Source organism: Hyperolius riggenbachi, chromosome 10, assembly GCF_040937935.1.
Source record: "Hyperolius riggenbachi isolate aHypRig1 chromosome 10, aHypRig1.pri, whole genome shotgun sequence".
Classification (NCBI taxonomy): domain Eukaryota; kingdom Metazoa; phylum Chordata; class Amphibia; order Anura; family Hyperoliidae; genus Hyperolius; species Hyperolius riggenbachi.
Window position 1 is genome coordinate 216,209,145 of NC_090655.1, and position 61,340 is coordinate 216,270,484.

The window sequence follows — 61,340 nt, forward strand, 5'->3', positions numbered from 1 at the left end:
TGCAGATGCTGACCTGGCGAGGTCGGTATCTTCTGCGCCTGCACAGAACGCTCCCAGCTACGTGAGCGTGATCTCGCAGGCGCAGAAGATACCGACCTCGCCGGGTTGGCATCTGCAACCGAGGTGACCCCGGGAGACCGGCTGGGAGCGGAGCTACGGTGAGGGACACAGTCTTCCAGGGGCTGGAGGAAGCAACAGGTAAGTAGATCACATTTTCTTTAAAATACCTGATATTTTCTTTAACCCTCACTAACCACTGATATCCCCACTTCTCTAGCTGAGTGACTACATTACTCCCCCCTTCTGAACCATGTCCCCTGATGAGGCAATCCTATGCTTCCCTTTACTCTTTCAAGTGGTTCCCCTCCCCATCTGACACCTACAACCTGGCTTTCAGCAGCGTTTCCATAGGGCAACACGTCAGCACCGACTAGCTGTCACCTGACCTGATTACAGCAGCAATGACATCTGATCAGGTCAGGTGACAACTGGACATAGCTGAGGTGTCACCCTATGGAAACACTGGAAAGCATCACAGGATTGTCTCAGCATGGGATACTGTTCAGAAAGGGAGGGGGGGGGGGGGGGGAGGCAGGGGTGTGCATTACAGTGTCAGCTAGGAAAAGGAGGGAGGAGGATCAATTAGGGTCCCAAGCCTCTCTCAGTCTCTCTGCATGATCAGTCACTCACTTTGTCCCTGTACCTGGCTGCAGATCTCACTGGCTGCAACGCAGGTCTGTGTAGCTGTACGCTGTCCTGTGATAGGAATATATATCATAGTAGCACTGGCATCTTCAAATGTCCCGGGCACAGGCTGAACCAATGGGGGCAGAGCTGTAGCCTGCAGCAATCATCCTAAAGCCATTTGTTTGCAGCATGAGCATTCCGTGCTGCTCTCCCACCACTCGGCTGTCACGTTACTAGCCAGACCTTAGCCTGCACCATGTGAGAAGGAGGGGGGACGGAGCTTTTTGTGTTTAGCCTAGCTCTGTTTCCTCTTCCTCCCTCCCCCCTACACACTTTGAAGTAACAAACTTTCTCCCCTAATAGCTCCTGGCTGCTACAGAGCGTGCAAAAATAAATAAAGCCAGCCGAGACACAGTGCACAGAGCCGCTCTCATCTCCCTGACACCCCCGCCTGTAGCCTGCTCGCAGCTGAAAGGCAATGCTGCTTCCTGACTCCCTCACTCCGTGTGTAGTAATTTATACAGTGGACGCTCGCTGTGAAACACATTCAGGACCCGCCCCTGTCCTATAAGCCCACCTATAGGCACGTGCCTATAGTGCCTTATGGGAAATCCGGCCCTGCCTAGGTGTAGTTTGAGGTACTACCCTAGGCGAACCTGTTTTACCTCCAAAGATTTCTAAGATTTTGTTGCCATGTTCCATTACCTGGAAGGATCAAGTTTTCTGCACTCAAGCCTTCATTGATTCAGGCTCTGCAGCAAACTTTATTGACTCAGATCTGGCCTCTAAGTGGAAAATTCCCATTCTTCCCATGTAGAGACAGATATACGTTACCGCCATAGATGATTCTCCGCTGCAGAACAAGCAACCTCTCTCCCAAACTCCTCTTCTCACTTGTCATGTTGGAGTTCTGCATAGAGAGGAATTGCAATTTTATGTGTTAAGAATGTCATCTGCCATGATTGTTGTAACGGTTGTGGAATTCTCTCCGTGATCAGCGCACAAGATGTGCGCTGACACTGCGGAAATCCTCCACAAGCGTATAATTTGAGGAAACCCAGCAAAAGGTGCAATGCACCTGTAGAGGGAAATTCCTGTCGGCAGGTGGAGCTGTGGAGTGCGGAGGAACAGCTCCTCTGCCCTGCCACACACGCCGGACAGGAATTGCACGAAGGGAAGAAACGCAGGGCAAGATAGCCCTGAAAGGGAGAGATCAAAGTGACAGAGGGTATGTGTGTCCACCAATCTAGTCGCCACCCTGCGACGATGAACACACAACCATGAAGATAAAGTGAGAAGGCAATCGCCAGACCGAAAAAGCACAGATGGGGAATGTATGTATGTCCACCAATCTAGCCGCCAACCTGCGACGGTGGACACACAACAGAAGAAACCAAGTGAGAACGCAATCGCAAGAGAAGCGATTGCAGAAGAGAATGAGCACAGGAACAGAATGTATGTATGTGCCCCAATCTAGTCGCCAACCCGCGACGGTGCACATACAACAGCAGATATGAAGTAGGAACGCTATCGCGAGAGAGGCGATTGCCAGAGGTGACAAAAGGCTACAGCAAGGCAGAGCACGAGAGTAGCAAAGGCACAGCAAATCATACAATGAGAAGATAAGGAAAATAACAAACGCTAACTAAACGCGAACACCGCACTCATTCGCAACAGTGCACGCGTTTATGCGCGGTCTCCGCGTGTTAAGCACAACAGAGACAAGCACGCCTAACTAACCACCAACAGACAAACATGAAACAGAGGACGCGAGCGCTAGCTTAACGGTTACCTCACCGAACCTCCAGCAAGCGTTCGTAGCAGACAAGACAGATACACGAAAACAGGAATAAGTGAGAGATACGATCCACTGCTTTTTTTCCGCCAGAGCATGTGCAATCCAAGTATAGAAACAGAGCGAGCTGGATCCACTGCTTTTTCCGCCAGAGCAAGTGCGATCCAAGAACAGCAAGAGAGATGGAGATCAGACGGATGCACAGCACTAGCGCAAGGCGAGTGCGATCCAGACAAGACAGATCAGATGAGATAGCTGGTAGCAACCGCTGCTCCAGCTATACTCCAAGAACAAAGATCAGAACGACTTCCTGTCGACCACCGCTGGGACAGGACAATCGCAACAGACAAACAAAACAGATATGCAATCCTAACTGCACTAGGGAACCTGCCTAGTGCAGTCCCAGGAATTACTCTAGGCTAATCTTCAAACAATGAGCAAGGCTGACACTCCAGGAGTGTTTCACAGGACTAACCCTTATGACCAGCCCAGGTCTGTGATATCACATGGTATTTATAGAGCAAGCCTACAAAGGATGTGGCTAGGCAATCTGCATGACAAACGTATGCAAATTCCTCAGCAGCAAGCTGCAAAACTGACAAAAGGTCTCTCTTCCAGAGACCTGCAGAATGCAGACCTGAACAGTGGTCAAAAAGCTGCCTGCCTGCGCAGGCAGCTGAGCGGATCATTACAATTGTCCTGGGGCTCCCGTGGTTACGTCAACATTCACCTCAGATTGACTGGAACACTGGGCAATTGCTGGCCTGGTCTCCAGCTTGTCAGGCCTCTTGCTTAGAGAAAATTACCCTGTGTTCCACTGAGGTTCATGTGGAAGGTGTTCCTCCCCCGTATGTAGCTTATTCTGACTTTTTCTGTCCTCAAGCTGCTGATAAACTTCCCCCTCACAGGGAATTTGATTGTCCTATTGATCTAAGACCAGGTACCATTCCTCCCAGGCCAGGGGACACAAATACAACCTCTCAGGTCCAGAACAATTAGCCATGAAGGAATACATCAAGGAGAACCTTGAGAAAGGTTTCATCCGTCCTTCCAAGTCACCAGCAGGGGCGGGTTTTTCCTTTGTTAAAAAAAAGATGGTGGACTTCGTCCATGCATCGACTACAGAGCCTTGAACAAAATGACTATCCCCAATCGCTACCCCCTGCCATTGATAGATGATTTGTTTTTACAAGTCTCTGGGGTGCAAGTGTTTTCTAAACTGGACCTGACAGGGGCTTACAATTTGATTCGTATCAGACAGGGGGACGAATGGAAGACTGCCTTCAACACACCCGATGGGCATTACGAGTACTTAGTGATGCCCTTCGGGTTGTGTAATGCCCTCGCAGTATTTCAGGAATTCGTGAACAAAATATTTAGAGACGTTTTGGGACGTTTCGTTGTTGTCTACTTAGATGACATTTTGATTTTTTCCCAGAGCCTCAGGGAACACGTAAAATTTGTCCTGGAGAAACCCAGGGAAAATCCTCTCTATGCAAAACTAGAAAAATGTTTGTTTGAGGTGTCAGAAGTTGCGTTCTTGGGGTACATCATCTCCACTGATGGCCTGTCAATGGACCCCAAGAAAGTCTCCGTGGTGTTGGAGTGGCCACAACCTGCGGGTTTGAAGGCCCTTCAACGATTTTTAGGTTTTGCAAACTACTATAGGACATTTATTGGGGGGTTCTCCTCTGTGGTTCCACTCCTCACCAATTTGATTAAAAAAGGGGCTGATACCTATAATTGGTCTGAAGAAGCCTGTAAGGCTTTTACACAGCTTTAGACACTTTTTTGTGCTGCTCCCATTTTACATCACGTGGATGTTACTCGTCCGTTTATTGTAGAAGTAGATGCCTCCAAGGTGGGAGTGGGGGCTGTACTGTCAATATTCTGGTACTCAGGGATGGTTGCATCCACCATGTGCGTTCTTTTCCAGCAAGTTTTTACCAGCGGAAAAGAATTATGACATCGGTAACAGGGAACTTTTGGCATTTGAAGAGTGGCGACATTGGTTGGAAGGGGCGGAGCATGTGATTATGGTGTATACAGATCACAAGAATCTGGAATATATTGAGGGTGCGAAGAGGCTCAACCCGAGACAAGCTCGGTGGGCACTCTTTTTCTCCCGATTCAGATTCATAATTACGATGTCATATAGGTGGAAGAAACAAAGAAATGCTGGCACTGCACTGGCCGTGTGCTGTCCGCGGAGGGGAGGGAGGAGGGGGGGGAGGGCAACACAGTCCAATGCTAAAACGTATGCGCTGTATATTGTATATCTTCAGTGTGCTCAGGTAGAAGTAGTATCTATATGCCAAAAGAGAGAGAGAGGAAACCGGCACTGCTGTCATATACTTTAATCCAGACTTGTAATAAAACGAAATGACATTGTCCATACAAAAGTCAAAATTCTAAGACACATACCATTGGTGACTGTGGATGGTGCGGTGGGTGCGGAGGGTGCAGAGCCTTACGGCCGTTTCGCGCGTCTTGCGCTTCTACGGAGCACCCTCCGCACCCACCGCACCATCCACAGTCACCAATGGTATGTGTCTTAGATTCATAATTACGTACAAACCTGGTAATAAGAACATTAAGGCCGATGCACTGTCCCGTTGTTTTCAACCTGAGACGGTCCAGCCCTCACTCCCTGTTAATATCTTGCCGGAAAATATAGTGGTAGCAGCTACGGAGCCCATAGAGGATCTGACAGTCATTCTGCAACCATACCAGATTGACGCTCCAGAGGGAAAGCCAGCTGTGTATGTGGATTCCCCCCCCCCCCCCTGTGGTTATTGATGGAGAGACAGAATATGAAGTGGAGGAGATTTTGAATTCTTGCAGGGTGCGGAATTCTATACAGTACTTGTTCCACTGGAAGGGGTATGGTCCTGAGGAGAGGTCATGGGTCCCAACTCATCATCTTCATGCTGAGGAATTAAAACAGCAGTTTCACTCATCTCACCCTGAAAGCGCTTTAGGGGCGTGTCCGGAGACCACGCCTCGAGGGGGGGTAATGTTAGGAATTATGGTGTTACCCCTGCAGCGGAGAGCAGCGCGGCCGCCGCTCCCGCGTCTGACGTCACAGTGGATCCCACCGCGTCCTTTCGCTCATCTCCTTCCGGCAGAACAGGTCTCTCCAGGGTGCAACAGGCCAGAGTAGCGCACGCGCATACCCGGAGACAGGACCTTTATGCATTGAGGAGGCGGGTCAGCTGACCTGCCGGTCAGCTGACAGCAGTGGTCTGACTCTCGCCACTGATTGGCCGGGATTCACTGGGAGGGACCTTTTGGTATGATCATCTGTATTTAAGCCCTGGGCTGTCAGTGGCTCGTTGTCTACTGTTGCTGAAACTTTGCAGTGAAAGCTCTCAGACCTTAGTCAGATCCGTGTGTGTTTGATCTGGCAGGACCCCAGGGATTCACACTTAGCTTAGGAAAAAACATATTATTGTATATTGATTATTTGTGTATGACTCTTTGCCTGAACCTTTGATTACTCTCTCTGCCTCTCGATTCTGTACCTTGCCATTCTAAACTGCTGCCGACCGCGGCCCGACCTCCACTCTGATTTAAGCCTCCTGATTCTGTACTTTCACCCATCTGATTTGTTGCCGACATCTGCCTGTTTCCTTACTACGAGTTTGCCTGACGTTACTGTACTGCTGCCTGACCGACCCGTTACCGACATTGCCTGTACGACCTCTCTGAATTTAGTGATAGTCCCTATCGTTAAGGGCTATCACATAGGAGTACTCCTGTGTTACTGTGCACTAACACGTGTGATCACACTCTGAATAAAATACTGACTACTGTACTGATTGAGCTCACTCGGATCATTATATATACCACTGATCATTACAGTTCTATATCTTGAGGTAAGTTCTTTTTACCTTTTAAACTGTTTTAAAATATCTCCAGGTCGGCATCTACTGTGTCTGCGCAAGAGCCGCTCACGTTTGCGCTGACGTCATCTGGAGCGTTCTGCGCAGAACACTCCAGATGACATCAGCGTGTCTGCGAGCAGCTCTCATGCAGGCGCAGTAGATGCTGACCTGGCGAGGTCAGCATCTGCACCAGAGGGAACCCGTGGCACCTGCTGGATGCGGAACGGCAGCCAGGGCACAGGATGGCTGCCAGCGGCTGGAGGAAGCCCTGGGTAAGTAGATTTTTTGTTTTTAATTAAATCGAACCTTCCCTTTAAACCATCCCTGTATTACTAAAAGGTATTGAAATTGACCTTAGACATAATGGACTTGATTAACTACAGCTACCACGCACAAACAGCACAGGTTAATATTAGCTCGTGCACGCTATGCGCAATCCTGTCAGTGTAGCGTGCACTCCTAACTTACATTAAGGTAGTAGCAGCCGTGCTAGTGGAGTATCCCTTTCTCACTAAGAGCATATCGCGTGGCAGTTAGAAGCATCGCTCATAAGTTAAGAAAGCACACTACAATGACAGGACCGCGTGTAGCGAGCGCGCACTAATATTATCCCGTGCACTTAGCACGACCGCTAGTGGCATGCCGCACTCGCACTACAAGCATATTGCGCGGCAGTTAGAAGCATCGCATCTAACTTAAGAGTGCACACTACACTAACAGGGCAAATGCGTAGCGTGCGCGCACTAATATTAACCTGCGCTGTTTGTGTGTAGTAGCTTTAGTGTATCAAAGCCAATGTGTAGTATGATAGAACTTGCTTCTATAGAGAGAGATAGCTACACTTGATGTGGTTCTGCCCTAGAGTGTGATTTAAGTATTCCAAACAGTGAAATTCCTGAGAAATGTTTACCTGCCTAGTTGCATCATTTTCTGTGTACTTAACCCTTGTGTTTTGTAAATAATCATTGAAATCTGACAAACTCTAATGAAAACTTGTACCTCTGCCACGGATTAACTTACCACTGATACATCGATGACATCTTCATTGATGGGGCAGGGGCGTTTCCCTACTGCATGATTTTATATCAGAACTCAACAGAAGTGAGTGGAATCTGAAATTGACATGCTACTTTGATCTGACTCAATTGTCATTCCTGGAGTTGTAGATTAAAAAAGAACCTGATTGAAAGCTACTAACTGGTCTTTATTGAAAGCCTTCTGCATCCAAAAATGTATTGCCTGCAGATTAACCTCATTTGTATGCACACAAAAAAAAATCGCATTATGAAAAATTGCATTAAAAATTGTGCAAAAACACAAAATCACAGAGGACAAACCCTGAAATATTGCAGAACGTAGAATCAGAAAAGCAGAAAAAAAATTTGCATGCGGAATACACATGGATAAGAGTGCGTTTAGTGACAACGGTGTTAATTTGGGCACTGGGTTAAAGCTGATAGTTAAATATTTATAATATTATATTCAGGGCAGTTTCTAGCCTACATTGAACAAGGGTGAAAAAATTGTGCCTACCAACCCCAACCCCCCCCCACACACACACACACACACACACAACCACCCTCCGGTGGACTCGTGAGCCCATACTATGCCCCCAGTATAGGTAGTCAGGTATGGGTGCCCCCGGCATAGGTGTTCCCAGTATAGGTAGCCAGCTGCAGGTGTCCCCCAGTATAGGTAGCTGGCTATAGGTGCCCCAAGTCTTGGTTAGCCACTATTAGTCGTGCACTGCACAAAGTTGGCCTTTATGGAAGAGTGGCAAGAAGAAGGCCATTGTTAACAGAAAAGCATAAGAAGTCCCGTTAGCAGTTTGCCACAAGCCATGTGGGGGACACAGCAAACATGTGGAAGAAGGTGCTCTGGTCAGATGAGACCAAAATGGAACTTTTTGGCCAAAATGCAAAACGCTATGTGTGGCGGAAAACTAACACTGCACTTCACTCTGAACACACCATTCCCACTGTCAAATATGGTGGTGGCAGCATCATGCTGTGAGGCTGAAATCCTTGCCCATTCTTCTTTGCAAAACAGCTCCAGCTCAGCCAGATTAGATGGACAGCGTTTGTGAACAGCAGTTTTCAGATCTTGCCACAGATTCTCCATTGGATTTAGATCTGGACTTTGACTGGGCCATTCTAACACATGGATTTGTTTTGTTTTAAACCATTCCATTGTTGCCATGGCTTTATGTTTAGGGTCATTGTCCTGCAGAAAGGTGAACCTCCACCTCAGTCTCAAGTCTTTTGCAGACTCCAAGAGGTTTTCTTCCAAGATTGCCCTGTATTTGGCTCCATCCAGCTTCCCAACAACTTTGACCAGCTTCCCTGTCCCTGCTGAAGAGAAGCACCACCAGAGCATGATGCTGCCACCACCATATTTGACAGTGGGGTTGGTGTGTTCTGAGTGATGTGCAGTGTTAGTTTTCTGCCATACATAGTGTTTTGCATTTGGCCAAAAAGTTCCATTTTGGTCTCATCCGACCAGAGCACCTTCTTCCACATGTTTGCTGTGTCCCCCACATGGCAAACTGTAAACGGGACTTCTTATGCTTTTCTGTTAACAATGGCTTTCTTCTTGTCACTCTTCCATAAGAGCCAACTTTGTGCAGTGCATGACTAATAGTTGTCCTATGGACAGATTCCCCCACCTGAGCTGTAGATCTCTGCAGCTCGTCCAGAGTGTCATGGGCGTCTTGACTGCATTTCTGATCAGCGCTCTCCTTGTTCGGCCTGTGAGTTTAGGTACACGGCCTTGTCTTGGTAGGTTTACAGTTGTGCCATACTCCTTCCATTTCTGAATGATCGCTTGAACAGTGCTCCGTGGGATGTTCAAGGCTTTGGAAATCTTTTTGTAGCTTAAGCCTGCTTTAAATTTTTAATAACTTTATCCCTGACCTGACTGGTGTGTTCTTTGGACTTCATGGTGTTGTTGCTCCCAATATTCGCTTAGACAACCTCTGAGGCCATCACAGAGCAGCTGTATTTGTACTGACATTAGATTACACACAGATGCACGCTATTTAGTCATTAGCACTTATCAGTCAATGTCTATGGGCAACTGACTGCACTCAGACCAAAGGGGGCTGAATAATTACGCACACCCCACTTTGCAGTTATTGATTTGTAAAAAATGTTTGGAATCATGTATGATTTTCGTTCCACTTCTCACGTGTACACCACTTTGTATTGGTCTTTCACATGGAATTCCAATAAAATTGATGCATGTTTGTGGCAGTAATGTGACAAAATGTGGAAAACTTCAAGGGGGCCGAATACTTTTGCAACCCACTGTATATATATATATATATATATATATATATTTTTTATATATATATATATATATATATATATATATATGTTTATTTATATATATATATATATATATATATATATATATATATATATATATATATATATATATATATATATATATATATATATATATATATATACTGTATATATACTTCACAGACCATTAGAATGTTGTGAAAAGGTTCAATATTCTAGGCTTAAAGTATTAGACTCTAATACGCTAATTAATCCAAAACACCCGCAAAGAGTTCCTATTTCATATGTTTATGTTAGTTTCAACTTATAAGTTGAAATAATTGGACTTTTGCACAATATTCAATTTTTTCGAGTTTCACCTGTATAGAGAGAGAGAGAGAGTGGGAGAGAGAGAGAGAGTGGGAGAGAGAGAGAGAGAGTGTCCTGCTTTGATTACTGGCCATAGTGACAACTTTCATAAGGAAGGCAAACAATCACATTTTGTAAAACCTCTTTGATGTTGGAAGATGACTTTTGCGAAATATGGACACTTTTGAGAAGACAATGATCTGACACCTCTGGTTCTTTGTTGCTGGAAAATTTTATATGATCACCAAGATTCTGCATGAATAAAAAAAAGTGCTAGCAGTAATGGAAATGCTCACGCGAACAACAGCAGCAAGTGCCCTTACAATGAATGTATAAGGCCTGCACCTCAGTAAATCCATTTCCTTTTAATTATAAAATTTGAATACTTTTGAATTAAAAAAGTATACATTTTGATGAGCTTCATGAAGAATGAGATGCACTGACTTTTTCAGGTATTGGAAATATCAGGGAGGTCATAGAAGGCTAGGGAAATAGGTCTCAGGGTCTCTTAGGGATAGGTTATTGTTAGGCTAGGATTATTGGTTAGCGCAAAGTAATGTGAGAATAGGATTCAAAAAGAGATCAGGAGGAGGGTCGAGGTCAAGCACACATTCCTGTTAAGAGGTTAGAGTTTTAGAAGAAGGAGTCAGTAAGGGTTAAGCATGAGGCACAAAGAGGCTATGGTTAGGTGCGAAGTGAACGTGTGGGAACTTTATAGTAAGAATGAGCGAAAAAGATGTCACAAAGAACAAAAATGTCCCAGGGTGTGCAGGAGGAGGTTTAACCTACCTTGGCCACCGTATCCCTTCCGATGCGTTTCACGCTGCTCTGCAGCTTCTTACACTTCCACTTTTCCAGTTTATAAGGCAGAAGTATAAGAATCTGGAGAGCAGAGTGGAATGCATCAGGAGTTGGTTAGCCTTTGCATACCCAGCCCAAACAATCCCCCTCCCCCTGTCCCGGGCTATTTTGCAGTATTGTTCTCACTCATACCTACTTTCTAAAACACTAAGGAGAAAGATCCTCCATGAGGTTTGCTATGAAAAATGAGCCTGCGGGAAGGAGCACTATGTCTTTCTATTTCCAGGTACAGGAGTACAAGTAAAGAAGCGAGTTTAGTCACTTTTCCCACCAGTCTACCTGAGCATATACACCAGCCACTGCATTTGAGGAAAGGCTGGCTTATAAGCATAGACAGGGGGCATAGCCACACCCCTTAAAGGCCATCAGTCCAATCTTACAGCAATAGGTTGGCTGGGAGTTTGGTGGCCATGGGCAGGGTTACACTAGCACCAACAAGTACTAACAAAACAAAAACCTAGCAACCACCGCTAAGGAAGCTGGATATTAAATACGCCAGTTGTTTCTGTGGATGCCTTTGTGTCTTGGGTCTGTCTGAAGATAAAATAGAAGCCATTTTTAGTACTTACTTGAGCTCTGCGGATCTTCTTTCATTTGTCTTGGTCTCTGGTTAACTCAATCCAGCCATTTTACAGGGGGCATGAGTGGACTTTTCCTTTCATACTAACAAAACAAACACATAGTACTACTCATAGAGCGAGCTGCGCTGTACAGCCTTTTAGCTTGCAGCTTCCTGTCACATCATATGCAGTGTTGGGAGAGCCACAAGCTAAAAGGCAGCATGGCACTGCTTCACATAGGAGTGAAGAGGACCAGTCTCTCTAGATGAGGTAAAGCATCACTCTCTGCTGTAGTTGCCGGCTTTGCAGCTCTGCAGAAGGACTGTCGGGGGGAGAAGGAGACTTTGGAGTCAGCACTGGGGTGTGGGGCCCGGCCTGCCGAATGTTGCTGGGGGGACCCGTGCTATGAAAGTTACACCCCTGATTGGACGCATCAAAGTACTGCCTAAAAACAGATATTAGTAGAACGATACACTGCAGATGCATGTCACCCACATGGACAGAAACCAAAATGATAAATATGGAAGCTGAGGAAGTAAAAACAAACCCAAATAAGATCAACAAGCCTTAACTTTAGTTTATTTTAGATGTAAAACACAGTTCACAGCACCTTTCAGACAAAAGTTTCAACACTATGAATATGAAACACAGAAATTCTAGAGGTAATACTCTTCTCTTTGGCGTTGCTCATATTAACTTCACCCTTACATCGGAGTACAATTCCTTCTTTGGCATTGTCACCTTACATAAATACCTGTTCTCTGGGCATCCTTATATCTCAGCGAGATTACTTCTCTGTAAACCATCTTGGTCTTACCAGAAGTATGGATCCTCAGTAAGTCTAACAAGTCTGTAGTCTTTAGTAAGAGTTCCTTCACAGCTTTTGCTCCAGCCTTCCAGAGACTATTGAGCTGTGTTCCTTGGTCAGTACCTTGTTCAGTGATCCTTCAGCTATGCTCCTTGTTCAATACCTTGGACAGCGAACCTTCAGCCATTCTCCTTGGTCACTTGGACAGTGATCCTTCAGCTATGCTCCTTGGTCAGTACCTTGGACAGTGATCCCCTCAGCTGTGCTTCTTGGTCAGTACCTTGGACAGTAATCCTTCAGCTTTATTCCTTGGTCAGTGGTCCTTCAGCTGTGCTCCTTGGTCAGTGTTCCATCAGTACTTGCTTCCTTTCACACAGGGAACTAATTCCATCTAAAGTTCTCTTGGCTTGAATAAGTTCATAAACAACATGCAGTTCTGGAAGTGCTAATGAGTGTATTCAAGTCATGTATGTCATCTTCCAGGTAGAATGAGAGCAAAATTCAGAAATCTACCTGAAAGCCTAAAAGCTAGGTCAGCTACAATCCCAGAACTTGTAGTCTACTCTAAACGTTGAGCTGGAGGAGGTGAAAGAAACTGGAGCTCCTAGCCATCTCTGCAGTTCTTTCTGAATCCCTAGCAACTGGCCACCTCTGCAGTTATTTCAGCATCACAAGCTCATAGCCATCTCTGCAGCTCTTTCTGCATCCCCAACTCCCAGCCATCTCTGCAGCTCTTTCTGCATCCCCAGCTCCCAGCCATCTCTGCAGTTCTTTCTGCATCCCCAGCTCCTAGCCATCTCTGCACTTCTTTCTGCATCCCAGGCCCTAGCCATCCCTGCATTTCTTTCTGAATCCCCAGCTCCCAGCCATCTCTGCAGTAGTTTATGCATCCCCAGCTCCTAGCCATCTCTACAGATCTTTCTGCATCCCCAACTCCTTGCCACCTCTGCACTTATGTCTGCATTCCCAGCTCCTTGCCATCTCTGCAGCTATTTCTGCATCCCCAACTCCTTGCCACCTCTGCACTTATTTCTGCATCCCCAGCTCCTAGCCATCTCTGCAATAGTTTATGCATCCCCAGCTCCTAGCCATCTCTGCAGCTCTTTCTGTATCCTCAGCTCCTAGCTATCTCTGCAGCTCTTTTTGCATCTCCAGCTCCTAGCCATCTCTGCAGCTCTTTCTGTATCCCCAACTCCTAGCCATCTCTGCACTTTTTTCTGCATCCCAGGTCCTAGCCATCTCTGCAGTAGTTTCTGCATCCCCAGCACCCAGCAATCTCTGCCTGCAGCTCTTTCTGTATCCCCAACTCCTAGCCATATCTGCACTTATTTCTGCATCCCAGGTTCTAGCCATCTCTGCACTTATTTCTGCATCCCAGGTCCTAGCCATCTCTGCAGTAGTTTCTGCATCCCCAGCACCCAGCAATCTCTGCCTGCAGTTCTTTCTGCATCCCCAGCTCCTAGCCATCTCTGCAGTTATTTCTGCATCCCCAGCACCTAGCCATCTCTGCAGATCTGTCTGCACCCCCAGCTCCTAGCCATCTCTGCAGTAGTTTATGCATCCCCAGCTCCCAGCCATCTCTGCAGGTCTTTCTGCATCCCCAGCTCCTAGCCATCTCTGCACTTATTTCTGCATCCCAGGTCCCAGCCATCTCTGCAGTTCTTTCTGCATCCTCTGCTCCTATGGTGGCCACTAATGATCCAATCTTTTTTTATCCAATATTACCATTTCTATGTAATATAGGGGAACTGCCTAAATTATCCATTCAACATATTCACTCAATTTACCCTTATAATACATAGATTTGGTAAAATTGGATGAAAAAGATTGGATCATTAGTGGCAACCTCTAGCCATCTCTGCAGTTCTTTCTGCATCCCGAGCTCCTTGCCACGTCTGCAGTTCTTTCTGCATCCCCAGCTCCTAGCTATCTCTGCAGTTCTTTCTGCATCCTTAGCCCATAGCCATCCTAGCAGTTATTTCTGCAGTACATCCCCAGTTCCTTGCCATCTCTGCAGCTCCTTCTGCATCCCTGACTCCTTGCCACCTCTGCACTTATTTCAGCATCCTCGACTCATAGACATCTCTGCAGTTCTTTCTGCATGCCCAGCTGACTCTTTGTTCTCAGCAAGTTTCTATAGGTGTGCAAAACAACCAAAAAAAATCAGTAATTTTCAGATTAATCTGCAGTAGAACTCACTTGTGGTTAGTGGATAATCCGATAATTTTTACAGGATAGTTTGCTAAACATGTGACCCTGAACTAAACCTGAATAAGATAAATTGATACGCTGCATGCCAAATGTAATTTTCATTCCAGAGCTACACCCAGCTGATTGATAGGCAAGTTAGTACATTCACTAAAAGTGTCAATAGGAAGTCCCACCCCTTTGACATTTCAAGCATGCCTAACAATCTTTCAGGTAGGGAACACACTTGTCTTTCAGTTTTCTGCGCATGTTTTTCTGCATACTTTTTCTGCACACCAATTGTGTTTATATGCAGGAAAATGTGCGCGTTTTTTCACAGCAGCTGATGTAATTGATAGAGAAAACTGACAAAATGTGCAGAGTTATCATGCAGAATGTCAGTTTTTTTTTCTGCGTGCGAAAAACACATTAAGTGTGAACTAGCCCATTGATTAACATGGAGTTCTCAGTTTTTCTGTGCAGAAAACGTGTAGCAAAGCAGTCAAGTGTGTTCCCTGCCTCAGCCTAATGATGGCTTCACTTAAGGCAGCCATACACTGGTCGATGTGCCATCAGATCGACCAGCTGACAGATCCCTATCTGATCGAATCTGATCAGATAGGGATCGTATGGCTGCCTTTACTGCAAACAGATTGTGAATCGATTTCAGCCTGAAACCGATCACAATCTGTTCAGCTGCTCCTGCCGCCTGTCCTCCCCCCGCGCATACATTACCTGACGCTGGCTCCCGGGTATCTTCTCCACGCTGCACCGCTCTGTTCTTGCTCCATCTCGGCGCTTCCTGTGTCACTCCGTGACCAGGAAGTTCAAATAGAGCGCCCTCTATTTGAACTTCCTGGGTCACTGCAGTGACCCAGGAAGCGCCGGGATGGAGCGGGTGCAGCGCTGAGAAGATGCAGAGAAGACGCCCGGGAGCCCGCATCAGGTAATGTATTTTTCATCGGATCGGCCGCCGCTAGCGACGCGCACTTTACCCGCGGGCGATCGAGGGTAATTTCCCGCACGGCGCGATCGACGGACCGATCCGATTTCGGGAGGAAATCGGATCGTCGGCGGCGTTTACCGCGAACGATTGGCAGCAGATTCGATCCCAGGATCGAATCTGCTGTCGAAACGGCCGGGAATCGGGCCAGTGTATGGCCACCTTTAACAATAAGGATGCTTGATAGCCTAGCTTTTCTAATCCTAGGTACACACCATACAATTTTCTGTTAGATTTACAACATGTTGGAAATTAACTATCTAACCATCTATCTGCCTAGCAATTAGGCATTGTTCTACTCGGCAGGAGATAACCAGAAGACAATGCACCAAAGATAATGACCATTCTCAACCAGTACTTTACAGAAAATAATCTAACAGAATATCTAACAGAAAAATCTAATATACTGTAAAATTGTATTGTGTGTACTAGGCATTACTCTCAGTTCTACTGTATGTTGCTTTATTGCATCTGCTTAAAATCTGTAGGTAATTTGCAATGGTTCAGTTACCGTATATCAAAGCTCATGAGTTGACATTTTGACATCCAAATTTTAGGTGAAAAGTGTATGTGTGTGTATATATACACTCCCTGTATACAGAGTGTACTGCAGAAGATATAGATATCTGCCCCGCTCTGGCTTACATCCTCTCATCTCTGGCAGCTTCTGAACTCGCCGCTCGAGCTCCAGACTCACTGCGGTCACATGACAATGAGCCTGAAGCTCTAGTGGCAAGTTCAGAAGCTGCACAGGACACTAGAGGAAGCAGGCCAGAGTGAGAACAGGAAGCTATACATACTAAAACACGCTCCATGGTGCATTCTGCACCCACCGGGACACTATACTGTGCGCTCTGAATGGGGGGGGCACATTAGGGGGTCAGCCAATTGTGAAGACATAGCTTTTGGCCTGTTTTGGGGCCAAAAGTGTGTGTGTGGGGGGGGGGGGGGGGGGGTCGGTGTATACGCAGAAGGGCTTGTCAGCATGAACACACTGTTCCTATTACATTCTTTAAAGCAAAACTAAATCAAACTCAGGCAAAAGTATATGAAAAGAACTACTGTGAAGAGGCAAAAAAATGAATTTTTAACTCCAAAGATAGAAACAGAAGTAAAAAAAATAGCTGAAATTTAGAAACTCCTGAGCTTACCTATTGGCTGGAGGGGACATCCATTAACTTAGGGACCTAATAGAGAGGGCTTCCTGCTGATGCTCATATCGGTTTTCATTTGCATATTATTCTCTCTTGAACAAAATTGACAACTGTCATGTCTTTTTCACATCAGGTGTCATCATCGTAAGCCCAGCTAATTTTCCACAGATTTACTTCAGGGTCACAATAAGGGGGTCTTAGTGTGCTCCTAATTAGATATGAACTCCTGGTTTTGTACAAAGTAAAGGTCCCCATCCCTAGAAGTACCCAAGTATAAAACAATGGTATCCCTTTCTAGGAGGGTTTAAGTGAAATGTGCTCCAGGGAGCTACAAGTCCTCTGCAAGGAGCCTGCTCCTTTACAAACAATAACAGGAAGTCCCGGAGAATTGAGAAGCAGTGCTTTCAGCTGCATTGGCTACCTGGATCCTGAGTTGGGTACCTGAAGGGATATGTAACAGAATGAGATAAACATAGGTACACATAGTGCTAGCCCTAATAAAAAGTTATCTGAAGTCCCTTTCTGTTGTCCACTACAGCAAGAGTTCAAAAATGTGAGCTTGTCAAACAGTTTGTCGAATTCAGTCTGGTTTCATAAAAAGTAAAAAGAAGCTTAACGCCTGCTATTTGCCAGGGAGAAGGTAGATAATAAGGTTTTACTGCAGGAAAGTTCAAACAGCCATTACTTCTGCTTCTTTTTCAGCTAAACAAGGCAGAGTGTACATTATAAATAGTAGCTGTGACAGTCTGATGCAATCTCAAAAATGAACCCATTAAACTGAAAATAAAAATATGAAACTCATTTCAATGGTACTGAATATTTACCATTGGCAGTACACAAATGATTATCTCATAAGGTTATTTTCACCTCAGGTTCAATTTAAGCCTAATGCACACATCCAATTTTGTTTGGCCAATCACTGACCACTTTTACCAGGTCCATAAAGTATGAGGGCCAACAGGTTTTGAATGCTATGTACAAGTTGTATAGGTAAGCTCTCACACTATATGGAGGTGGTACATTTGGCCAATATTTAACCAATTAAAATTGGATGTGTGTACCAGGCTTTAGACTGCTAAAAGAAAAACACAAATTATGACTTCTTCTAACTTATTTGATTTGTTCATACCTAGGACTTTATGTAAGATCTTTTTGGATCTTCATGCAGAAAGGCTAGCCTTAATAAATTACGCCAGTTTGGCCTTCACCCCATATGAATCCTCTGATGTTTAAGAACAGTCGACTTGCTCCTGTAGCACTTCCCACAATGAGGACAGGAATAGGGCTTCAGGCCCATATGGGTCTTCTGGTGGGTCACCAGATCGGCTTTCCTCAGAAAAGGCTTTCCACATTCCAGGCATGAAAACGGCTTCTCACCCAAGTGAATGACCTGGTGGTGGTTGAGGTTGGATTTCTGATGGAAACATTTCCCACACTCTGAACAGGTATATGGTTTTTCCCCAGTGTGTAGTCTATAATGGATGACAAGATGGGCTTTGGAGGGGAATCCTTTTCTGCACTGAGGACAAGAATACGGCTTTGGCCCTGAGTTAGTTCTCATTTGTTCTATGAGTCGCTGTTTTGGAGTGAAGCATTTGCCACATTTGGAACAAGAGTACAACATGTCCCCTGTGTTTATATTGATACCTGCTCTTTGGCTGAAGCATCCTCCACACATGGGACATGGGAAAGTTTCATCGCTCCCAGAAGCTGAAGGATGGTCGTTGAGGCACTGCTCATCCAGGAGAGTCTCCTCGTCCCCACGTGTACAGTAATCAGACGAAAGCTCTGAACAGTGTGCGCCTTCATGGGGATCCTGAGAAATAGCATTTTCTTCTGAAAAACCTAACGGGAAATCAAAACTACAAATTCTGTCATCTGGAGAAGGACTGGGTCGTTCCTCTGTGTTTCTGCTTATATTTTTTCTATCTGGAAGATATACAAAATAGTACAAACAAAAACAAAATCAAAGAAGTAAATATGCTGCCATTTCAGTATGAAATTCAAACAAGTAAACAGCCCTCTAGAAGGTGCAAAGAAAGTCTCAGGCCATGGGCGCAACACTCACCTCTGCAACCCCTGCCATCATAGGGAGGCTTGGAGGCTTTGGGGGGCACTCCGACTCCCTCTCCCCAAATGCAAAAGCAGCTAATTAGCAAAAAAAACTCCCCATTCACTCAAAAAAAGTCCTTGCCACCTCCTCCTGCCATGCAGAGTAGCAGGAGTGTCTGTAGTTTTTTCCTGCTTCACAACAGAAAACTCCCTGCTGCCATTCGCTGACTCCCAATCACGTGACCTTCATGGGGTTCGGAGACCAAGAGGGCCCCATGCTATCATTTTTGCAGGGGAGCCCTATTAATTCTAGTTATGCCCCCTGTCTCAGGCTACTTTTTTAAAATCAAAATTAGCTCCTGAATCATTGACCGGGGCACATTTTGTCTTACCAATGCCTTCTAACAGAAGCTGATGGCTCCTGACTCCTTACTGGGCACATACTGCCTCCTAATACTAGAAATACGGTCAGCAACTCCTGCCCCGAACTTCACTGGCCACACACTGCTTCCCTCTACTTCTAAGGGCTGATGGCTCCGGATCCCCACACTGGGTACACACTGTCTCCCCATTACTTCTAATAAAAGCTGATGTCTCCTGACTCCCCCAATGGCCACATACTATTTCCACATTACCGTATTTCGCGCCGTATAAGACGCTCCGGAATATAAGACGCACCCAGGTTTAGAGGGCAAAAACTAGGGAAAAAATATATATATACTAAACCTGGTGTGTCCATGGTACAGGAGCGTCTTGTACATGTTATCCCCCAAATGGTACTCCTGTGTGCCCCATCTCTCCTAATGTGTGCCCCAACTGTCCTACTGTGTGTCCCAACTGTCCTACTGTGTGCCCCAACTGTCCTACTGTGTGCCCCATCTGTCCTACATCGGTCCTAATGTGTGCCCCATGTATCCTAATGTGTGCCCCATGTGACCTAATGTGTGCCCCATGTGTCCTAATGTGTGCCCCCTGCATGTGTCTGATATCCTAGCGTGTCTCCGTTATGCCTATTGTATATATTTGCCTCCTCAGTGTCTGCAGCATCAGCGGCTTACCAGATCCACGCCGCCGCGAGAACTGCAGACACCCGGCATCTCCATACGCTTCCTCTATTGTGCGCTTGTACTAATGACGTCATCAGTACAAGCGCACAAGACACGCTAGGATATCAGACACACGCAGGTGTGACCGGGGGAGTCGCACACGGGGGGGGGGCAGGAGGTGATTGGAAGGCAAAAGCTGAGGCACGGGGTAATCTAACGCTGCGGGCACATAGGCAGGGAATCCCCAACATGGCGGCGGGTCGGATCGGCGGGCGTTTGCAAGTTGGGGATTCCCTGCCTTTGCCGTATAAGACGCAGGGACTTTTTCTCCCCATTTTTGACTCCACCAATGGGCACATACTGTCTCCCCATTACTTCTAACAAGGGTTAACAGCTCCTGACTCCCCCATTGGACATATCCTCTTTCCTCACTGCTTCCAAATGAAATAGGATAAGGGAAAAGTAGAGGCTGCAGAAGAGGATGACAAATGAGTTTCTCTTTTCTGTGATTCCTCACCTGTGCTGATCTCTGGAAGAATGTTCTCCTGCTTGCACAGCTCATTACCCTCCATATATGATTCTTCCTCTTCTTCTTTCACAACCACTTTAATTACATTGTCACCCTGAATAACACACAAATAAAGCAATGTTTACTTTCTAAAGGCAGTAGCATCCTTACAAAACACATACATGTTCATTCATATCATCCTAAAGGACAGGAGGGAGACAAGCAGCTCACAATAATAAACCCACCATGCTGCAATGTTATATTTACTAGGGATGGTTGGAAATGCCAATTTCCGTTTCTGCCGAAAATCCGCATTCCGCCATTGCCAATTACCGCTACCGATTCCACATTCCGCGAACGATTTCCTCATTCCAATGCGGATTTTCGCTGTAATTTCCGACAACTTTAACATTGATTTTCTCAAAAACTACAAGGTCTTTTTGAAAGATGTTTTTCCCTCTTGTTCCCACTCTTCTGCTTAAAGGGGAACTGAAGAGAGAGGTATATGGAGGCTGTCATGTTTATTTCCTTTTAATCAATACCAGTTGCCTGGCAGCCCTGCTGGTCTATATCTCTGCAGTAGTATCTGATTAAAACCAGAAACAAGCATGCAGCTAGTCTTGTCAGATCAGACTTATAAGTCTGAACCACTGAAACACCTGATCTGCTGCATGCTTGTTCAGGGGCTATGGCTAATAGTATTAGAGGCAGAGGATCCGCAGGGCTGTCAGGCAACTGGTATTGTCTAAAAGGAAATAAACATGACAGCCTCCATATACCTCTCTCTTCAGTTCCCCTTTAACATTCCCTGAAAATTTGGTGTTTCTAGCACCTATGGGGGCTTTGTTATTAACCTCCAAAGTCGGTGTCATACCGCATAGCAGTTTCAATGCGGATTTTCTCGGTAATTTCAGCCGACTTTAACAACGATTTTCTCAAAAACTACAGTCTTTTTGAAACATTTTTTTCCTCTTGTTTCCATTTGTCTGCTTAACATTCTCTGAAAATTTGGTGTTTGTAGCTCCTATGGGGGCTTTGCTATTAACCTCTAAAGTCGGCATAATGCCGCATATCGGTAATGCAAATTTTCTGCATTTTACACTACAGTCAACAGCGACCAACTTTGGCGGTTAATAGCAAAGCCCCCGTAGGTTCTACAGACACCAAATTGTCAGGGTGTGTTAAGCAGAAAAGTGGAAACAACAGGAAAAAAATATTTCAAAAAGACCTTGTCGTTTTTGAGAAAATCGATGTTAAATTCAGCAGAAATTACCGCTAAAATCCACATTGGAACGCTATGCGGTATGATGCCGACTTTAGAGGTTAATAGCAAATCCCCCATAGGTGCTAGAAACAGCACATTTTCAGGGAATGTTAAGGAGAAAAGTAGGAACAAGAAGAAAAAAAAATCTTTCAAAAAGACCTTGTAGTTTTTAAGAAAATTGATGTTAAATTTGTTAAACATTTTGGCGATTTTCACAAAAAACTTTCACGAAAATCCGCCAACCGCACTTCCATTACCAATTTCCAAATTTCAATGATTGGAAATCCTGAAATTGCATTTCCGCGTAATTCGAACGAGCATCCCTAATATTTACAACCCTTTACACCTACCTGACGGGGCTGAGGAACAGGGTGATTTTCCTGAGCATATTCCTGGGAATAAAATGGACCTGTGCGTCTCTTTGGGGAGTTTCTGTTGCTGGATGCAGCTCTAGAACCTTCCTGCATCTTGCATTTCATGTCAGTGGCCAAATCCATCTCTTCTCTCTTTGTCTCCTTTAAGTTAATATTAATGCAATGCTCACCCTAGAATACATAAAATGATTTTATCAGCAACAATCCTCTAGTGCACAGGTGTCAAACACAAGGCCCGTGGGCTGAATGCGGCCCTCCTTGACTTTTATGTGGCCCTCGAGAGCTTCAAATGTACATCAATAGAAGCACACTGCCTTCCACTCCAGAGGAGCACAGCGGTGACTGTGGTTCTGACTGAAACATTGCCAATTTGAGCTGGGGTGCAGAAATAACCCACGGGATCCCCACCCCAACAAAAAACAAGACTGGGGCCTACTCTGGGGATCCAAACCTCTCCATCCCACATGCAGCTGGTAAAACACACACAGCTTCCCCCATCACCATCTTCCCACATAGGAGAGTAACGTAGCAGAGCAGTGCAATATTTACCTGCTCCAGTGATGCACTGTGTCTCTTCTGTTCTTCCTGTAAGTCACACGCTCTAAGCTGCATACTTCCTTTTCCTGATCATGTGACATACCTAAGGAGCCAGAGGTATGCAGCATAGCCTGTGTGGTTGCCAGGAAGACCAGAGGAGACAGGAAGAAGTGCTGGAGCAGGAAAATAATAAACCGCTCCACTGTGCTACTCTGCAGAAGGTGGAAGAGCAGGGCAGGCCCATATGATTGCTATAGTTACACCACTTAGTTTGAGACCGTTCAATAAATGTTAAATCCTGATTTAAAAAATGTTGCCCACAATGACACTTTTTTAGATTTTGGCCCCTTACGATGAGTTTGAACCCCTGCTCTAGAAGTATGCTAAGATCTGGTGCCACTGATGTTGGTGCTGGGGTTCTGGATATGCATATGGAATCTCAGCTACAAGGTACAGTTTTCTGGCAGCGGTATCTTACTTACTGCCCCATGTCATGCCCACTCCAGTAGAGAAACCCCCCTAGCTTTAATCTCCCTCTTTGATATTAACCCTTTCCTGGCCAAAAAAAAAAAAACTCTTTCTAATGCCCCACTCTAACCTGCCCGTAACATTAACCTCTTCCTGGCAATAAAAAACAACAACACCATTTTAAAGTGCAACCTTTACTTCCCCCTTCATATACAAAACTTTGTAGCACAGAATAATCAAATTTTAGCTAATTGACATGGGTTTACTAAAGACAGGTCTTGTGTCACCAACATGCTCAGGTTTTATGAAGTGGTGAGTTCACATTTAGATCTTGGGAAAGCCATACATGAAGTGTGCTTGGACTTTGGAAATACTTTTGACACTGTTCCCCACAATAGCCTAATACAGAAGCTGAGGATACAGGCACCTGGAGAAAATGTGCGTATGTGGATAGAGATCTGGTTAAGGGATAGAAAACAAAGAGAGAATGGTGGTAAATAGGTCATACTCAACATGGGAAACTGTTAATAGTGGGGTCCCGTAAGGGTCAGTACTAGATCCAATCCTTTTCAATATATTTATTAATGGTCCATCAGATGGAATATAGAGTAATGTTGCCATCTTTGCAGATGATACAAAATTATGCAGAACTAGTAAAAAGGCCCACCTGTTAAAAAACGTCCGCTAGGCCATGGCCACTACTAGAGTGACCATATTTTTGTGGGTCCAACCTGGGACGGGGAGGGGGGCGTGGGGGGGGGGGCGTGCGTAGCGCGCCGCGGCGAAAAGTGGGGTGGACTGAGGAGCGCGCAGCGACGAAGACTGGGGGGGGGGGGGCTGCGCGCGCCGCAGCGAAAAATGGGCGTGGCCATGACATTGTATGGGCGGAGGTAACGTAATGATGTAACAGCGAGGCATAAGAAAGCAGTGTTTACACCATGATGTGGACAAACGAGACTTTGCATCATGGGTGTGCAGAAACTGTGTGATGCTAATAGTATACCGTAACCACAAAACAGCAAACATAGCCATCTATGACCATTAAATAATAAATGCAGTAAAAGTTACCCCGGACACCAGAAAATAAACGCAATAGGCAACATGTCAGCACAAAATAACTGCAATGCGGGCAACATGTCAGTACAAAATAAACGCAATGCGGGCAAACATGTCAGTACAAAATAACCGCAATGCGGGCAACATGTCAGTACAAAATAAACGCAATGCGGGCAACATGTCAGTACAAAATAAACGCAATGCGGGCAAACATTTCAGTACAAAATAAACGCAATGCTGGCAACATGTCAGTACAAAATAAACGCAATGCGGGCAAACATTTCACCAGAAAAGAAACGCAATGCGGGCAAACATTTCACCAGAAAAGAAACGCAATGCGGGCAAACATTTCACCAGAAAAGAAACGCTCCGCGGGCAAACATTTCACCAGAAAAGAAACGCACTGCGGGCAAACATTTCACCAGAAGATAAACGCAATACAGGCAAACATTTCACCAGAAAAGAAACGCAATGCGGGCAAACATTTCACCAGAAAAGAAACGCACTGCAGGCAAACATTTCACCAGACAAGAAACGCACTGCGGCAAACATTTCACCAGACAAGAAACGCACTGCGGGCAAACATTTCACCAGACAAGAAACGCACTGCGGGCAAACATTTCACCAGACAAGAAACGCAATACAGGCAAGCATTTCACCAGAAATGAAACGCAATGCGGGCAAACATTTCACCAGGAATGAAACGCAATGCGGGCAAACATTTCACCAGGAATGAAACATAATGTGGGCAAACATTTCACCACAAATGAAACGCAATGCGGGCAAAGTACACCTGGAAAAAAACCATTTACTCACCTGGCAGAAGTCTTCCTCTGGCGCGCTGCTCCGTCCCGGGACCGTCTTGTTCCTCCTGCTCTCTCTGGTCTCCCGCGCTGACAGGGCTACAGCAAGATGGCACCCGAAGCCCAGTACTGGAGACACAAATAGGTCTCCAGTACAGGGCTTCGGCCATCTTGCCGTAGCCCTGCTCGCCTGCCGGTGTCGGAACAGACACCGGAAGAGGAGGCTGGAGCTGGGCTGCAGGAAATGAACTGGCACGGCGTCTATAGACGCCGCTGCCAGTTCATGAAGAGAGAGTGGCCAGAGTCCCGAGGCCGGGACGTCCCGCTGCTGAAAGCGGGACGTTTCCCGGGACCTCAAGCTGCCTGGGACAGCGGACCCCGAATCCGGGACACGTCCCGGGCAATCCGGGACGTCTGGTCACTCTACCACTACCCATACCCCACCACCGTAACGCACGCACCGACGTGTCCCGCTCGCCCGTCCCCCACCGCTGTCCGAAGTATATGCACACAGGGAGATGTTGCTTGCTTGCTTGCTTGGCAGTTGGAAAAGCTGTTATTTCCACCAATGCAATGAGGTTCACAGACAGCAAACTGTCAGGTCTGGAAGCACGGACACAGGGACACAGGAGGACGCAAGGACACAGGGGTTTTATTATATAGGATTATAAACACTAAGCAGGACATTTTACAACAGATTCTCCACAGCATGGCTATATGAGCAACCAGATGGCAGATTCAATTTAATGTAGATAAACGTAAGGCCGTGCACCTTGGATATGTCAATGATAGAGTAACATACTGTATAAGATAAATGGCTTACAACTGGGAACATCTGACTTGGAAAATGACTTGGAAATACTGGTTGATGATAAGTTAAACAACCATATTCAATGCCAAGCAGCAGTTAAAGCAAATACATTTCTGGTATGGATAAAATGAGAAATAAAATAATGAGACGCTAGTATACCACTCCCTCTTGTGATACAGTTTTGGGCCCCCACACAATAGGAGCGACATTGACATACTAGAACAGGTACAAAGAAACATAACTAAATTAATCAGAGGGGTGGAAGGTCTCACTTACCAAGAAAGGGTGGACAAACTGGATTTATTTAACTTGGAAAAAATATTGCCAAGGAGTGACCTAAATACATCAGAGGGCAATACAAAAAGATCAGCTTTTTGACCCTAAACTTGTACAAAGGACAAGGAGACATGGTTTGAGTATAAAGGAAAAAGGGTTTTGCCATCTATTTAGGAAGGGGTTCTTTATAGTAAGAGTTGTTAAAATGTGGAAGATTTTACCACAGGAAATAGTTATGATAAATTGTATATCTGCATTTAAAAGAACTTTGATTGCCTTCCTTGCATTGAAGGGCATCCATGGCTATAATTACTAGAGTTGGGCCGAACCTCCGATTTTAGGTTCGCGAACCTGGTTCGCGAACTTCCGCGGAAGGTTCGGTTCGCGTTAAAGTTCGCGAACCGCAATAGACTTCAATGGGGATGCGAACTTTGAAAAAAAAAATAATTATGCTGGCCACAAAAGTGATGGAAAAGATGTTTCAAGGGGTCTAACACCTGGAGGGGGGCATGGCGGAGTGGGATACATGCCAAAAGTCCCCAGGAAAAATCTGGATTTGACGCAAAGCAGCGTTTTAAGGGCAGAAATCACATTGAATGCTAAATGACAGGCCTAAAGTGCTTTAAAACATCTTGCATGTGTATACATCAATCAGGTAGTGTAATTAAGGTACTGCTTCACACTGACACACCAAACTCACCGTGTAATGCACTGAACACAACAGGTATGCAGTGGCGGGTTCACAGAACAGGTATGCAGTGGCAGGTTCACTGAACACAACAGGTATGCAGTGGCGGGTTCACTGAACAGGTATACAGTGGCGGGTTCACTGAACACAACAGGTATGCAGTGGTGGGTTCACTGAACAGGTATGCAGTGGTGGGTTCACAGAACAGGTATGCAGTGGTGGGTTCACAGCACAGGTATGCAGTGGTGGGTTCACTGAACAGGTATACAGTGGCGGGTCCACTGAACAGAACAGGTATGCAGTGGCGGGTTCACTGAACAGAACAGGTATACAGTGGCGGGTTCACAGAACAGGTATGCAGTGGCAGGTTCACTGAACACAACAGGTATGCAGTGGTGGGTTCACTGAACAGGTATACAGTGGCGGGTCCACTGAACAGAACAGGTATGCAGTGGCGGGTTCACTGAACAGAACAGGTATACAGTGGCGGGTTCACAGAACAGGTATGCAGTGGCAGGTTCACTGAACACAACAGGTATGCAGTGGCGGGGTCACTAAACAGGTATACTGTGGCGGGTCCATTGAACAGAACAGGTATGCAGTGGCGGGTTCACTGAACACAACAGGTATGCAGTGGTGGATTCACTGAACAGGTATGCAGTGGTGGGTTCACTGAACAGGTATGCAGTAGTGGGTTCACAGAACAGGTATGCAGTGGTGGGTTCACAGCACAGGTATGCAGTGGTGGGTTCACTGAACAGGTATGCAGTGGTGGGTTCACAGCACAGGTATGCAGTGGCGGGTTCACAGAACAGGTATGCAGTGGTGGGTTCACAGCACAGGTATGCAGTGGTGGGTTCACAGCACAGGTATGCAGTGGTGGGTTCACAGCACAGGTATGCAGTGGTGGGTTCACAGAACAGGTATGCAGCCAGACAGGAACAAGTTAAGCCTAACTAATCTTTCCCTGAGAGACAGTCTGCAGCAGCTCGCCCTACTCTCACTAACGCAGGCAGCACACGAGTGACCGTAATGGCCGCCGCTGCCTGCCTTATATAAGGGGGGGGTGGGGCTCCAGGGGCTAGTGTAGCCTAATTGGCTACACTGGGCCTGCTGACTGTGATGTAGAGGGTCAAAGTTGACCCTCCATGTGCATTATGGGGTGAACCGAACTTCCGCAAAGGTTCCCCTGCGGGACGCGAACGCGAACCACTGAAGTTCGCATGGAACCGTTCGCAGGCGAACCGTTCGGCCCAACTCTAATAATTACTAGTTCATTCCCAGCAGAGTTGATCCAGGGATTTTATCTGATCAACTGGGATACATGAGGGTGCAGGACAGAGATGTACCTAATGTTTACCTATTTATCTATTCTGGTTGGACTTAAAGAGACACTGAAGCGAAAAAAATGATGATATTATGATTTGTATGTGTAGCACAGCTAAGAAATAAAACATTAAGATCAGATACATCAGTGTAATTGTTTCCAGTACAGGAAGAGTTGAGAAACTCCAGTTGTTATCTCTATGCAAACAAGCCATTAAGCTCACCGACTAAAGCTGGCCATACACTGGCCCGATTTGCGCCCGTTTCGACAGCAGATTCGATCACTGGGATCGAATCTGCTGCCAATCGTTCTTGCTACACGCCGAATTTCGATCCATTTCGTCCGATCCCGTCGATCGCGCCGTGCGGAAAATAACCGTCGATCGCCCGCGGGTAAAGAGCGCATCGCTAGCCGCATTCGAGTCCCCGACGACCGACGCAATAGAGCCCGCATACATTACCTGCTCCGCCGGCGCGACTCCAGTCTCCCGGTCACCGCTGCTCTGTCTGCGCTCTGGTCTCCAGGTCCGGCATGCCTCACTTCTTCTAGCCCGGCAGGAAGTTTAAACAGTAGAGCGCCCTCTACTTTTTAAACTTCCTGCCGGGCTAGAAGAAGTGAGGCATGCCGGACCTGGAGACCAGAGCGCAGACAGAGCAGCGGTGACCGGGAGACTGGAGTCGCGCCGGCGGAGCAGGTAATGTATGCGGGCGGGGGCAGCAGCAGCACCACCACCACCACAGATTGTGATCTGTTTGCTGTAAAGGTAGCCATACGATCCCTCTCTGATCAGATTCGATCAGAGAGGGATCTATCTGTTGGTCGAATCTGATGGCAAATCGACCAGTGTATGGCCACCTTTAGTTAGTCAAGTGGAGAGGGCTGTTATCTGACTTTTATTATCTCAACTGTTCCTGGACTATTTACTTTTCCTCTGCTAGAGGAGAGGTCATTACTTCACAGACTGCTCTGAAAGACTCATTTTGAATGCTGAGTGTTGTGTAATCTGCACATATTATAGAATGATGCAATGTTAGAAAAAACACTATATACCTGAAAATAAAAATATGAGAATATTTTCTTTGCTGCTAATCTTCTAGTAATTATTCATAGTACACAACCAATTCACTATATCATATATATTTTTTCGCTTCAGTGTCTCTTTAATGGGCAGATTTATTTTATTAGCCAAAAAACTTTGTAAAATCATCACTGCCATAGTGCATTAACCCCATCCAATCCAGTCCAGATATTAAAAATCTCCCTTGGTTACAACGTGGCTCCAGAAAAGATATTACTGATCTCATGACATGAAACATGCTGGCATGTCACAGGGTCTAAGACACCACTGAATGCACCCATGAAGATGGAATCATGCACTAAGCAAGGAGGAGCATGTCAGCCAGACAAGTTAGATTACGCACTGCTGTGTGCGCTCTGCAACCCAGAGTTGTCACCTCTGCATCCCCATACTGACTCCCTTTAAAGGCATAGACTTAGAAGCCCTACAGACTCTCTTGCCTTGAGAAATTGTCCAGTTTGCCCACCAGCCCTGTCTGTTATTGGACTTATCTGTAAAAAACTGAATCCTCTTCACATTCAATTTCAGGCCCCAAACCCACCTCCTCATCCCTCTTTGTTACTTTAACATTTATTGGAATGTTCACTTCAATATTTACAAAATTGTTTCATTAACTAGGCCCTTTTAGGACGGTCAATAAATATTTTAGCAAATGTACAAAACCCGTGAGTTGTCGCTACCTGATCAATATAGTGTTCTTGTGTGCAATCCTGAGGATGAAGGGGACCTGCACTCCTTTGTGGAGGATTCTGGTTCCTGGATCCATCTGTAAGAAACACGCACATGCTCACTGAATATATTGTTACTTTGGGCTTTTTTTTTTTTACTAAAGGAAGGTTCTCTAAAGGCCAGAGAACAAGGCAGAGCCTATGTGATCCATCAAACACAAACTGGATTTGTTAAAATGGTTTACTATTAAGTGGCGAAAGTCTGCAACTTTCACCACAGTCACAACTTTTGCTGTGTGAAATGGGCTTATTTAATTAAGCCTACATTTTGAAAAAGTTCTGAAAATTTGGTGGAGTCAAAGAGCTTCACAAAATCAAAAAATGGCCAAAACACATTTGGAAAAATGAAAAGAGTTTTAACCTTTACCAATCTCTTTTCCAGATCACCTACCTTTTCCATGCGCTGTGCGACGGAGGGGGGCATAGCATAGATGATCCCTGCATGCTTAGCCAAGGGGAGAGGGTGGGGTCACCGGGAACAGTAAATTCGGGCGCCTGAGGCTAGTGGACAAATCGGGCGCCGCCATTCACTCCTATAATAAATATCGTTTAATGGGCGCCCGATAGGAAAAAAGGGCGCCGGAGAAAAATAACGTTTTAAAAGCGGCGCCCGGAGACTTAATGTTTTATTACTGCTTCTCATGATTACACATTATTTAATGATTTATACATTTTTAAATATTATTTTTAAACGAAAAACAGTACAATATTTTTTTTCAAACATTATTTTTAAACGAAAAACAGTACATTTTTTTTTTTACATTATTTTTAAACGAAAAAACCAACAGGGGGGTCTTAGGTTTAGGCACCAACAGGGGGGTCTTAGGTTTAGGCACCAACAGGGGGTCTTAGGTTTAGGCACCAAAAGGGGGGTCTAGGGGTTAGGGGTAGGTACAGGGAGGGTTACTTAGGCACCAACAGGGGGGGTCTTAGGTTTAGGCATCAACAGGGGGGTCTAGGGGTTAGGGGTAGGTACAGGGAGGGTTACTTAGTATTTTTTTTTTTTTAAACGTTATTATACGTTTCACTATTTAAACGAAAGATTAACGTTTTTACAATTGCCGATTTAATGCACATTATTTAATGATTTATAACTTTATAAAACATTAATTTTAAACGAAATACAGTACAATACATTTTTAAACGTTATCCATGCTTATCGTTAAAAAACCCGGCGCCCTTTTTTCCCAGCGCCCCTTTTTAACGTACGCGGGGTCACCAGTGGGATGAGGTGACCCATCACTAAGAGGAGGTCTGGGTGCAATGCATACGCACTGTAATACGTCATGACATGGCACAGCATGGTGCCGAAGGCGATCTAAGTGTCAGATTTCAGTCCGACACATTTATTAAAGTGGCACGACGCCACGGCCCATATGCAATTCACTTTTTCACCTGCATTTTCTCCAAGGTGAAATTTTGAACCTTGTCAATGAAATGCCTTTTAACCTCCTGGGCGATACAATAATATCGGCAGGGGGCGGCGCAGCACTTTAAAATTTTTTTTTTAATCATGTAGCTAGCCTAGCACTAGCTACATGATAGCCGCTGTGCAGCGGCATCCCCCCACCCCTTCCAATTGCCTCCGGCGATCAGAGCAAACAGGAAATCCCGTTCAGAAAGGGATTTCCTGTTTGGCTTCCCCCGTCGCCATGGCGATGATCGGGATGACATCAACGACGTCGTGACGTCAGAGGGAGTCCCGATCCACCCCTCAGCGCTGCCTGGCACTGATTGGCCAGGCTGCGCATGAGGTCTGGGGGGGGGGGCGGTGTGGCACAGCGGGTAGCGGCGAATCAGCGCGGCGCGGCAGCGATCGGTATATACACGCAGCTAGCAAAGTGCTAGCTGCGTGTAACTACAAAAAAATTATGCAAATCGGTTCACCAGGGCCTGAGAAAGCCTCCGCGGCGTGTTACCCCGAGTTCAGCTCGGGATTATTGCCCAGAGGGTTAAACCACCAACAAGCAAACAAATACACAAAGTAATTTTGATAGAACTTTTTAACATAGTTTTTGGAACTTTTAGCATTACAACGTGTTAACAAATTATTATGAGCAGTTGGCTGATGGTGTAAGGATTAAGGGCTCTGCCTCTGACACAGGAGACCAGGGTTCGAATCTCGGCTCTGCCTGTTCAGGAAGCCAGCACTAATTCAGTAGGAGACCTTTGGCAAGTCTCCCTTACACTGCTACTGCCAATAGAGCGCGCCCTAGTGGCTGCTGCTCTGCTCTGGCGCTTTGAGTCCGCAAGGAGAAAAGCGCAATATAAATGTTATTTGTCTTGTCTTGTTGTCTTGAATCAAAGATGAAAAATGATCTCCTAGGAGAAAACTCAGGAGAAAAAGTGAATTGCATATGGCCCCAAGTCTTGCTAGATACAATTGCGGCATGGCTAGCGGGAGCCCAAATACCACTTGTCGAACCTAATACAACATCAGGAGCTGGGGAGAGCGTAAAGGCTTAAAAGTTGTAATGAGGCTGATGTATTTCTATTTGTAAATGATGAATGACTACTTCTTTCAATTATAAATGATAAAAAATGTAACCCCTTCTCAGATACAAACGAGCCCAGCTTACACGCATGCTGATGTACAATGGGTTCCTCAACAGCTCCTCTGAAGGCTCTGCACTCAAAAAAAGATAGGATAAAAAGGAAAAAGACAGAGCAAAGGACCTATAAACTTCCTACAATCAAGAGAGAAATTTTATTCAACAACCCAGCATTTTTTTTTACATTACAAGACAAGTCACGCAGCTGCTCTCCATGGTGCTGAACATCTGCTGTCACTGTCAGCAAAGGTTCAGCAGTCCAACATACTTTGTGAGATAGGAGCAGTGTTGTGGTAGTCGCCTGCACACTTTAAAAACAAAACCCTTAAATAATTCTGTACTTACCGGTATTACAAAAAGATATTGTTGTAAGTGTACAATCCTTTTATGGCTATTTTACTAAAAATTTTGTGAGCTGTGCTTTGGTCTGCTAGGGTCCAAAGGCTACAAAATTTTGTTAACTTATAGCAGAATTGTTTTTACAGCCTTGCCAGGTTTGTTGGATCACATTGTTATTCAATGTTTTTCAACCTTAGAGGACTCTGGAAATAAAGGGGATTATGCATATGGATGTGTCTATCAAACTGTTCTCTGTTTTATAAGAAATGTAAATCTCCTCTTACTTGGTAATATAAAGGGCTGCTGATTCTCCACCATGATGTCCTTGTAGAGATCCTTGTGTCCTTCTAAATACTGCCACTCCTCCATGGAGAAATATACAGAGACATCCTGACATCTTATGGGAACCTGACACACACAATGGTAGAGTCATTATTCAGATATATGCCTAGTGTTACTGGATAATGTAATGTCTCCATTCCCATCACAGCTCACCTCTCCTGTCAGCAGCTCAATCATCTCACTGGTAACATCTTGAATTTTCTTTTTGTTGTTTCCTTGAGGTATTGAAGAAATAGGAGGAGTTTGTGCATTGGAGCTCTGGTCAGACTGGAACCTCAGTTTGGGTGTAACCAAGCCATCAGATAACTTGAAAGCTATATAATTCTATATTATGAAAAAACACAACATACCACCTTCAAGGTTAACTTTAAAAAATCTTGGTGCGTTAAAATGTTACTGCATGGTCCTTCAAACCTACACTGAGGAACTCAATTTATTAACAGTGATAGCACATGGAATTCCCAGAATTATCCTGATCGTCTCCAGTCAGGTCTGTATTTTATTAATAGAAATAAAAGAAATGTCATGTGACCTTTCAAGAATTCTCACCACTCCGGTCAGGCCTGTGTTTTATAAAGAGACAAGAGTGATGCCATGTGACACTCCCAGAATCCTCCTCACCTCTCCAGTAAGCAGGTAGATGATCTCCAGAGTGAGGTTTAATATCCTCTCAGTCATGTGACTCTTTTCTCCCTCCATACTCATTCATGTGATCAGTTTAAAAGTATCTTCTTGGTGTGGTGTTTCAATTTCTAGAAAGCTGTGTTCATTGGTTGTTTCATGTAATAAATAAACAGGACACATAATCATCAAATATTAATCATACTCACATATAAAGGGTTGACAAATCCACTCCACAGGACCACAGATTGCATTAGTTCCGCTCCTGAGGAACTTCCAATATAACATTATCTACATTGTTGTCTTGGTGGCCATAGTCAGGTCAATAGCAGCCTTATCATGCCACAATCGATCAAAACATTGATTTGTTGAATAAAGATCAATTTGCCTCTTGGCTTTGGCTTTGTTTGTAGCACCATTGCCCTGCCAGTTTTGTACGGTAGTACTCAATGCAGATCCCTGCTATGCAGCCACTGAACAGCCTCTGCCCAATTAACAAAAATGTATCAATGCTCCCTAACATGATTTTGATGAATAAACCGTCCAATCAGAAAGTGAAACATTTACATCAGATATGATAAGGGTGAGTGTATCTGCTGCAGAAATCAATCCTTCTATGGCTACTATTACAAAAAATGTAGGCCAGTTATTACAGAAATCAATCGCCCACTATGACTTTGAGCGTGGAAAAACAAGGAGAGCTCAGTGGAAATCCACACAAAAGTTTGGTGAACATCTGAACTTTATGCAGACAACGCTTCTGTATATGAACTGAACTTTGGACTCCTACGCTGCAAGGTTTTATAATGTCTATGTCTGCAGGAGTGATGAGCAAATACATTTTCCTAACATTCACCCAGGAAGGGGATGTTGGGGCTAGCAAATCACTGAAGTTACTATAGCTAGATCAGCTGCTAACAGCTGTAACTTGCTCAATTCAACTTGTACATCCTGAGCAGGGCTACGTGTAACTTATTAGGATTAATTTTCCCCTATCATTAGTCTGCAGCACCTTGAGTCCTTAGGGGTCTATAAAAACAAGGAACACCAAGAGCCCCAATAGTGTAATATGTACTGGTAAATGGTTACTAGATAGAGTAAATATTAATACTCACAAACCAGGGTTACCATTAGGCAACCACTGTAAAGGCAGGTGGGGAGATTTTCCTGACCCCACTCAGGAATAAGAAGTCGCTCTCTGTAGATGAGAAAAAGGGGTTCAACCCTCCACCCAGGGTGGACTCAATATTATGCAGGAGAACAGAGGCGCCAAAAGGATAAAAGGAAGCTAAATGAGCTTAAAAACCAAATTCTTGGTAAATAGAGGAGGTAGTGGTGGACTTACCTCCTCCAAGTAGACACACAACGACTGTAGTAAACACAGTCAATATATTTTATTTATGAACTCCAAATATGCAACGCGTTTCGCAGGTTTGATCCCGCTTCATCAGGCAATAACAACGGAGCAATAGCATATGTGGTCAGTAGAAGAGCCAGGCACCTCTGGCATATGCCTGGCTCTTCTACTGACCACATATGCTATTGCTCCGTTGTTATTGCCTGATGAAGCGGGATCAAACCTGCGAAACGCGTTGCATATTTGGAGTTCATAAATAAAATATATTGACTGTGTTTACTACAGTCGTTGTGTGTCTACTTGGAGGAGGTAAGTCCACCACTACCTCCTCTATTTACCAAGAATTTGTTTTTTAAGCTCATTTAGCTTCCTTTTATCCTTTTGGCGCCTCTGTTCTCCTGCATAACCTTAGGGGTCTATGCTTAGGTTACATGAAGACATTAAATACTTTTCACCCGGAATGATGATTAGAGTGTTCTGCTCCAAAAGAAAGAGAGTGGTTCCTGCACCCACCTTCACAATAGGCATCAGATAGTAGCAACTGTTCTATCAGATCCCTAGAGAGGAGGCCACCAATGTTTAGGGACACCTATACACATAAAGCAAACCTCAACTCTTGCCCAGCACACACAGAAAAGTTGTCCTTCCACATATAGTTGCTGAAGAAATTCACTGTTCCGTGTACTTTGTTTAGGAACATCACAGTGTCAAAAGTGCCAGGCTGTTTCCCCATACAGTACAAACTGAGGCTTAACCCTTTCAGTGGTCCCTGGAAAGTGAAACCAAATGCTTTATTTTAATGGTTATCAAGCTGTGGCTAATCATTTAGAGCGGAGAGGAAGTTCTGAGTTTAGTTCCACTTTAAGGTTCTGTTTCTTGGCTTCAGCTCTGCCTTTAACACTATAATTCTGCTGCTGTTGCACAGAAGACTCTCCCAAAAGTCTATAAATGGCACCATCGGTATGTGAATAAGTGATTTTGTGATGATAGAAGATAGCAGATCTCAGATTATCTGACCTTCAGCACCATAGCCCCACTGGACTTTGTGCTCTCTGCTCTGCTTTACTCACTTTACATTAGTGGCTGATTCTCCCCACAACCAATTGTAAAGGTGATGTGATGTAAAGTTTGCACATGACAACCATGATTGGACTAGCTTTGTTCTCGATGCAATGGTAACAATTATCTATTTGATTTTTTAAGTCCATAATATTCCAGGATGTAAAATGGAAAGCCAATGCTATTAATATAATTATTTTATGTTCCACTATCTACTGATAGCAAGTCACATGGAGTATGGCAATGAAGGCTAACCTTGGCACTCCAGCTGTGACAAAACTACAAATCCCATCATGCCTCTGCCTCCCTGAGTTATGCTTAGAGCAGTCAGAGTATTGCAATGGGACTTGTAGTTTCACCACAGCTGGAGTGCCAAGGTTACCCATCACTAGTGTATGGTCATCTTCCCTCTTCTACTGTATGCTACGTACTGCCACCTCTCAGGCTGTGTTCCCACTTGAGCTGAGAATGGCCAGTTTTTGGCTGTTCTCTGGTCATCGCAAAACTGACAGTGAATGGCTCCTATTTTATATACAGGAGCTGTTCACACTTGTCACTCTACAATGGATCTGTGGGATCTGTTACGGTAAGTGGGTCGCACTTCTGTGCAGTACACGATAATCCCGGGCAGGCGGATGCATTCCTCATATAGCCTATGGTGGTAACACATCTGCCCCAGGCTACAGCTAGACCACAGCAGACCATCAAAGTGTACACTACACTGTCCACTCCGGCTGGCCACACAGGATCTGGCTGCAGATGTGAACCGAGTCTAATGCTCCGTACACATGCTCGACCGTTGAAACAAACAAGGATTGATGGGTACATCTAGAATCGTTCAAAAAACAATGGTAAAAGACAGTGATTATCATCAATGTAGGTCAATCCGTTCTGGTAGATCTGTTCGGATGAAAATCGCTGTTAGCCACTCATATGGAACAATCACAAATGACTGCTCCATTCAACCTACTTATATGTGGCTAGTTACACACTTCTGGGTCCACATTTTTGCGCTTCCAATAATGATCCAATCAGCAGACCATCGTTGTGAAGTTGCTGAATTCAAACATGCTCAGCCGTAGTTTGTTTGCCGATAACCATCAGGGATCGCTTTTTTTTAACATTGCCGGTCGAGAGTATGTAGGAAGCTTTTGACTAATCTTGATGGCAAGAGGTCCTCTTCCCGTCCTACCCCTATCCTGTGTTTCCTTACCTCTTAGAGACAGTAAACCCAATAAGAAAGAGTCATATTCTCCTTTAACCTCTTAATAGTAAGCCTGACAGAGGAGAGTCATCTTCTCTTGAATGCAATGCACCCACTGTATCCTGTGACTGTATCTTGTGACTGGGGATGAGCACAGAGTTCAGAGCAATTTTTTGCTGCACAGGAAGCAGAATTACCCCTGGCAGAACCAGAACTTTAAATGTGGCAAATCAGATTAAAAAACTAACGACTAATCTGTCTGTCAGATGATTAATTAATCAGCTATCGTGTATCAATCCTTAACCTGCCAAACCTAATTAGCCCTATGCAGGATCCCTGTACAGCCCCAGAGAGTAAAATATCATCATAAAATAATCAGAATCCAGGTAACATCACTGCCTTTGACTATATGGCGCCAAAAACGATTAATGTTAGGAAACTGACAATTTGACATTTTCTTGGCTCCTACAATAGTATATACTGATCTGCAAAATAATAATAGAATATACTGATCAACATAATAACATGCAATTATTATTTTGTTGGCATTGTTAATAGAATTATAGAAAATGAATCACCTTCTCCTCTCCAGTGTACTGTCTGCAGCTGTAACCCAGAAGCAGTTTGCTCGAAGCAACAATGGATTCTAGTGCACTGACTATTTACAGCAAATTGAGCTACAAGAAAATGGCCACTCTCTTCCTACTAGGATGCCAAATTTACATGTTTATTTTTATTAATTAGTTTAAGTAGATTCTGAAGTAATCATGTTGTAAATTATTTGTTTTGCTCAAAATAGGCAAAAAACGAGTTAATGCAAAAAAATAAAATAAAAAAATAACATTTACTTATGCTACAAGAAAATGTCTCCCATCGTCCCATTACTGAAGACGTTTTGTGAAATGTTCACATTCGGTATTTAGGGTTTACTTCGGTCAAATTATCACAATAGACGCGAGAATGATTTTATGTAACAGATGAAGAGAAGGTTTTTAGCCTCTGCTTTTGGATCGTTGCCTGCAGGAACTGCGCATGTGTGAGCTCAGCATAGGAGGTAACGTGGAAACTGTGGAACGCACAGACCGGAAGTTTACAAGCCACAGACAGGAAGTACAAGATATTTTCCTGGGCAAGGAGAATAATGAAGCTGGAGAAGAGCTAATTTGAATATATAGGGTAAGAAAGTTCACAGTACCCTTCTGGTATTATCTGTGCATTGAAAATCTGATGTCTGTCTGCAGGAAAATGTTTGAAGTGAGTAGTGGAAGACAATAGTCTGAATGTGAATTTTATTTTAAAAGGGGCAATAGAGGATATAATAATTTGATCCAACTTGGATGATTATCTGAGGTTCTACAAATTCACAGAGTTTAACAAAAAGATACAGAAGAAATAATGCCTATTACTACCTAGTGTCACTATGTCACTGACTGGCATCACAAACTGTTGCCACTATCTGCCATTAGTTTTTCATTACCTACTTGCCACTACCTGCGGTCACTAGGACTCTGACTCCACTGCTGAAAGTCAATGGTTTTTATTACTGTCTGTGTCACAAGTTGCTGTTCTTTATCTATTTTCGAGTGCTAATAGTTATCATTGTATATATCCCAGGTATAGGTAATTAAGGGCAAGCAGTGCCTGGGGTTGCAGTTGTGCATCATTGCAAAACTGCATGAAAACTAGAATAAACATCCTTCCAGTGCTTATCATCTGCTGTGATGGTATCAAGTGTGGTATAATAGCAGTTATTAGCCTTCAGGAAGCTGTATAGGAATATCTTGTTATAGTAAACTCCAAGGGAACGGGAAAATTGGTTTACTATATCAGAAATTGTCCTAGACATGGCCCTGCATGCCTTGGTACATTCTCTGCTTCAAAGAAATAACTCTGTCCTCCCATTGGAGACACAGTACAAGTACTTGTATATTTGGCGTGGAATACAAGGTTAAGTATACCTTAAGGCTTCATAGCCATGCTGGACATATTGCTGGTACAGTATGCAGGGCTCCTTAAAATTTGCAGCCATCACTGAACAGAGGCAGCCACTCGCTTCCTGTGAGTGGCTCCGATACCTCAGCAGGCCAGACTTGCAGCACCAGCCTGCAGAGAGCAGCAGACCATGGGTTTCACACTGGCATATGACGCGTACACCGCCCACTTTTTACTACATCCAGACTCAGTGTCACATAGGGGCCAAAAAACTTGTTTGCTATAACAGAAGTTTTATTTTATCCGGGTTTAACATTACCAGGCGTTGCTCCGATAAACTTATAATGGAGATTGGCTGGGACCTGGAGAGGTAGTTTATTATATCCAAATGTTTACTATACCTACGTTTATTTATTATAATGAGAAGAATTTAGAATCGGCTTTATTTGCCAAGTACAACAGGAGCCACAACTGTAGTTGTTCTTTGTACACAAAGGCTTGGAAGTAGTGCGATTTAACAGCTATGAGCATAGATACATTAGTGCAAATGTTATGGAGTAGTACAGGCATGAACATAGATGGGCAGTGAAAAACATGAATTGACCACTAGAGCGCAGTGTAGAAAGGCAGGAGAGATAGCAGATTATTTTTGCTATTAATATCTGTCCATGTCCGAGTCAATTGATCAGTGTTCTCCCCAGAATTTTTTTCCAGCCGGTGGCATGAAATAGTAGCTGGATGGCATGAAAAAGTAGCCGGGTGGGGCAAGATGAGAGAATGCAGGGCCGGTGCTTCTGTGTGCAACTCTGCTTACAGAATAAGAGGAAGTGAGCCGATGACAGCCGAGTGCTGACCAAAACTAGCCGGGTGAAGCACCCGGCTAAAAGAGCCTGGGGAGAACATTGTTGATTACTGACCACAGGACTTTGCAAGTATAGTCGTCAGCGCCAGAGCTCGCACAGTGGGTAATAGGTTAAATGGTAAAAGGTAAGGGTTGTAATTTAGAAAAAAAGTCCAGCTGAGTTTTGCTGGATCACTTATGTTCTCTGGATTATTATATAAACCCCATTGTTTTTACGATGAGGAATGCACCCAGACTAAGGTAAATTGTCTTATTTGACAAAACTTGGTTCTGTAAATAAAAAGTGAAAATGTGACAAGGCCTTTTTGAATGAAAGATCCCAAAATCTAGCTTGATTGATTAGGCCAAATGATACCAGTTGCCATGCTTTTCAATGCAACAACAATCTAGAGGGGGTATTATGTGTGCAGTCAACAGGAAGGCCCTACATGTGCTTCAGGCTGGTAGTGAGAAATGGCTGTTAGACTGCAGCATATTACACTTGTCTTTGAGTGGAGTTGCTTAGTTCTGGCTCATAAGAAACCAACAACTGCTCTCTAGATATTAGCTCCCATCATTTAATATTTACTTTAAGTATTTTTATAGCACCAACATATTACGCAGCACTGTACAGAGCATATTATCTTGTTACTGACTGTCCCACAGAGGGGCTCACAATCTAGTCTCTACCATAGTCATATGTCTCTATATATGTATCATAGTCTAGGGCCAATTTAGGGGGGAAGCCAATTAACTTATCTATATGTTTTGGAGACATGGGAGGAAACCGGACTGCACAGAGGAAACCCATGCAGACACGGGGAGAACATACAAACTACTTGCAGATGTTGACTAGAGTTGGGCCGAACGGTTCGCCTGCGAACGGTTCCATGCGAACTTCCGTGGTTCGCGTTCGCGTCCCGCAGGCGAACCTTTGCGGAAATTCGGTTCGCCCCATAATGCACATGGAGGGTCAACTTTGACCCTCTACATCACAGTCAGCAGGCCCAGTGTAGCCAATTAGGCTACACTAGCCCCTGGAGTCCCACCCCCCTTATATTAGGCAGGCAGCGGCGGCCATTACGGTCACTCGTGTGCCTGCATTAGTGAGAGTAGGGCGAACTGCTGCAGACTGTCTCTCATAGGGAAAGATTAGTTAGGCTTAGCTTGTTCCTGGCTGCATACCTGTTCTGTGAACCCACCACTGCATACCTGTACTGTGAACCCACCACTGCATACCTGTTCAGTGAACCCACCACTGCATACCTGTTCTGTGAACCCACCACTGCATACCTGTACTGTGAACCCACCACTGCATACCTGTTCAGTGAACCCACCACTGCATACCTGTTCAGTGAACCTGCCACTGCATACCTGTTCTGTGTACCCACCACTGCATACCTGTTCTGTGAACCCACCACTGCATACCTGTTCAGTGAACCCACCACTGCATACCTGTTGTGTTCAGTGAACCTGCCACTGCATACCTGTTCTGTTCAGTGGACCCGCCACTGTATACCTGTTCAGTGAACCCGCCACTGAATACCTGTTGTGTTCAGTGAACCTGCCACTGCATACCTGTTATGTGAACCCGCCACTGCATACCTGTTCTGTTCAGTGGACCCGCTACTGTATACCTGTTCTGTTCAGTGAACCCGCCACTGTATACCTGTACTGTTCAGTGGACCCGCTACTGTATACCTGTTCTGTTCAGTGAACCCGCCACTGCATACCTGTTCTGTTCAGTGAACCTGCCACTGTATACCTGTTCTGTTCAGTGAACCCGCCACTGCATACCTGTTCTGTTCAGTGGACCCGCTACTGTATACCTGTTCTGTTCAGTGAACCCGCCACTGCATACCTGTTGTGTTCAGTGAACCCGCCACTGTATACCTGTACTGTTCAGTGAACCCGCCACTGCATACCTGTTCTGTGAACCCGCCACTGTATACCTGTACTGTTCAGTGGACCCGCTACTGTATACCTGTTCTGTGAACCCGCCACTGCATACCTGTTGTGTTCAGTGAACCCGCCACTGTATACCTGTACTGTTCAGTGAACCCGCCACTGCATAAGTGTTCTGTTCAGTGGACCCGCTACTGTATACCTGTTCTGTTCAGTGAACCCGCCACTGCATACCTGTTGTGTTCAGTGAACCCGCCACTGCATACCTGTTCTGTTCAGTGGACCCGCTACTGTATACCTGTTCTGTTCAGTGAACCCGCCACTGCATACCTGTTGTGTTCAGTGAACCCGCCACTGTATACCTGTACTGTTCAGTGAACCCGCCACTGCATACCTGTTCTGTTCAGTGAACCTGCCACTGCATACCTGTTCTGTTCAGTGGACCCGCTACTGTATACCTGTTGTGTTCAGTGAACCCGCCACTGTATACCTGTACTGTTCAGTGAACCCGCCACTGCATACCTGTTGTGTTCAGTGAACCCGCCACTGTATACCTGTACTGTTCAGTGAACCCGCCACTGCATACCTGTTCTGTTCAGTGGACCCACTACTGTATACCTGTTCTATTCAGTGAACCCGCCACTGCATACCTGTTGTGTTCAGTGAACCCGCCACTGTATACCCGTTCTGTTCAGTGAACCCGCCACTGCATACCTGTTCTGTTCAGTGGACCCGCTACTGTATACCTGTTCTGTTCAGTGAACCCGCCACTGCATACCTGTTGTGTTCAGTGAACCCGCCACTGTATACCTGTACTGTTCAGTGAACCCGCCACTGCATACCTGTTCTGTTCAGTGAACCTGCCACTGCATACCTGTTCTGTGAACCCGCCACTGTATACCTGTTCTGTTCAGTGAACCCACCGCATCAGTGCGCATACCTGTGCAGTTAAGTGAACCCACCTACCTACGTGAGTGCACGCAGTGTGATATACCACTCCGTGCATACCCGATATGGACAAAACAGGTAGAGGAAGAGGTAGTGCCAGAGCCAGAGGAAGGCCACCCGGCAGGTCTGCGCGAGGTCGTGTAAATGTAATTTCGTGTGGACCTGGCCCACAGTACAGTGCTCGGAAGAAGGCACGTCCCATCACCTCCCAAGATTGTCAGGACGCGGTTGAGTATTTAGCGACACAGAACACCTCATCTTGCTCAGCCACCAGCGCTACTACTAGCACCACTTCCGCTGCATTTGACACTTCGCAAGAATTATTTAGTGTTGAAATCACTGATGCACAGCCATTGTTGTTACAACCAGATGAATTTTCACCAGCTCATATGTCTGAGTTACGCGGCAACACTATGGATGTAACGTGTAAGGAGGATGAAGGACCTACTGATGGTGCATGTTTGGATTTGTCTGAGGCAAGCGAAGCTGGGCAGGATGATTACGATGATGACGATGATAGGGATCCTCTGTATGTTCCCAATAGAGGAGATGAAGAGGGGGACAGTTCAGAGGGGGAGTCAGAGAGTAGTAGGAGGAGAGAAGTTGCTGAAAGAAGCTGGGGCAGCTCTTCGTCAGAAACAGCTGGTGGCAGTGTCCGGCACCATGTATCGCCACCTATGTACAGCCAGCCAACTTGCCCTTCAGCATCAGCTGCTGAGGTCCCCATAGTGCCCACATCCCAGGGTGGCTCAGCGGTGTGGAAATTTTTTAATGTGTGTGCCTCAGATCGGACCAAAGCCATCTGTTCGCTCTGCCAACAAAAACTGAGCCGTGGAAAGGCCAACACTCATGTAGGGACAAGTGCCTTACGAAGGCACCTGGAGAAAAGGCACAAACAGCAATGGGATGGCCACCTGAGCAAAAGCAGCAGCAGCACACAAAAGAAAAGTCACCCTCCTTCTCCTCTTCCTCCTTCAGGTGCATCATCTGCTTCTGCCGCTTTCTCCCTTCCACCTTCACAGGCACCCTCCTCCACTCCGCCTCTGCCCTTGAGCGCTTCCTGCTCCTCTGCCCACAGCAGCAGTCAGGTGTCCGTGAAGGAAATGTTTGAGCGGAAGAAGCCAATTTCGGCCAGTCACCCCCTTGCCCGGCGTCTGACAGCCGGCGTGGCGGAACTGTTAGCTTGCCAGCTGTTACCATACCGGCTGGTGGACTCTGAGGCCTTCCGTAAATTTGTGGCCATCGGAACACCGCAGTGGAAGATGCCAGGCCGCACTTATTTTTCGAGAAAGGCCATACCCCAACTGCACCGTGAAGTTGAGAGGCAAGTGGTGTCATCTCTTGTGAAGAGCGTTGGGTCAAGGGTACACCTGACCACGGATGCCTGGTCTGCCAAGCACGGGCAGGGCCGCTACATTACGTACACAGCCCATTGGGTCAACCTGGTGGTGAACGATGGCAAGCAGGGCGCAGCGGACCAAATTGTGACACCTCCATGGCTTGCAGGCAGGCCTCCTGCCACCTCCTCTCCTCCTGCTACATGCTCTTCGCTGTCCTCCTCCTCCTTGGCTGAGTGGCAGTTCTCCTCTCCAGCTACACAGCCCCAGCTCCGCAGGGCCTATGCTGCATGCCAGGTACGACGGTGTCACGCCATCTTAGACATGTCTTGTCTCAAAGCGGAGAGTCACACTGGAGCAGCTCTCCTGGCTGCTTTTAAGAAACAGGTGGATGAGTGGCTGACCCCGCACCACCTGGAGATAGGCAATGTGGTGTGCGACAACGGCAGCAATCTGCTTGCCGCTTTGCATATGGGGAAGCTGACACACATACCCTGCATGGCACATGTCATGAATCTAGTTGTTCAAAGATTTGTGGCAAAGTACCCTGGCTTAGCGGATGTCCTGAAGCAGGCCAGGAAGTTCTGTTGGCATTTGAGGCGGTCTTACACAGCCATGGCACGCTTTGCGGAAATTCAGCGGAAAAACAACATGCCGGTGAGACGCCTCATTTGCGATAGCCCGACTCGCTGGAATTCGACCCTGCTCATGTTCTCCCGCCTGCTAGAACAGAAGAAAGCAGTCACCCAGTACCTCTACAACTACAGTAGAATGAAACAGTCTGGGAAGATGGGGATGTTCTGGCCCGACAACTGGACACTGATGAAAAATGCATGCAGGCTCATGCGGCCGTTTGAGGAGGTGACCAACCTGGTGAGCCGCAGTGAGGGCACCATCAGCGACTTAATTCCCTACGCTTACTTCTTGGAGCGTGCTGTGCGTAGAGTGGCGGATGAAGCTGCGAATGAGCGTGACCAGGAACCGTTACGGCAGGAACAGGCATGGGACCAATTTTCATCAGACCCAGCTGTTTCCTCAACACCTGCGGCAGCACAGAGGGGGGAGGAGGAGGAAGAAGAGAAGTCGTGTGCAGAAGATGAGTCAGACTCAGAGGATGATGAGCAAGGTGTTTCTTTGGGGGAGGAGGAGGGGACGGCGTCAGGAGAACACCCGCAGCAGGCGTCGCAGGGGGCTTGTGCTGCTCAACCTTCCCGTGGTATTGTTCGCGGCTGGGGGGAGGAGGTTGACTTACGTGACGTCACTGAGGAAGAGCAAGAGGAGATGGAGGGTACTGGATCCGACTTTGTGCAGATGTCGTCTTTTATGCTGTCCTGCCTGTTGAGGGACCCCTGTATAAAAAACCTCAAGGGGAATGAGCTGTACTGGGTGGCCACACTACTAGACCCTCGGTACAGGCACAAAGTGGCGGACCTGTTACCAACTCACCTGAAGGTGGAAAGGATGCAGCACATGCAGAACCAGCTGTCAACTATGCTTTACAATGCCTTTAAGGGTGATGTGACAGCACAACGCCAGCAAGGTACCACTGCCACTAATCCTCCTCCCGTGTCCACGCAGTCAAAGACAGGACGCTCCAGCGATCTCATGGTGATGTCGGACATGCGGACGTTCTTTAGTCTAACGCCTCGCCGTAGCCCTTCCGGATCCACCCTCCACCAACGCCTGGAACGGCAGGTAGCCAACTACCTGGCCTTAAGTGTGGATGTAGACACTGCTGTGAACAGCGATGAGGAACCCTTGAACTACTGGGTGCGCAGGCTTGACCTGTGGCCAGAGCTGTCCCAATTTGCCATCCAACTTCTCTCCTGCCCTGCCGCAAGCGTCCTGTCAGAAAGGACCTTCAGCGCAGCTGGAGGCATTGTCACTGAGAAGAGAAGTCGCCTAAGTCACAAAAGTGTTAAGTACCTCACCTTTATCAAAATGAATGAGGCATGGATCCCGGAGGGCTGCTGCTCGCCCCAAGACTAAGTCAGTCCCCGCACACACAGCATCTCTGCCTGCACGCCGTGTGACTGGCTGCCTGGCCTGCCTCTAGAAGACTAAGTCGCTCCCAGTCCCTCCACACAGCATGTCTGCCTGCAGGCCGCTTGACTACCTTCTCCGCCACCACCAACAGGGTCCGGGACTCCAGGCGGATTGCTGAATTTTTTAGGCCGCTGCTAGCAGCGGCCAATGTAATAATTTTTCTGGTGCGTGTACATGACTGCCTAATTTTTCTGGCTGCACTGCGGGCAGCTGCAACAACAAAAGAAAAGGCATGTACATGCGCCCATTCCCCTTCGTGATCATTACCTTGCCGTGGTGAAGGGGCTTGCGTATCACAATGAAGCAATGACCGGCGCCTAGATGAGTGTCTCGGGGGGCACACAAAAGTAGGGATGGGACGAATCCACAATTTCTTCGAATCCGAATCCGGATCCGAATCTAAAAAGGTTCTCGAATATCTCGAACCTTTCGAATCCCGAATCTAACGAATCCTGCACATACGAATTGTGCGATCCGTGGTATAGTTGCCCGCAGTATAGGTAGCGAGGTAAAGGTGCCTTCAGTATAGCTAGCTAGGTATGGGTGCCTTCAATATTGGTAGCTTTCAGTATAGGTAGCAAGGTATATGGGCCTTCAGTATAGGTAGCAGGGTATATAGGCCTTCAGTATAGGTAGCAGGGTATATGTGCCTTCAGTATAGGTAGCAGGGTATATGTGCCTTCAGTATAGGTAGCAGGGTATATGTGCCTTCAGTATAGGTAGCAGGGTATATGTGCCTTCAGTATAGGTAGCAGGGTATATGTGCCTTCAGTATAGGTAGCAGGGTATATGGGCCTTCAGTATAGGTAGCAGGGTATATGGGTCTTCAGTATAGGTAGCAGGGTATAGGGGCCTTCAGTATAGATAGCAGGGTATATGTGCCTTCAGTATAGGTAGCAGGGTATATAGGCCTTCAGTATAGGTAGCAAGGTATATGTGCCTTCAGTATAGGTAGCAGGGCCGGGCCGAGGCATAGGCTGGAGAGGCTCCAGCCTCAGGGCGCAGTGTAGGAGGGGGCGCACAATTCATTTAGCTGTCATTCCTAATTGTGTTTGAAGCAGAAAGAAATAAGACAAGGGGATACATAGCAGTGACTGCAAGCCAGATAACTAGATATTAAGGTGTTGGGGAGGTTGTGGGCCCTGTGGCACCTCTTAGTCTAATAGCAATCAGTGTGTGATGGCTGGGGGGGAGGGATGGAGGGGCGCACTTTGGTGTCTCAGCCTTGGGTGCTGGAGGACCTTGTCCCGCCTCTGATAGGTAGCAGGGTATATGGGCCTTCAGTATAGGTAGCAGGGTATATGGGCCTTCAGTATAGGTAGCAGGGTATATGGGCCTTCAGTATAGGTAGCAGGGTATATGGGCTTTCAGTATAGGTAGCAGGGTATATAGGCCTTCAGTATAGGTAGCAGGGTATAGGGGCCTTCAGTATAGGTAGCAGGGTATATGGGCCTTCAGTATAGGTAGCAGGGTATATAGAGGCCTTAAGTATAGGTAGGTATGTAGGTAGGTATAGGGGCCTTTAGGTAGGTAAAGGGACCTTCAGTATAGGTAGCAGGGTATAGGGCCTTCAGTATAGTTAACAGGGTATATAGAGGCCTTAAGTATAGGTAGGTATGTAGGTAGGTATAGGGGCCTTTAGGTAGGTAAAGGGACCTTCAGTATAGGTAGCAGGGTATAGGGCCTTAAGTATAGGTAGGTATGTAGGTAGGTAGGTATAGGGGCCTTTAGGTAGGTAGGTATAGGGGCCTTTAGGTAGGTAGGTAGGTACGTATAGGGGGCCTTTAGGTAGGTATAGTGGCCTGTAGGTAGGTAGGTAAGTATAGTGGCCGGTAGGTAGGTAGGTATAGTGTCCTGTAGGTAGGTAGGTAGTTAAAGGGACCTTCAGTATATGTAGCAGGGTATAGGGCCTTAAGTATAGGTAGGTATGTAGGTAGGTAGGTATAGGGGCCTTTAGGTAGGTAGGTATAGGGGCCTTTAGGTAGGTAGGCACGTATAGGGGGCCTTTAAGTAGGTAGGTAGGTATAGAGGCCTGTAGGTAGGTATAGGGGCCTTTAGGTAGGTAGGTAGGTAAGTATAGGGGCCTTTAGGTAGGAAGGTAGGTATAGGGGCCTTTAGGTAGGTAGGTAGGTAGGTAGGTACGTATAGGGGGCCTTTAGGTAGGTATAGTGGCCTGTAGGTAGGTAGGTAGGTATAGTGGCCGGTAGGTAGGTAGGTATAGTGTCCTGTAGGTAGGTAGGTAGTTAAAGGGACCTTCAGTATAGGTAGCAGGGTATAAGGCCTTAAGTATAGGTAGGTAAATAGGTAGGTAGGTATAGGGGCCTTTAGGTAGGTAGGTATAGGGGCCTTTAGGTAGGTAGGCACGTATAGGGGGCCTTTAGGTAGGTAGGTATAGAGGCCTTTAGGTAGGTATAGGGGCCTTTAGGTAGGTAGGTACATATAGGGGGCCTTTAGGTAGGTATAGGGGCCTGTAGGTAGGTAGGTATAGTGGTTGGTAGGTAGGTAGTATAGGGGGCCTTTAGGTAGGTATAGGGGCCTGTAGGTATAGTGCCCGGTAGGTAGGTACGTATAGGGGGCCTTTAGGTAGGTATAGTGGCAGGTAGGTAGGTAAAGTGGTAGGTAGGTAGGTAGGTAGGTAGGTAGGTAGGTAGGTGTCGCTCACCCCCATGGCCTCCTCCGTCCCCTGTGCCTCCTCGCTCACCCCTGCATAAGTATCAACTTACATGTCCAGTGGAGCGCAGACAGAGCGGCAGACCTCTTCCTTCCTTCTCGGTTCCCTCTAGTGGCCGGACCGGCTTTTACTGATGACGTCATTGTAAAAGCCGTCACTAGAGGGAACCAGGAAGTCAGCGAGAGGTCTGCCGCTCTGTCTGCGCTCCACTGGACGGGTGAGTTGATACAAAGTATGCGGGCGGCCGGGCGGAGGAGGCGCGGGTCGGAGGAGGACGAGTGCGAGCGGCGGATGCGCGGCGATGCAGCGTCGGGATTCGGCGGATTCGTAAAGTGGAAAATGGCGTCGGGATTCGAATCCACGAATCTCGAATATTTCCCAATATTCGAGGGATTCGTGGATTCGCCGGATTCGTCGTCCCATCTCTACACAAAAGATAATAAGGTCGTTGCTTCATTGTGGTCAGACCAAATTTGATCAGCTGGACAGTCACTGTTCTGTCATTCAGCTACATCAGCCAGGCGACCATATGGGCTGTAAAGCCACCAAAACCTGCACTCTCGCCATGGTGCGCACCAGTCCAGCACGGCCGTCACTACACAAACAGCTGTTTGCGGTGTGTTACACGGTGAGTTTGGTGTGTCAGTGTGAAGCAGTACCTTAATTACACTACCTGATTGATGTATACACATGCAAGATGTTTTAAAGCACTTTAGGCCTGTCATTTAGCATTCAATGTGATTTCTGCCCTTAAAACGCTGCTTTGTGTCAAATCCAGATTTTTCCCGGGGACTTTTGGCGTGTATCCCACTCCGCCATGCCGCCCTCCAGGTGTTAGACCCCTTGAAACATCTTTTCCATCACTTTTGTGGCCAGCATAATTTTTTTTTTTTCAAAGTTCGCATCCCCATTGAAGTCTATTGCGGTTCGCGAACTTTAACGCGAACCGAACGTTCCGCGAAAGTTCGCGAACCCGGTTCGCGAACCTAAAATCGGAGGTTCGGCCCCAACTCTAATGTTGACCTAGCTGGGGTTCGAACCGGGGACCCATCACTGCAAGGTGAAAGCACTAACCTCTACGCCACTGTGCTGCCTTTCATGCTTTGTAATGTAGCAACAGTGACACCAGTGTAGTAAGTGTAGTTAGCAGCCATCAATTACTGGTTCGGATGTCTGAAAGTTTGAACCAGGTAACACTTGAGATACTGGGAAAAAAACGAGTTGAGATTTAATTTGATTTAATTTAATTTGAGAGATACTTTAAGGCTGCTTTCACAGTGGGACGTTACAGGCGCACGTTAGTGCAGCCTGTAACGCCCCCAACGCACAGCACACAAGTGGGCTGTTCACAGTGCCCACGTTGCGTTACATGTAACGCTGCACGTTGTAGTGAAAGTGCAGCATGCTGTGCGTTCGTTAGACTGTTTGCACATGCTCAGTGGGGGGCGGAGAGGAAGCGGGGAGATGCCGCTACAGTAGCCGCGCACATGGCTACTTAATATGCACTGCACTGGCGGCCGCTGATTGGCCGGCGGGACCACGTGATGCGGAGTATCTCGCTCCGCATCACGTGGTCCCGCCGGCCAATCAGCGCCACTCTGGGAGACCTTATGCGGATAGAGCCGCCTTACGCGGCTCACTCTAACGTCCTCTCCCGCACCAGCAGGCGTTGCATTAGGGGCACGTTATGCGACCATATTGTTCCCTAAAACGCAACGTCTTTGTGTGTAAGTAGCCTTATGCTTTATGAATTTTTTCTTTGTTTTAAATGTATCAGGCTATCTATAGTGTTTGGGTATTTTTACTAATTCACACCTCTGTAGGTCTCATGATGGTGAGTCCTTCCTCCACAAAGCCAAGACCCTTACAGGATTCAAGATTGAAGATGGACAAAGACAAAAGGATATTACAGCTCACCCTGGAGATCATATGCCTGCTGATCGGAGAGGTGAGGATGCTGGGAGTGTCACATGACATCACTTATCTCTAGTAATAAAACAGAGATCTGCAGTGTTGTAGCTAAGAAGCTATGGGCCCCATGTACAAGTTCTACATCGGGCCACCCAAGCACTTTATATATAACAATTGATAAGGCACACCAAAACTTGCATTGGGCAAGTTTTACTACTACTACTATTCAAAGTATCTATAGAAGTAACTATTACCAGCACAGGATCCATAAAGAGCTTATACTGCAGTTGAGGGAGGGACCCTTGGAGCCCCTCTGGTCCAGCGGCCCCAGTGCGGTTGCAACCTCTGCATCCACTATTGCTGTGCCACTAGGGACCTGACTGGAGAGGTGAGATGAGGAGGATTCTGAGAGTTTCAGATGACATAACTTTTATCTCTAGTAATAAAACACAGACCTGAATGAATAGTTAAAGGAATCATCAATCAAACTATCCTACCCCCCCCCCCCCGCTCCGCTTACCCGGGGCTTCCTCCAGCCCCTGGCAGCCGCTATGCCCCACGCCACATCTCTGCTCGCAGCTGCCGGCCTGGGGTCCCCGCCAGTGCAGAGGTTACTGCACCTGCGTGAGTGCCGGTGTCAATCGCCTCCACGTGTTCCGGAGTGTAGTGCGCGCAATCCGGATCACGTGGAGGTATTGACAGTGGCACCCGTGCAGGCGCAGTAGAGAACAACCTGGAGGCCATACTCTACACCGGCGGGGACCCCAGGCCGGCGGCTGCGAACGGAGATATGGCGTGGGACATAGTGGCTGCCAGGGGCTGGAGGAGGCCCCAGGCAAGTAGAGCGGGGGGTCGGGTAGTTTGACTGATGATTCTTTTAAGATGAGGAGAATTCTGGGGAGTCACAGTGTCTTGAGTGCAGGGAACAGATAAATCAGGTTAATAGTTCAAGACTGAGCTTTAAACATTAAAAACCTGCTGTGAGTCATCTGAGATAATGATAATTTTAAGCTTGGATTTTTAGCTTTTAAAAGGAATTCGAGGTGTGAGACCTATGGAACCTGCCTTATTTATTGCCTTTTAAAAATACCAGCTGCCTGGCAGTCCTGCTGATCTTTCTGGTGAGTAGGGTCTAAATCACGCCTGAAACAAGCATGCAGCTAATCTTACTGGTAATAGCGGTCTATGGGAGTATAGTGCGGCGTATTCAGGTTATTTTTAATCAAAAGAAAGGTCACATGTCACCATAAACATAAAATCTTCAAATTTGTATTTAAACACGTATAAAAAATGCACATGTAATAAGATAGAGACAAACATTATATATCCATCCCCCATTATCATAAGTGGGATACTTAACTGTCTAGGGGTATTCATTAGAGCTGTGCATATGTATGTATCACTGGTATATCTCAAGTCTCTTTTCCGAAATGCGTCAAGCTTATGCCTGGCCTTGAGATGTACCAGCTATCACTCAGCTCACCCTGCATCCAGCTCACCAGTGGTGTACTAATACATACGCCTTTAAACTCGTGATTGCGCGCAAACCATCGTTAGCACACGGGCGTAAGCCTTTACACGCGCAAAGCTTTCGCACGTCACATTGTGTGGTAACTGCATAGCACGGCCGTGCTATCAGTTATCACGCTTTTGTGAATCAAGCTTTTGGGATTTTTTAAGCGCCGGCGATTTTCTAAATTGACCCTAAAAGTGTTTGTGCAATGATTCCCTATGAGAATGTTCACATCTGAGCAGTTCGATTTCGATCCGCTCACCAAAGCGGTGCCTGTACCATTTTTTGGGCAATTTGCGCCAATGAAAGGTATGGGGAAATCGCAATGCGCTTGAAAAATTGCTTTGTATAGCGATTTCCCAAGTGCTTTAAAGAATAAATACATTGTATTTATTCTTTTCCGGGTCAAAGAGTTCACTTCCTGACTTGCGTCAGGAAGTGTAAAAACAAATTCGCTTTGCATAAGCACTTAGAAAATAGCGCTATTAAAAAAAAATTGCAGCAAGTAGGTAAGCGCCGTGAGGCACTAAAAAACATTGTCCACACAATCGCAAAACACTGGCGTCAGCGATTTATGATGTGAACAAGGCCTAAGACTGTGGGAATCCAGGAAAGTCCAATTGAAAGGATACCCGAAGTGACGTGACATGATGAGATAGACATGTGTATGTACAGTGCCTAGCACACAGATAACTAGGCTGTGTTCCTTTTTTTCTTTCTCTGCCTGAAAGATCACGTATGTAAGTGGCTGACTCAGTTCTGACTCCGACAGCAAGTGACTACACTGTGACCCTCACTGTTAAGAAATTCCCTTTTTTATCTCTTTCTTGCTCTCAGAAGACATTTTCTGCTAGGAAAGTGTTTTGTAGTTGGAATTTCTTATTAGTGAGGGTCACTGAAGTCACTTCCTGTCTGAGTCAGGACTGAGTCAGCCGCTTACATAATTCTTTCAGACAGAGAAAGAGAAAAAGGAACACAGCATAGTTATTTGTGCGTTTGGCACTGTACATACATGCCTATCTCATCATGTCACATGTCACTTCGGGTATCTTTTAAGATTAGGATGGAGGATACAACTGTTTATCTCGGTTTAGTTTCACTTCAGGTTAGCTTTACATAAAGTATTCTGGAACGTTGATTTATATTGGAAAGTAGAGCTTCAATTTAATATGTGTTGAATAATAATACTTTTTTAATGTTCAGGATTGCACTGTAGTAAAGAAGTCATCTGGAGATCATGTGGGGTCCAGCAGCCACCTGCATGTTTCCGGATTGAGCAAGAGCAGGATCTTGGGGCTTACTCCTCCATCATTAATATCTGAAAGAAAAAGTAAGACGATTCTAGAGGTCATCAACAAGATGATTGAGCTGCTGACAGGAGAGGTGAGCAGTGCTGGGGATTATGGGATATTATTTAGTAGCACAAGGGATTGTGTTTGGATGGTGACCGTATCTCTATGTGTGTCAGGTTCCCATAAGGTGTCAGGATGTCACTCTCTATTTCTCCATGGAAGAGTGGCAGTATTTAGAAGGACACAAGGACCTCTACAGGGAAGTTATGATGGAGCATGAGCCACTCCTTACTTCTTTGGGTAAGAGGAGATTTTCATTTCTTGCAGAGCAGTGTGGAGTGACTAATTAGATGCTGACATTCCCTGATGTAAAGATATAGCAACAGTAGGCCGGTCTCCTGGGGACTGGAAATTTGGGCACCGGAGGCACCATGGAAGTTTTGGGCACCTCACAGGCGCCAATATTCTTATCAGTAAATTAGGGAAATTTGGGCACTGGGGCCACCCGCTGTGCAAACTGCGGTTACTTCTGTGGAGCCTGATATTTTTTTATTTTATAGTGGTGAAGGCGGCACAATTATTGTCTGGTTTGCAGCTGGGGGGATGGTTAGGGGTCATAGGGAGGATGATTAGGGTTAGGCACAGGTGGGGGGATTGTTAAGGGTTAGGTACTAATAGGGGGGTTAGCAAGGGTTAGGTATCAGAGGGGGTGTAATGGTTAAATGCTCTGCCTCTGACACATTAGACCAGGGTTTGAATCTTGGCTCGTCCTGTTCAGTAAGTCAGGATCTATTCAGTAAGGAGTCCTTGGGCTAGACTCCCTAACACTACTTCTGTCTACTAAGCGCGCCCTAGTGGCTGCAGCTGAAGCACATTGAGTCTGCCAGGATTAAAGCACAATATAAATGTTATTTGTCTTATCTTGTGTCTCCAACAGATTGTCCCAATAACATAAATCTCAAGGAAAGGTCTACCAGTCCCCTTTATTTCCGGGACTCTGCCCAGGAACATCGCAGCCAATCTCAAGATTATCAGGTGCGCAAATCCAAGGATATGCGTAGATTCAACATTGCATTTACCCTACATACATTGTAGAGAAGACGTGCAAACAGACTTAGGCCTCTAATTTAAACTGTTTTTCCCCGTAGGATGAAGAGCTGATTGTTATTAAAGTTGAAGCTGTAGACGAGGAGGAAACGTGTGTGACGGGTGATGAGATGTGTAAGGAGGAGGAAATTCTTCCAGAGATCAGCACAGGTGAGGAATAAATAGACGTTGCCTGATTTTTCCAGGCTGCAGAACATTGGAGACCACTAGAGTACTAAAAGTCCAATAAAACCCTAAAATAGAACAAGGCAAAGTTCAGAAATGAGTTGTCTAGTTTTTAGCCATTTACCAATTCATATAGACTTAGGTTCACCTAGTGTTACTGAAGTTTCCCATCACCACCTACTTTCTTTAAACTGCACCACATTACGGGAGGGACCATGTAGATTTAGAGCAAGTGCAGAGACAAGCAACAAAATTACTTAAGGGATGGAAGGTATCACTTACCAGAAAAGGATAGATAAACTGGGCTTATTTAGTCTGTAGAAAAGACACCTTAGAGGAGCTCTAACTAGCATGTATCAATACATCAGAGGGCAATATAAAAGCTTAGCAGATGAGATTTTTGTCCATAGGCTTTTACAAAGGACAAGGGGACAGGATCTGCATATGGAGGAAAACCATTTTTGCCTTTTAAGAAAAAGGTTCTTCACTGTAAGGGCCCATTTTTACTAGCCACCGCGCACGGCTGTGAGACTGCGAGTTCCTAGTATCCAGCAATCCAGCAACAGTGGGGATCACCTTATGCCGGATACAAGTGCTTGCCAGTTGCTTGAGCAATCGACCAAAAAAGCACAAACCTCCCCCCTAAATACTTACCAAGCCTCCAGCGACTTCTTGTAGCCTTCCTGTTGATTCTAGCAGCTTTCTGGCATTCTCCGTGCACGGAAACCAGAGTGTCACCAGCCCTCTGCAGTTCTTGGGACACGCCGGGAGCCGTGAACATATGCCAGAAGCCACTAAGAGCCCTCTAGGAGGGCTGCAAGATGTTGCTAGAGGCTCAGTGAGTATTTTACTACTTGCAAACACCCACAAAACAAAGTCCCTGTTATCCCTTCAGGCATGCTGGTTAGTTGAGACTTCCGGTTGCCAGATAATGGGGACTTTGCTGTACTGTGCTTGCTGTGCTTTTAGTAAGTTTCCTAACAGCAGAATGCAGTGGGTGCATGCACGTGTGTCTGTAATAGCACAAACTCTAACTTACTAATCTTTTAGCAGTGTCCAGTATGGCCTGGGCAGGTGTAGCAAAAATTCACCACCTAATGTACAATTTTTATCAAGTCAGGCTTTTTGAACCAGGTAGAAAGCCTAGAATATAACGTTGGGTTCTGATCATTGGGTACTCTCCTAAAATTTGACTGACCCTGTTTATTTTCTCCAGATGGACACCATAGAGATAATTGCACGGAGGAACATTCTCTTATCTCCCTAGATGGTAAAACAAAAGAGGACTTTACGAGAGATTCTTCCAGGGGAGATGACATTACTCCAGATCTCCTGCCAGAACGTCTCACTGCAGATCCCAGTATGCTTGGAGGAAGCTTGTCCGATCATGCTCCATCCATAATCCATCATACCATGCACAATGTTGGTTCCATGTTCAAATTCTCGGCATATGATAATGTTTCAAGAAAGATGGAAAGCTTATTTCCCATCAGACTACTCAGACGGGTGACCATCCGTATGCCTGTTCAGAGTGTGGAAAAGTTTTCATTCAGAAGTCCCACCTTGTCACCCATCAGAGAATCCACACGGGAGAAAAGCCTTACTCATGTTCTCTCTGTGGGAAATGTTTCACTGACAAAGCAAACCTCCTACAACATGAGAGGATTCACTCTGGTGACCACCCGTTCTCTTGTTCTCAGTGTGGGAAATCTTTCAAACAGAAGGCCCATCTGGCCATCCATCACAGAACTCATACTGGGGAAAAGCCTTACTCATGCTCACTTTGTGGGAGGTGTTTTACCCAGAAGTCTGACGTGGTCAAGCATCAGAGGGTCCACACAGGGGAGAAACCGTATGCCTGTTCGGAGTGTGGAAAATGTTTCACAGAGAAATCGGCTCTAGTGAGACATGAGAGGGTTCACACTGGTGAGAAACCTTACTTATGTCCTCAGTGTGGGAAAGGTTTTGCCTATAAGTCTGTTCTGGTCAAGCACCAAAGGAACCACACTGGGGAGATGCCTTATTCATGTACAGAGTGTGGAAAGTGCTTCAAGCAGAAGTCCAACCTTGTAACCCACCAGAGGACTCACACAGGGGTGAAGCCATTTTCTTGTTCAGAATGTGGGAAGAGTTTCTCCAGGAAGTTATATCTGGTGTCACATGAACAACTTCACAGATGAAGCCCCTCTTTTTTCCATACAGTTGCTCAACACAATCCAAGGTTTGCTGCCAGGCTTCACTTGGACTTAGACCATGCAGAGGTTGAATCTATCATGACACAAACCACCTTTGGTAAAAGATCATGATGGTAGATCCAGTCATCTGTGATGGACCAAACATGCATTGTTTGTGGTTTTGTACTGTGACAAAAATATAATTTTGTAGTGATTACAAGCATGAGTAAATAAATGTGAAAGAAAAAACAACTAGATGTTCCTGACTGCATACTATATGCCACACTGGAGAATCTGTCATAAATCCCCTTATAGGCAAAATACACCACTTCCTTGGTTTCTTCCTCCATCCACTCGCTAAATTGCACAACAGCCCTCTCTACCTGCATCTGGGATTCACAGTGCATGAATATCTCAATACTTTTTTGCTGTTACCATGTAGGTTGGATGTGGCAGTCTAAAAGGCTCTTTACCATGTTATTATGATAACAGCAGAGCTTTTCCATACATTGAAGCAAACCTGTCCTTAACAGACAACTATGAAAGTTAACTAAAATTGTAAATGCCACATACTGTATATTTCCAGTAATTACTAGCAAATAGCAATACAAAGGTTTTTTTCATCTTTATATTTTTTATGTAAAGAAAATATGAAATTTACAGAGAAAAGTTTTCACTGTGGGTATTACTATGGAGGACTGTCTCCAGCACAACCAGCATACAGAAACAGTCCTCACTAGCAGTAATCCTGTAACTGGAATCTCTTCAGAATGATAGACAACAGAAATATAGCTTCAAATAGTGTGTAAATAACTAATAAGCTGTACCTGTCTCTCTCTCTCTCTGTATTACACAGTGGGGTTTAACGCTTGCAAATACAGGAATAAAGTAAGCCTCCTTCTCTTCAGATCCATTCTCTGTAGCTGAAAAATCTCTCACCTGTTCTCATATGATCTGTGTAAAAGCGGCTGTGGGCGGTGCAGAAACAAACAGAAACAAACAAACATTCCTCTCTGAATGGTGACAGAGAAGTGGAGCCTATCTACATGGTACAGCTCTAGCTTCAATGCTGACACAAGCTGTTACAAAAGTGTAACAAAGCATTTTTTTTCACACAGGCTGTGATCAGAGAAGCTTTCTATTGTTGCTGGCTAAAAGCTTTGTAGGTATGTGGGGTTTACAGAAGGACGGTTTATTTGATGGTACCTGTTCAACCTCCTTGGTGGTAACCCTGTGTCAGGCTCAGGGTGAAAAAAAAAGAAGCCAAGAGTGGTAATCCCGAGCTTGACTCAGGGTAGCCACCAGGAGGTATGCAGAGACAGTGCAGCACAGCGGGCATTTTTAGTTCACCTCCCCTGGGATCCAGACGGCAGGAGCCATTCTTCTTGGAGGCTCGGGTGAAATCGCTGTTTGTTGTTATGACAACATATGGGGATCTCACTATAGAGGTACAACGTATAGCTTGAGTATAGAGTCCTCAGAAGGCAAATGAGATGGCCTGGTATCTCAATTTCCTTGAGAATCTGCTACAGTCTATCATGAGCTACACAGTCAAAAGCATTTGAATAGTCAATAAAGCAAAAGAAGACATTCTTCTGGGATTCCCTTGCTTTCTCTATTATCCATCTAATTTTGAATTTTGGTAATATGGTTCCTTGTGCCTCTTCCTCTTCTAAACTCAGACTGATTAGCGGTGGTGGAGTCGGAGGGATGCGGGGTGGGGGGCTGACATCATTCCTCTCCCCCTTTCCATGGCCTTCCTCCTGTTTCTCCCCCTGTTGCAGAGTAAAGTGAAGCAGAGCAGCTTCAGCAAGTCCCCCTGATCCCGATTGCGTCCATCCTACTAACCAGACAGCCACTCACTGTTCCCTGTTCTCTTACATGTCCTGTGATTATACGGGATGTGCAGACAGCTGGCAGACAGCAGCCGGCTGGTACAGAGGAGGATGGACGGCTCAAGCCGCACAGCTGCTCTTTACTTAGCAACAGGGGGAGACACTATGGAGAGGGAGGGAGGAATGAAGTCCTCCCCTCGTCCACAGACACCCCACCGCTAGTCAGCCTGGCTTAGACTATGCAAATAGGCATGGGGCAGGGAGGGCACTAAGTCACCAGCTAAGCTATTGTTTGGGGGCACTAGACCACCAAGGAAGCCATCATTTTTTATTTTATTTTTTGGATGGGGGGAACACTAGATCACCAGGGAAGCAAGTTTTTTTTTTTTGGGGGGGGGGCATTAAACCACTTGGAAAGCCATTGTTTTAGGGGGGGGGGGCACTAGACCACTGGGGGGCTATTGTTTGTGGGGGGGCACTAGACCACCAGGAAATTGTATAAGGAAGGAAGGAGGGACCACTAGACACTAGGGAACTGTATAAGGGAGGGAGCCACTACATGCCAGGTAACTTTATAGTGGAGGGAGGACCATTACAGAGCACAGAATATGGGAGGCTGGAGGCATGGCACATGTATGATTGGGGCATGGCTAATGGTGTGGCAGGGGTGTGTCTTAATGTCCCTTTTTCCTGGCTTTAGAGGTTGGGAGGTATGCAAAAAAAAGTCCATTACGGGACACTCTATTCGACTATCCCAACAATCAGAACACATAGATACAATTTACTAACCGTCCATCCTGGGGCATTTCATTCTACTTACTACCCTTGATTTGGCCTGTGAAAGCATAAAAGGTCCAATAAATACATTTGCAGAGCTTCACTAATTACACAGTTATATACTGCAAGCGTTTATAAAAATCATTCTACAAAAAGCATTTTGGTTGGGCTCTTTCATTCCTGCCCCTAGGCTGCAAGACATCCATGCCGGATTCTTTTTGAAGCACAGACTATTCCCTATTGCCTGTCATTTTAACATTTAAGGTGGCCATACACTGGCCCGATTTGCGGCAGTTTCGACAGCAGATTCGATCACTGGGATCGAATCTGCTGCCAATCGTTCGCGCAACACGCACCCGCCGATCCGATTTCCTCCCGAAATCGGATCGGTCCGTCGATCGCGCCGTGCGGGAAATTACCCTCGATCGCCCGCGGGTAGGGAGCGCGTCGCTAGCGGCGGCCGATCCGATCAGGTATACATTACCTGAGGCTGGCTCCCGGGCATCCCGTCCGTCACTGCTCCCGTCATGGCACCTCTGGCATCCTCGTATAACTTCCGCTGTCATGCCAGTGACAGCGGAAGTACAACTAGAGGGCGCTCTATTTGAACTTCCGCTGTCACTGGTGTGATAGCTTAAGTTCTATGCGGATGCCGGAGCCGGAGGTGCCACATGACGGGGACATCACGCCCGGGAGCCAGCCTCAGGTAATGTATACCGGCGGGGGGAGCGGCGGCAGCACCACCACAACAGATTGTGATCGGTTTCAGGCTGAAATCGATTCACAATCTGTTTGCAGGAAAGGCAGCCATACGATCCCTCTCTGATCAGATTCGATCAGATAGGGATCTGTCAGCTGGTCGATCTGATGGCACATCGACCAGTGTATGGCTGCCTTTACTGTGTAAGTAAATTAACTGTGAGGGCCCATTCACACTAGGGAGCTTTCCGAGCGATTTCCGCTAGCACTGTGAATCGCTGGCAATTGCTAGCGCTGTGAAAAACATACGTGTAATGTATAGTATATGCCAGTGATCTCAGTGCAGTGATTGCCAGCGATTACCTATTTGCGTACATCAGAAATGAGGGGCATGTAGCGCTTTTTCACGATTTTTGAGCAATCGCGAGTCAAATGTTAAAAAATTGTGATCACTTAAAAATCGCATTCCTGTCCTGTGAAAACACAAAAAAATCACTTTGCAAAACACTACAGATTTTGCTAGTATTTTGCGATCCCCAGTGTGAATGGAGCCTATGGCATTGTACCTGACCTCCTTAAAGTAAATTTGGCTCCTCCCACCAGCAACTTAAGGATACCAGAGCCGAAAGACTTTGGTAAAAAGTTAATGTGCAGTGGGTAGGGGGGTATAAGCAAATACTTACCGCACCTCCTGTTCCCCTCCATCACTCGCCGTTCTCCTACACTTAGTCCTGTTATCCTCGGCGACTCCAAACCCGGACATACTGCTCCACGCATGCGTAGTATATCCGTTCTGTTCCCCTTTGGCCGCACAGAGTGATTTGATAAGACAGAAGCACGCTTGCTCCCCCAACGTCTCCACTCAGCATGTGATGCTCACTGCAGTGGAGGGGGCACGCCGGGATGCAGGAGCGGGGGGAGCGAGTGCACGACGGTCCTGTGACATCACTGCACTGCCTCAGGGGTGCAGAATGGACATACTACACAAGTGCGGTGCAGTATGTCCAGGTTTGGAGTTGCCGAGGATATCGGGGCTGAGTGTAGGAGAACTGCGAGTGGGAACGGGAGACGCGGTATTTGCTAATAACCCCCTTCCACCAGC

At 46.0% G+C, this 61,340-nt stretch overlaps 2 protein-coding genes across 4 annotated transcripts; one reads left to right on the forward strand and one right to left on the reverse strand.

The window, feature by feature from the left end:
* Positions 1-15,338: 15,338 nt before the first annotated feature.
* Positions 15,339-38,104, reverse strand: LOC137534490 (oocyte zinc finger protein XlCOF7.1-like). Of its 3 annotated transcripts, none has more exons than XM_068256009.1 (8): positions 37,664-38,104; positions 33,466-33,604; positions 32,998-33,168; positions 32,787-32,910; positions 29,564-29,649; positions 21,816-22,010; positions 20,211-20,316; positions 15,339-18,440 (listed from the first exon to the last, which is right to left on the reverse strand). In XM_068256009.1, the coding sequence occupies exons 2-8, from the start codon at positions 33,547-33,549 to the stop codon at positions 17,800-17,802; spliced, it is 1,407 nt and encodes a 468-aa protein (XP_068112110.1). In that variant the 5' UTR covers positions 33,550-33,604; positions 37,664-38,104; the 3' UTR covers positions 15,339-17,799. The 3 variants fall into 3 exon arrangements, with proteins under 3 accessions (XP_068112110.1, XP_068112109.1, XP_068112111.1); XM_068256008.1 differs by having other exon boundaries at positions 15,340-18,524; XM_068256010.1 differs by lacking the exon at positions 33,466-33,604 and having other exon boundaries at positions 15,340-18,524.
* Positions 38,105-38,167: 63 nt separating this feature from the next.
* On the forward strand, positions 38,168-56,735 carry LOC137534497 (uncharacterized). Its single transcript, XM_068256024.1, has 7 exons — positions 38,168-38,261; positions 50,589-50,713; positions 53,393-53,572; positions 53,658-53,781; positions 54,419-54,516; positions 54,630-54,738; positions 55,970-56,735. Exons 2-7 carry the CDS (start codon positions 50,594-50,596, stop codon positions 56,653-56,655), a joined length of 1,317 nt encoding a protein of 438 aa, XP_068112125.1. The 5' UTR covers positions 38,168-38,261; positions 50,589-50,593; the 3' UTR covers positions 56,656-56,735.
* Positions 56,736-61,340: the final 4,605 nt, after the last annotated feature.

Bases quoted from the DNA above. Each gene is read 5' to 3' on its own strand.
- LOC137534497 (XM_068256024.1), top strand. From the start codon at position 50,594: ATGATGGTGAGTCCTTCCTCCACAAAGCCAAGACCCTTACAGGATTCA. The intron at 50,714-53,392 runs GTGAGGATGCTG...TTTAATGTTCAG, and splicing joins TATGCCTGCTGATCGGAGAG to GATTGCACTGTAGTAAAGAA. The intron at 53,573-53,657 runs GTGAGCAGTGCT...TATGTGTGTCAG, and splicing joins TTGAGCTGCTGACAGGAGAG to GTTCCCATAAGGTGTCAGGA.
- LOC137534490 (XM_068256008.1), bottom strand. From the start codon at position 33,549: ATGAGTATGGAGGGAGAAAAGAGTCACATGACTGAGAGGATATTAAAC. The intron at 32,911-32,997 runs GTGAGCTGTGAT...TGTGTGTGTCAG, and splicing joins TTGAGCTGCTGACAGGAGAG to GTTCCCATAAGATGTCAGGA. The intron at 20,317-21,815 runs GTAGGTGTAAAG...TGTGTTATTCAG, and splicing joins CTGTTCCTCAGCCCCGTCAG to GGTGACAATGTAATTAAAGT.